Genomic DNA, 52,051 nt, shown 5'->3' on the forward strand with positions numbered 1-52,051 from the left:
GTTCACATAAGAAACATAATGATGGCAATATTTATATACAGAATGTCATTTGTTTGCTATCTTTGACTGCCTGATCAAAAATTAGCTTGCTTGAAACGTGTAGTTAGGAGTCATGCTCCCTCGCTCTCCAAGCAGCGCTTGCTGCATTGCCTGTTCTGCAGGTCACATTAGCCTAATCTGTTGTAGAGTACTGCTTCATCAGACTTACAAAAATCTAGTTTTTTTTTATCACTTCAAATGGCTGTGATTTTTTATTTTAATGTTGAGAGTAGTAGTAGTTGTAGAAGTATTCCAAGAATATGAACGTATTAAATAAAACAAATGCTGAATGAACATGAATAAAAAGAGGTACATTTTAGGTAAGCTAACAGATTTATCAAAAATACAGGCTACTTGTTATGGGCTTGAAAAACAGTAGCTAGCTAGCTAATGTTAGCTACGTTAACGTTTATTGAGAGTTCATGTCCTGCATCATGATTATTTAAGTTAGTAGACTGAAAACAATAAACAAAAAGACACTATATAACCTGGCTAACTCATTTGGTTAATAAGCTAAGTAGTGTTAGCTAACATTAGCTAGTGCTGCCTGACTAGTGATGCAAAAATGAGGTCAGTTAATGCCATGATGCTGAAAATTATTTTGTAAAAAAGAAATATTAATCCAGAATAGAAAGAAGCATAGTATCATATAGAACAGTACGATTTGGTGATAAACTTACCTCAGATAGCTCGCTCGCTATGGCTGTGGTGATAGTTGTGAGGTTTAGCTCTGCTGAAGTGACAGTTGCCCAGCAAACACAGTTATGTTGTGACAGTGTTGTGACAATCTGTTGTTTTGGAGCCCACATTGAAATGTAATTCCTCAAAAGTTGTGACAATGTTATCTGACAACATTGTGACAACATAGTGGCAACATAGTCACAAACTCCTGAAATCCTCATAAGTTCCATTATATTGTGAACGGAACTCCATGGAATTTTGCTAAGTTGCCAACAGGTCATAACATCATTCAGCAACGTTACTGAATAATGAGGTTGTGACAGCGTTGTGACAGCCTTGTTCAGACAAAGTAAGCACTTTTTGATAATGTTGTAGCAAAGTTGTAAGAAAGTAGACAATGTTGTGACAATGTTGTGTGTTTGGGTGGTGACTTGAAGTCAAGAGAATAAAGTAATGGTCTAAATCTAGATTTAGTGTAAAAAGAATCCAGGATTAAAATGATGGTTAAAATGTATTATGTGTTATGTTAATCAGAAGCTGAACCAGTATTACACACTGTGTGAAAAGAAAGCCTTGGCTCTTCAGGTAAAGTTCACTTGGCATCATAATGCCTCTCCCCCCCCGCACCCCAACCCACATTTTTTTTTGTCGTTGAACACAGTCCTTCGTCATTTCCAACATATGTATCTCAACAATCATCCACAATCACAACCTGGAGCTCCTGATCAACTTATAATCTTCTGACATTAGAGGCAAGGCTTTTCCTAGCGAGCAACAAGATCCCACAGTGGCTTTGGGTTGGTTTTGAACAATTAAGTTTCAGATTCCCAAAAGATAAACTAAAAAAATTCCCAACTTCACAGTGAAGATTGATGTCTTCCTGGGTCAAAGGAGATAGAAATAATGTTTAGCTATGTTATCTGCTTCCACTAGTGAAACGAATAACACTATCTTACCTGTTTGCTATTTTGACTGCTTCATCAAAATTTGTCTTGTAAGATGCTGCTCGATACATGTTGTTGGGAGTACATGTTCAGTCACTCTACACACACAACTCATTGTGGGTGTTGTAATATAGGTTAGCCTTTCTCTAATATCATTGCTACTTTGACAAAATGTAGAAAAATCAAAATGCTCTTAACTTTAATGCTTAATGCTAATGTGACTAAATTTTATTCCACATAATTTTAGCCCATTGGTCCAATTTTCATGTAAAGTGCATACAAGGTAAAGGTGTTTTTAATTAGTGTAAGAAGACAGAAAAAAGGAGTTAAGAGGTTTTGATAGACCAGTGACGATATACTACTGTATAGTGCTTCACTCTCCTAGCTGATTGGTAACCTTCCTGATTACAAATTTTCTTTTTCATCTACTTTATTTGAACTGCTTCACTAATGACCTCTATCTTGTGTCTGTGGGGTGAAGGGTGGCCTTACTTCAGACTAGGGTGGCATTTGCCACCCATGACCACGTCTTGGTTCCACCCTTGAGGCCTATTCACCTAACATGAGCCAACACAGTCACCAGTCCAGAGTTGAGTACAGGATGCATTTCCAAAAAGCTCCCGAAGACCATACATGGGCAGAACCTCAAACCCAGAGCCGCCGAGGACACATATGGCACAGCTCTTGACGCTCCTCAAACATGTTGCGCTGGCCACATAAAATGGCTCTGCCCGTCTCCTTTGCTGCCTTCATTACATTTTATTACCACGCGCATGCGTTTAATTATAATGTTGAGGGGAGAAAAAGAGAGAGAGAAAAATGCTTTTAACTCATAGTGCCACCACCTTATGATTATTTCCCATTCCGATTTAGGACAGAGACGGCAACAGGCAAGCTGCAGCATTCAATTTAAATTCAATTAAATTCAACTTTATTTATATAGTTTTTCTAACAACAGACATTGTCATAAAGCAGCTTTAAAGAAATCCTGGTTCAGACATCTAATGATCAAGGCAGGCAGGGAAACTCCCTAAGAACATGAGGAAGAATCACTGAAATGAAGCAAGACTCAAAGGAAAAACTCCCTAAGAGCATGAGAAAGAAACACTGAAACGAACAAAGACTGAGAAGGGAAATCTCACTTAGAACATCAGGAAGAAACATTAAGAGGACCCAAGACTCAAAAGCATGAGGAAGAAACATTGAGAGGAACCAAGACTTAGATGGGAAAACTCCAGAAGAACATCAGGAAGAATCATTGAGAGGAACCAAGACTCAAAAGGAAAATGTGCCTAACAGCATGAAGAAGAAACACTGAGAGGAACCAAGATTCATGCTCTTCTGGGCCTCAGCAGATAGTGGAATTTGTAGAGAGTGCGAGATTTTACAAGATTTTACACCACTGCGCTGGAAGCGTAACGACGTGAGCAAACCCCAATGCGTCTGGCATTCAGGCTGTTATTGTCTCAACCAAGAAAACCACTTCTAAACACTGGCTTTGCATTACAAGCTCATATTTAGGCCCTTCTGTAAACATGGCGTGGGCCAGAATGAATCAATTAAAAGGGCATTACGCCGGTTCCTGTTTATTTAAAACATGTTTATACACTGCGAGGGGGCCCTGCCTGCGAATCCATATTGTTCCCCCCGCTGCTGGAGGAACGGAACGAGAAATTGCAAACACATTTGTTAGTGTGGAGCGAGTTTTATAAATATTGATTTCTGCTCCATATGATGGAAAGGAGCACGACTGATTAGGGGCCATACAGCTCGGAGCTTACACACAACTCAGCTCAACACACACAGCCTGGCAGTCTACTCTATCCTCAGCATGTGTACACATCCAAGCATCTTTCTAAAGACTGTTTCATCATACAGTCATTAGGGATCTCCATTATCGGGTTGCAGAACTTTGCTTTAGTTTATAAATGTTGGAAAATATAGTGCTGGGCAAAAGTCAGAGATCACCCTACATGGGGTGGCCAGTCCACTCTTCTAAAACACCAGATCTGAAGCGAGTGGAGCTTGATTTTCTGCTTGATTGTCTCTCAAAGATCAAAGCTTTAAGTACTGTTTATCTGATGGTGACAGTTTTGGTGGTCTGCCAGGTCTTGCACGGTTGTTAGGAGTCCCATTTTCCCCATATCATTTAATAATTTTTGAACTGCAGTTTTTGAAACACTATTAGTTTTTTTATTTTCACTTATTTGCCTTTGACCATTTTCTTCCTTATGCAGGTGAATTGCTTTTTCAAATGATCTAATTTCCTTAGAAATATCTGCTACTTATTCATTTGTACTTAAATAAATTAAATAAATGAAGGGTGGTCTCTGACTTTTGCACAGTACTGTAGAAGTGTGAAAGCATGCAAAGAAGAGTACATGGCAGGAACATTATAAGACTGTCCACCTTTTATGGGTTCAGATATATGTTCAGCGTGTAGGCCGTCCAATAAACCTTGCATGAAGACAAGAAATTCCCTGTGCTGCCATAAAACCTTCTCAAAGCAACACTGTAGAAGTGAAGAAAACAAGGCATAAAGCTGTAGCGTTTTTTTCCAGTAAAGTTAAGAGGCAAAAATCACCATCAGTCTATAAACGAAACACACGCACACACATACATACAGGCTTTTCACTAACCGGACTGACTGGATTCAAGCAACAATGGACGCTCATCCTCCTCGACCACCCAAGAAGTTCAGCAGATCATGTGTTAGCTCTTTTGTTCTTGCTCTCAGCCCCCCAACACCAGGCCTTTAAAGCTGCTCTCCTGATTCTTGCCACCTAGACGCAGTGATTGTTCAGCATGTCAGCTGCTATCTGCCTGTGTGTTGAAGGCTATTTAAAGCTGCCCTTCTCTATTTCACTATTCCACTACAGCCTTTTGCTAAATAGCTCTGTTCATAAACACACACACACACACACCACACACACACACCCAGCCTTCTGCTACACTCACTTCCTGTCTTCTCAAATCTCAGCTGTAATCTGGCCTGATAGAGAGAGGCAGAGAGAGAGATAGAGAGAGCGCAAAAAGAGGGAGAAAGAGAGGGGGAGAGAGAGAGAAGTGGTGGGGGTGATGAGAAGAGAAAAAAAAACGAGAGAGAAAAAGGAGAAATGGAGAGATAAAGGAGAAAGAAAAAGGAGAGAGAATGAGAGGGAGAGAGAAAAAGAAAAGGGAGAGAAAAATAGAAAAAAGAAGAGAGAAAGAAATATAAAAGGAAAGAAAGATTGTAAAAGGATGAGATATAAAACAGATTAAGAAAGAAGGGTGGCAAAAGAGCTAGACAGTGAGACAGACCGAGAGAGAGAAGGAGAGAGAGAGAGAGAGAGAGAGAGGACCCCCCAGTTAGTGTAAGAGTGCAGTTAGAATGTTTGGCTTCTCTGTCTCACACAGCTCTGCCAAAAACAGACATGAATGAGAGATGCCTTATCACTCATTCAATCAGCACTCACAACTCTATCTCTCTCTCACTCTCTCTGTGGCCTTCTCTCTCTGTCTGAACTCGGTCAGTTCGTCACAGAGGTCCAGAGGAAGACACTTTAGCTACGTCAGTTCCCTCAGCGGAAACTCTCACACACGTCCCCTGGACCTCCACTGAACTTTCCTTACACAGCAGCAGCTCCTGCAGTCCATCAGTGCACTGTTTAAAGTAACAGCGCCAAAAGAAGCTTTTCTGTTTTATCCAAAGCTCAGGAAAAAAAATTCTGTGCTGTTTCCTAACACGCTTGTGGGACTGACATTTTAATACAAGTTAAAATCCTCTTAAATTCACAGTGAGTTTCCACCAAACCAGAATCTCCAGTCCTGACCAAACACATACATTATTTAATAACTTCTTGTTGTTCCCCAAATACATGAAATGTTGCGCAAAATATTTAAAATACCTTTAGTGTCTTGTATATAAAATTCTAATCTACACTGTATATTTAGAGGTGTTATCTACAGCGTAAGTGAAAGTTAACTTATCCTCTACAGAGAACACACTTCTGCACACGTTGATGCACAATTACTGTTTATTTGCAGAATTTAACAAAATCGGGGGAAAAAACAAAATGTAGCCTGTGCAAAAGTTATGGCATATTTTGTTTTATCCTTTTCAATATGCCAATATGTCCAATATGTTACATTCAGCAAATAAATAGAAATCATGCAATAAAGAAATTGGCACTTCTCAGTGTGCTCTGTATAGAGGATGTGTTAATTTACTTTCACTTTTCAAACCTTTGCACACAACTGTTTATTTGGCGTAAATGCAATACCTAAAGCTATTAATACAACAAGTGATTTCAAACTGCTGCATGGCAGTGCATCTACCACTATTCTAGTGTTACCTTTGCAGGACATCTCCAAGCTGCAGAATCAGTCCCCTCACCCGCTCCCCCGCCCCCTGGCTGTCCCTGTGGCTGCGGGGCCACGACAGTAACTTCAAAAGCTTGAGCCATATCAGATTCAGACAGGCCTGAGGTGGCTGACAAACGAAGCAGTGTTGTGGGGAGCGGAGGAATTTACAGCACGAGCCTTTCATCTGCATAGGTGGCCTCAGCGTCTTGCCCCAGGACTCATAACAATCAAACAGGAAATGTGGGGCCTGGCCGTTTTACACTTGTCACAAACTGCCCCCCTGGCCCACAGTACACCTGATCGGCCTGCCCCAACACACCCACCAAACCTTCTAACACCTCCGACATGGACGCACACAAGAAAGCCTTATAGTGTTACTCAGTAACAACATTATTGAGAATAGCTTCATTATAAGCTTCAGGCTAATCAAGACAGAGAATGTAAAACTCATGCTGCAATATTTCTGAAATCTTGATTATGATAACAGACTATACACTCCCTGGCCACTTTATTAGAAACCCCTCCCTTGTAGCTCCACCTTGCTGGTGTACAGTTTGGGATTTGAGCCCATCTGATGATGCACAGTTTGCGTTCACCATCCTCTAGTTGTTCATCAGTGGTCAGTTTTAATCTAGCATAGACATTGATGCAGTAAAACCCAAGAAACATCGTTGTGCCTGATGCACTCGTATCAGCACCACACACACTATCATGTCAGTGTCACAGTAGTCGACAGCAGTCCTGTGGTCAGAAATTGACCAATGATGATTGGGGTAAAGTGTGGTTGACCAATTGTGCATGACAACAGATACACCATAGTGTGTAATTGTACACCTATATAGTGGATCTGTAAGGTAGGTGGAGCTCATACATGACCAGTGAGTGGACGTACAAGGTACAGGGAGGGTCTAAAATAATGCAAACTCCAGATGAAGTATATGCCTTGGTCATTTTGTCAGGCACACCTCCTATATAGGGACTTTGTAGGTTTACAATTGCTGACACTAGCCCATTTATGGTGCAATTCATCAGCCCCCCTCTACCCTGTCCTCTGATGGAAAATTACCACTATAGGTCCACCACTGACCAGGTATAATTTGGGTGGTGCAGGTGCACAGAGCCTGTACCAGTACTGCACATTCTACCATGTTACTACCATGTTGGTGTCACTGCTGTACTGAGAATGGTGAAGCATCGCAAATAATATCTGGACAGAGGTGGTCCTACAGTGGTTCTTTTCCATCGTCGAATGGGCTGAAACATCCGGGGCAAAAGATGGGCTATAGTCAGTAACTGTAAACCTAATAAGTGCAACTGTATGGTATGTGTACCTGATAAAATGGGATTTAGGTATTTAAGGTGACGTTTACTGTATATTGTACACCCCCAGTAGAAGTTTCTAAAAGCAGGCGGTGTGTATAGTAGGTGGAGCACAGACAATGCCAAAGTATTGTAAACAGATGTGTATAAGATTATTACGAGCAATTCAGTCCACTCAATTACTCCTTACTTATGACAGTTCACAAACACAGATTTTGTAAAAATGAAAAAAGACTGGTGTTCAGGTTGTTTTTTAACATTTATTTTGTTAGTTGAATTCCTATTAAGGGTGAAGGAAAATGATGGTCACGCGAGGGTTGTGTGTGTTCTTTTTTTTCCTCGCACATCGTTTTCTGAAGTCACAGTGTTTTAGACAATGACAAAAAACAAGAGAAATTCTTCAAATCTTTACACGAAGAAGGAAAGGCAAGGAAATCTACATAAGGTGGAGAGCCACAGCCACACACCTCTCCTTCATTTTCCAAACTGGTTTTCTCTTTTTCCAACAGCAAATAAAGAGCTCAAAGCTCCACCCAATTTGACCCCCCCTCCCCAAAAAAAACAAAACAAAACAAAACAAAAAAAACTCAGCAACAAATAGATATAATTATATATATTTGCATTTATAATATATTTACTCTTTAAAAATATAACTTCAGTCTAGCGACTAACATCTGTACAAACTACAAAAATAAAAATTTGATATAAATAATTCATATGGCATGACGTACATTTGAAATAGAACTACAAACCTATGCAGGACCCCCGCCCCCTAGACTTTCTTGTCTGCTATCTCAGACTGTAGATTGCTTGATTTTGTGTTGTTGGATTGTGTTGTGTTGTAGATTCAGTAGCTACGTAACGTTGTTTCTAGTCCTGTCACAAAAAAAAAAGAGAAAGAAACGTGAAGCTGCCACTTAAATCTAATACGATTCCCTGGGTTTAACCTGGCAGTGTTATGACCAGTGCTGAAAGGCTGAGCTTTGTCTGAGAGACAGATGTAGAAAATGGAAAAAATACTGGCTTGAATGTGAAATCTAAGACAGTTGCCTGCCTCTAGACTGGGCTGGCTGGAGAAGCCTACAGGAACTCTACCTAATCCACCACTGCATGGGACTTGCTATGAGCTATGCATTATCATCCCCTAACACAACTGAAAACAGAAATAAAACAACTACCTCCCTTTGCACTTAAATACAATTCCCTTTCTGAGCAACATTTTGGGTTAACCGCTAATTTGCCTAGCACTGACATCCTGCATTTTAAGCAGGAACATCATGACAAACGTTACAATTACTTACTGTACAGCTAAAATAATAATCATAAGGAAATACATGTGCATCTCACCACTTCAAGTATTTAAACGTACAGTCTGCAAATGACTAAAAAAAGAGCAGGTGGCTGATAAAGACAAGAAAAACACCTGGAAAGTGAATCTCATCTGATCCCTAGTTCTACACTGCATGTTCTACTGACCTTAGTAGAAAAAGCAAATAAGAGACATTGACACATTTTTGGAGAAAAAAATGTCTAGGACCACAGAAGGAAATGTGTCCTTTTCAATGATAACCCCACTGAAGAACACCAACATAGAATAACATCTGCAATGTAGCATGGAAAGGCACGATGGTTGCCCTCAATTAAATAAAGGTATTTAAAAAAGATATAAAAATAAGGAAAAGAACAGCTTGTTGAAGGAGATAAATGGCAGAACAGTATCTCTGTAGGGTTCTGTAGGTTACAGTGCAATCAAAAGGCAAGGCAACGGACTGGAGGAGGCTGCAGTGTGAGAACGTGTTAATGTAAAGTTGCAGCTTATTGAGGAGGGGGTACTGCATATTTTCAAGGCAAATCATCTCAAATCTGATGTGTAGCAGCAAAAAAAAAAAAAGAACACTGACCTTTCATTTTCAATAACCTAGTATCATTTCACTTCTCAATTTTTACATATAGCACATTTCATAATCTATACAAAGGAGGAATCAAAGCCTCCGAATCCTCTTATACCTCTGACTTTTCATAAGAGAATACACAAGTTATACAGTACTCTTTTAAATAGTTTTCCCTCTTTTTAGTATTAAAATATATATTTATAGATGTATATATAATCTTAAAACAAGATCTTTTTTTAATATCTTTTAAAATAAATCCTCTCATCTCTGAGGTCTATGTACAGTTTAAAGAGACAGAGTTGGGGCTGCGGACGTCCCGAGACAGCCAGAGATAGATTCCAGACAAAGGGATGTGGAAGAAGGGAGTGGGGCTGTCTAGCAATCTTTGGCTGCTTGGATCCTTGTACCACCTGCAACACAGAGAAGGATAAGAAAAAACACACTCAGAACCGCTGGAACACAAATATGCAGAAGGTGGCACAACCAAATGCAACGTCCAGAATGCAAGATATCTTCCATTTTGAGGTAACAGCTATAAAACTAACGTATGTTACGTAGAAGGGTTGCACAACACATTTTTTGTTTATCTTTATCACAGTATTGCAATTTTGATGGTGTACAAGGCTGAAATATGCAAATCAGCTCTCTAACTAATCTCATTGTTTTTACTGTAAGCATCTTGGTCAATTCCTGATGAGTGTTCCTGGGGGTATTTTCGGTCAATCATGTAATCCAACAAAAGTAAATGATTTTGGTAAAAATAATGCAGGCCAGTTTTTAATCATGTCAAGTTACTGATCACTAATTTATATTTAATGTATTTTAACTTGTTTTACAATCTCAATATGTAGCAATCTAATAATATTACTAGTATTTTGTTTACATTGTGCAGCCCTGTATGTACTTATGAGATTAAAGACGACCATTGCAGTCGAAGGGTCAACAATGTGTTGCTTGAAATGTTAGAAAAATGTAGCTCTCTTACCTAGACCCTGGTTAGCTTGATGCTGGTTTTTCTCTAGAGATTCCAAATCTTGGATTTCCAAAGAGTCTCTCTGGGAAGAGTCAGTTGCTTTCCCATAAGATTGTGAAGTCCTCTTAGTGTCCTCGAAAAAGTCTGACTCACTATCCTCAAAGCCCTCATGCATATAACCCTGATAGGATCCCGGCAAGCTCGGGTGCACCGCCACCGTCACCGAGGCGGTGGCCGTAACCATAGTGACCGTGTTGCCGGCATGGACCGGCGCTTTAGTCCTGTTCTGCTGTGGCCCTCTGCTGGGGCCACAGTGAGTAGTCCTTCCAGCACAGTGGGTCCTGTCACTAGGTAAATGCTGTCTCCTATGTCCCTGGTACTCTTGTTTGCCATCAAACCGCATGACCTGTGAACTGATGGAATTCACAGCGTTCTGGGTTGACTCGCTAGCTTGATCTCTCAGGCCACCTGCAGCCGAACCTTCACTGAACGGTTTCACTACCTGGGAAATACAAGTAATTGACTGGTTAAAGCAGCAGCTCAGCAAAAATAATATCAATAAAATGCATCTAAGTATGAGACACTCACTGTGAGTTTAGGAAAAGTAGGGTTCTTGCTGGCCTCCAGCAGAATGTGGGAGGTGGGATGCTGGGTGGGAGCAGTTATGTACGCGCTCCTGTCACAGTGCTTGTAATCTTCTTCCCCAATCCCGGACGTGGTGGTTGTCTCGGAGTAGTACTCGGAGTCTGAGACTTCAGAGAAGGCCTGGCGGCGTCCTCTGGGAACATGTCCCGCGTAGTAACCATGATGGTTCATGGTTGGAGGTGTAAGCTCAGGCGAGGGGCTGGACAGACAGTTGCCGCTGTTGGCAGGGGTGACCTCGGCCGGAGGGCCCATGACAGAGAGGAGAACGGGCAGCAGTACCAAACCATTCAGGATCCCCAACAAGGTCAAGATAGCCAACACTGCAAAGAAGTACCTTTGGAAAAAACACAAGTGGCACACACATTTTAATATAAGGAACCATAGTGAACATGAACTGCAAAGCCAGAGGGGACACTAGCGCTGTTCTGTTTCTGTTTCTAGGGATGTTTCTTTACATAAAAGCAAATAAAATCTATAATGCTCTGTAACATTCATATGATACATGTGACCATTCTAACAGGCTGCAATGCAGTACACCATACAAGAAGAAACTGCTTGTCGCACAGCTGTGATGGGGTGAAATAAGTGGCAAATACTAAAAGGCACAGCTGTTAATTGAGTAATCATCTATAGATTTAAGTAATTATTGTTTGGAGCTCTACAGGAAACTTGTGCAACCTGTGGCTTCTGTGTAGCCATTTGCCCTCTCTTTCCTCTGTTTCCTTCTGCCGCATCTTCTCTCCTGGCAACCTGACAGGGTGGAGGAGAAATTCCTCAGCTCCATCTTCAGCGCAACCTCTCTCTCTCTTTCTCTTGCTCCCTCTGGGAGCCCTCATCTATCACCACTGGCCTGCCACTTCCTGAACAAATGTGTTTACGTTAGCGAGCGGATTCTATGTGTCAGAAACACTCGCCCTATTCCAATGTTCTCTCTCTCTCTCCTCTTCTCTCTCGCTCACGTACCCTTTCTTTCTTTCTTTCTTTCCTCCCCACCCGTGGCCCCCAAGCCCGTCACTGCTGCTAATGTAATTTTCCCCTCAACAACTTAATATCCCATCTCATTGAGATCCCATTTCACCCTGGCCAGGGCACGCCACCTCTGTGTTTACTCTGGGCAGGCCAACCTCCACTTTGTCTCTCTGACTCTCTCACTCACTCTCTCTCTCGCTGTTGGCTTCAGAACTGATCACACCACACCAACACCATTCTGTCAATATTCATCAAGTCCATCATGGGCAGACAAGACTAGCAGTGACAACACTTTTTTTGCTTTTGGGACTTGTCTGGGCTGTGCAAACCCTTGGTGGAAGTAACTAAAAAATGCTCTTCTTCCAGACAGCTGAAAACTGGCATAAAACTACACTTACATCCACCTAAGCCAAGAACATGGAGGTCTGGCTGGTACTGGGGTTGGCATGTCTGGGGTACTCAAGCCTTAGATACACAACTTACAGATTGTGAAAATGCTACTCAATTTTTAATTTACGTTTTTACAATTGTACAGCAAGTCAAAAACTAGGACTCCAACAAAATAAACAACTAGAGAACACACTAGCTATTCAATAATCCAACATAAACTGTTCATGATCCAACCAAAACTCACACAATAACACAACCTCCTTTTACTAGGGGATGTTACAAAAGAAATGAAGAGAAACAACATGGTCCATTTAGCTTTCAGTTGTTGACCAGCATACACTACAAGATTACATCCAGCTTCCGGCCTAAAAAAGATCAAACATATCTGATACACTCCGAATGGCCTGAATCTAGATCACGATGCAAGAAATTAGAGTCTGCACCCCTTACAAACTTTGTGATTTTCTGTACTAAGTGATGACTGTCCAAAAATCTTCAGACTAGCACAGGGTCAGCCCAATTGCGAACCGTGGCTATAATCGGCCTGGAACTCATGTAATGTAACCCCAGCTTATGTGGAGCCACTGTGGTTGTGCTGTGTGCAGCCCTGGCTAGCGTGCTAGCGAGGAGGCAGCCATAATATGCTGCAGAGCTAAGAGGGTGTCTGTGCCTCTGTGTCTCTGGGCTTCAGCTCACGGCACTGAGGGAGGGCTCACCCGTTGCCACAAGAAAGAGTGCATGGGAAAATTAGAGAGCGCTCTAGTTAAACTCTCACAGACACAGAAACACACAGACACACACACACACGCATACATATAAAGACAATTCAGCTCTTCTAAGCTGTGGTTCAGCATTCTGGAGGTAAGAAAAAGAGGAACAGAATCTGGAAAAACAAGGATGTGGAGTCTGCGATGGAATGTTGTCTTTTGGAGTTTGGAACACCCCTGCATCCCACCATCTTTGCTTATGTCACACCTAACAGAGTTTTAAAAAAATGAGTTAACCTCTGGCACATCTGCTGGGAGCATTCAAGGCTTATGGTGGAAACTGCTGTCCATTGACCTGTCTCTTCCAATGAGGCCCTGTGTTTGCTTTGGCTGACTCAGGGCTGTTGAGCAAATGAATCAAAAAACCCTGTTAGAAAGATTACAAGTCTGATGGTCATCACCCTACCAAATCTCCATTTTGTATCTATTTTCAGATTGTGTCTAGCATGGGTCTCCCTAATACTATGTTATTTTTTAGTACATCACTGTACCTTCAGTTTAACAGGGTTGTAATTACCTATTTCAGTCCTGGTCTACAGTAGGTGGAAGGCAAGGTTTTAACATAACATCTCCAAGGCAATATCTTAGGTGGTCTGTTGAGAGTGTGTGTACCATATTGAGCAGAATGGGACACTAGGACCAGGATTCTATGCCACAGTTAAAGCAGGGACTAAGCTAAATTATGGAGTCCTTCAAACATTGAGCAGCAAACTCACTCTCACTCTCTCCAACCCCTCCTGTCCCCCCCTTTCTCTCCCCCTCCCTCTCTCATTCATGTCTGCCTCATTAACAAAGCTCAAGCAGACTGCTCAAGTGTGAACTATTATCGTTTGCAGCTCACTCTACGCAAATGTCTATCTCACATCTACGCAAACAAGTCGGACACATCAGTCCTGACGAAACAAGAAGCATTTGGAGAAAAGAGCCAAGGCATGAGGCAATCAATATTTTCATAATGTTTGTAACGTAAAACATTTTTTGAAGTTTTTTTGTAAAAGCCAACCACTGGAGTTCACCTTTTGTTAGCTAGAGGCACTCCAACATTCGCTATCCTGTATAAAAAGGCGCTTGTTTATTTTACTAAGTCAACATTCCGAAAGTGTAGCGTGATTTATTTAAGGGGTAAAGAAAGAAAGAAAGAGAGAGAGAGAGAAAGAGAGAGAGAGAGAGAAAAAGTGAAAAAAGAGAGGCAGAAACCATCCATGGGCCCCACTTGGGTTAGACCTCCAGAGTAGACCTAGTGTTAGGAATTCTGTTGTTTATATAAACTGTAATCTTTTCCATTCCGAGTCAGGGGTTGGAAGGGGTGGCTCCTTCTGAGAGGGGCCGCTCAGCTTGTTCTGGTGTTTATTCAGTGTCCCACCGCCAGGAGATGTTTACAGCTCTGTATTTATGCTACTCCCCAGCTAGAGGGCTCGCTCTCTCTCTCTCTCTCTCTCTCTCTCTCTCTCTCTCTCCCTTATTCTTTTTCTCCCTCTCTTGCTCTATCTACATCTAAACAGGACCTCCCAGTGTGAATGCCCCGATGCTGGCACACTGCACCCACCAAATGGCTCACTCCAACCCCCTCTCTCCCACCCTCTTTCTTTTTCCCTCTGTGCCTTACCACTGTCCTAAAAGTAACCCCCTCCCAACTTCCAAACACCCAGACCACGTTCTTCCTCCTCTCCACCTCCTCTTTATACAGCTTTGTCTCAATCTTTGGAGGGAAAAAGAGAAAAAGCAAAAAAAAAAATCCTTTCACCATCTGACTTGATTCAAAGTCTTGGAGAATGTCTGAATAGTTGTAGTGCCAAGAAGCCACCCTGGGCGTATTTAGATTTTTTTCTTTTTTCCTCGACATGCTTCTTCTCCCTTTCTGCTGCCTTCTCTAACTAAGCCATTTTTACGTTGTGGGTCTGTTTGAGGCGGCTCTCAAGGTTGCGGTCAGGATCCGGCAGAGCCGCTTCAGCTGAAGAACACTGCTATTTGCTGTTTTTTTCAAAGACAGACATTTAAGCGAATCAAGGGGAAAAAGCAGGCCAAAGGCAATACTTTGAGGCTTTGCAACTTTGGTTGAGACATGCCTGACCAGCTGAACCCTTGGATGGGCAGGACCAGCAGCCCTCTCATGTGTGGGCTTTGTTTAGGCATAGAAGCTTTCAACCGGATGATTGGACATTCGACCATTCAACATACTTCCCAAGAAAAGGGTGGATAATGCGTGTGTGTGTTTCACCACCCAGTGGGTATTTACGTGTTTATGAGCAGCTGTTACACACCCTTAATGTTTTCTCCATTTGTTGCTGTGTTGAAGCAGTACTGGTGAAGGGTGGCCTGAAGCTTTGGGTCAGAGTGACAAGGCCAGGTGAGGAGTGTGAGGTGGGAGACACACACATTCCCACCTGCACCTTTTCTCACCCTGAACACCACCCTGACAACCGTACAACGCTCAACTCCACACTTTACACAAAAGGCAGCCAGAACAAACTTCACAAATACTGCAGCTCTAGACAGTTCTGAATATGGAGACTATGTAATTTGGCGAAAACAGTACAAAATACTGTAAAAACTCCTGAAAAGCCTTTTGTGAGGGAAAGATTACACAGAGAAGCATGTTGAATTCTCACCTCATGATGAAGTCAAACTCGGACCCGGCCAGCATGAGCACCCCCAGCAGAGTGGAGATAGCGCCGTCCATCACCGGTGCAAACATGTGCTCCAGAGCCACGGCCGAGCGTGTGTTTCTGTCCCCGATGGCAGTCAAAAAACCCTTCAGAGAGACAGATGACAAGACAAAGAAATTAAGACCTCATTAGTAGGAAAAAAAATGTAGCTAAGACACATACTTCATGGCACTGCAAACATTTTTGTTCTTACCAGTGCTATGTGTACCGTGAACTCCACTCCAATGCCAACAGAAGCAATAAGGATGACCACAGGGATGGCACTCAGCTTGATACCAATTAGTCCCATGATGCCAAACAGTTCTACCGTCATCATAGCCAAGATAAAAACCTGAGGAGCAAAAGGAGACGTTAGCATATCTTACATGTAGCATGCTAGCAGTACTTTCACAGTCTCCCTGCTCACATTTAGCAGCCTGTCTGATAGCTGTTTACATGGAAATGGTCTAAATGAATGCTAATGTAAAAAAAGCCCCCATGGACCAGCATCCTCCAGACGTCACTATCATCTGCTCCCCCCCTCTGTCAGATTACATCTTAGCTCCACTCCCTTCTTACACAGAGTAAGCAAAAGAGAATGAATGAGTGGGAGAAAGAGCATGAGAGAAAGAAATGAGGGCCCTTCCTGCCTCTCGTGTTCATTATGATTTTCCCAACACCGTTTAGCCTTCAGGCAAATCCTTCTGATGACAATATCCTCTCTTTGCTTTCTGATCAGATGAAGAGGGCACTCAGGAACATCTCTGCCCTTTAAGAAGCTTTGATGTTGGCAGGGGTCCAAATTTGGTCACGCTCAAACTGGAGATGGTAAAAGCCGTTTTATTGCAGCTGCATATAGGCAGTAAAACTGAAGAGGACTCGGCCACTTTTGACGAGACAGTGTGACTGCATGCCTGAAGATTTTCTCATAAGCGCGCTCAGTAGCTACAAACAATCTGACCACGGGCCAGATTTGTAGCTCCTCAACAAGTAGTGGTGTCTGCAGTGACAAACTGTTTTATCAGTGAGTCCTATTCTGACCATCTAAACTTTTGAGAATGTATTGCACTCTCAGTCAGAGAATGTACTCAACACTATTGTTAACAATCACTATTAGTCTTCACTACAAGGTAATCAGCTCTACAAGTTGATGTGGTCCAAGGGTCTACTTGATCTGTGCGTCCAATCTTCACTTGTTGGAATGGGGTCCCCACCAGCCAGTGTAAAATGTTTCCCAGCCATTAAACAGATAGTCTACCCCCCTTACTCTCAAAAGCCTTACTCACACCGCTCCCGCCCTCCCCAACCCAGCGCTGATGGATGGATTTAGCAGGCCAAGGTCACGACTGGGCAGATCTGTCCTGTCCCCAAATTTCTGGACAAAGGCAGTTTGAGGTAAAAGGCTTCAGGAGAGCTTTGCCGCTCCTTTGCATTTCTTTAAAAAAAACTCACAGCTCACATTAGAATGACAAAAGAGCTGGGGGAGTGTATGTGTGTGTGTGTGTGCGTTTCTGTGTAGCACCCTCTGGACACCCCGCCAAGGCCCTCCCTAGAGAAAGGTTCTGTGTGGCAGCGTTATTGAGCTGTGCTGAGAGGATCAGGTGAAGACAGAAAGAGAAAGACACAGAAAGAGACAGAGAGAGAGATAGACTTACAATTACACCTGCAGTCCATGGATTGAGCAGCAGGATGGCACACACCAGGAAGGTGCAGGCCAGCACCACGCTGATGGACAGCAGGAACCAGTGGCGCAGACCGATGTACTGCTCCCAGAAGAGAAATGGATAGCCATTAGGATAGTTTTGTATGCCCTTGCGCATGAACTCCTCACAGATGGAGCGCACGCTTTCTATTGCCTCGATGAAGTCTGAGGCTTGGCGGAGGCCATTCAGGTAGAAGGGAAACTGAGCAAACTCCAAGGGTTCAGCAGCAGGGACTGTGACAAAGGGACAGAAAAGACATTAAAGTGACAGTTTGGTGAACTATTAAACTTGTACAATGTTTCCCTTAATTCTAAGGTTGAGCCAAAACATGAATATATGTTGCTAATTGAGGTAACAAAGAATGCAAGCATGTACCCCACCAATTAGCACTGTGCAACCTGTATGCCTAAATCTGTATACACTTGCCTCACATAGCTAAAAACAGAGGTGGCAACCAGCTTGAGCCTCATAGCTCCAGTGCAAAAGCAGCAACCTTCAGACACTGATCATGTCATACTGTGTGCATACTTTAGCATACAATATGCACATACAGTATGTGCTACTGTAAATCAGACTCAAGGACAAGAAACTCGAGAACACTCACTACGCAGATTCTCGCCAGTGGTGTCATACTTGTCGTGGATCCACTCGTGAGGATGTGGGTAGAAGTTGGCCTGGGAGGCAGCATAACCCAGTGGGTCATTACTGACCCACACTGTCAGGTAGATGTAGAAGACCTCCGCTGGAATCATACCATCATTGTCCACCAGGCGACGGGATGTCAACTGAAATAGAGATTTGAATGAATACATGTTGGCCTATTCACATTTCTTGGGATATTATACAAACTTAAAGTCAGACAAATGGTTAAACGGCATTGGCAATCTTTCCACACACACCTGGCTGTAGTTGAAGGGCTCTTTCTTGGAGCCAGTCTGGATGAGAAGTTTATAGGCTAATGCACCATCCTCAGTGCCGTTGCGGTAGCTGTCATAGGTAATCCTGCCTGCTTCCCAATCAGCATCAAATGAAGCCTGAAGCCCTATTGGAGAAAGCACTGGGTTAGCCAAATAAAATGACTTGTCTTCTCCGAGATCTGCTCAAAAGTCTGCTCTAGAATCAGCACAAGCTAAGTTTACTTCAACAGCAGTAAAACGCCTGAACAAGGCAACTTTCCTTATGGAATTAAAGTGCCTGGTGAGAGTTAATGCCAATCCACACACACAAACAGACACATAAAATGAAAGGCCCCCACAACCACCCCCCTGAAGCCGGGGTCTCCATCTTTGTGCCTGCTGCTGAATAAGTGTGTGTGGGCTGAATAAACTAACCAGCGAGAGCCTTTCGTGCTCTCCAAATTACAAAGTCTGGCAACAGCTGAAAAACAGTTTCCACAACCATTCTGTAATTACAGAGATCTCCCTCACAAGAAAAGGAAATAGCATGGGGGGGACAGGGAGTGGAGAGAGAAAGACTCTTTCAACTGCCTCCAGTTTCCACTGCCTTTCAAAATAAATCGCTTCTCTTTTCACTGTGTTTTTATTGTTTTTGTTTTTTTTTAGCAGCTCTGGGTTTTCCTCACAGCTGAACCTTCCTTATGGACTAAGGCCAGGTGGAGAAGTCATAAGCAGGCAGAGATAACCCTTAGCCCTGCAGGATCTCCTCCCCTCAGGCCAAGAAGGACAGACCAGTGATGGACAGGTTTGACCTCTTACTGTGGTCGAGCAGCGATTCACTTTCACACGAGCCGAGATAACAGACGCACTCTCCCTCACCCAGCCTGATACTGAATACTGTCATTGATTTATGTGATAATGTATTCCCAATAGATAAACAAATGGCTCCCAGTACTCGTTTTAGTGTTTTCCCTGACCTAACATGCTCATCTCAACTCAGAAAGCACTTATTAATTTGTTGATTACTTGGATCAGGTGAAGAGCAGGAAAAACATCAAACAATACAGGGCAGGGATACTAAAGGAACAGCAATGGGAACAACTATACTAGGTTGGCTTGACTGTGCAAGCATTTTGTGCCTATATCATGGTGTAATTTATTCTAACTGTCTTGCCAAATGAAGCAGCAAAATGTCCTTAAGGGAAGATTCTGCTGCACGTCACATTCATTCATCTTTCTTAAAAGATAAATTACCACTCTAAAATTCGGAATCACCATCACTGTTTTAAATTATGTAAAACTTTGTACAGTCAACACTGCATACATCAGCACTGACTACAATATCAATAATTATTAATATTATAAGTTCAAAAACAAGTAATGTGATTAAGCACTTACCTCGGAGCCAGTCCTGAAAGTAGTGGAGCCACATGCGGGGCAGCTTCTGTTCACTGTCCCTCACCACATACTTGACCGAGTTGAAGGCATTGTGAAGCTGCAAGAGCTCCCTTTGGGAGCGGGCATAGTCGAACCTGTCCATGGTGACCAGGTACATGTTGTAGAAGGAGAAGTATTTGAACTGTGCAGAGATAAAGTCGTACTCCTTGGTGTCCCGGGGCACTATGTCGGTCAGATAAAGGCCGTCACGGACCATGGTTGTGCCATAGAGGCTGAGGCCCAGCAGGGCCACAAATGCCACTACCACTACTGTCTTGGTCTCAGGCTTAAGCAGCAGGGGGGCATACTTGTCCCGGGCAAAACGAGCCAGGTCCCAGCGCAGGAAGGGCAAGGGCGCACAATCTCGGACAGGTCGCGACTCTTCAGTCTGGGACAGGAGGTCCCGGGTGGAGCTGGAAGGAGTGAAGAGGCTTGAGCCATAGGGGTCATTGGAGGAGGACGAGGAAGCCGGGGGTGCAGGGCTGGTAGAGATCTGGGAGGTCGGGGGAAGGATGGTGACGATGTGCTGGCCAGCAGCATCACACTGCGTAAAGGCCTGCACTGTGGTGGTGATGTGCGTGCTGGTGGTGATGGTGGTGGAGCCAGTGAAAGTAGGTGTAGCAGGGGCGTGAGCATGGGGGGGCGGATGGTTGTCGTTCGCATCTGAGAACTCCTGAGGCTGGATCTGGATCACTCGAGAGGAACACGGGCTGAAGGAACAACACAGAGAGTCAATCATAAAAAGCATACGTTCCGAGATACCTCAGCTCATTAGCGAACACAGACAGTTCTACATTGATCTAACAACTGCCATGATAATATTAATATAAATTAGGGATGGATAAACCCGAATTAGGCATTTAAGGGTTCAGAAAGAAGCCCTTCAGCTTTAATCTTAAACAAAGTAACATGCAGTTACAAGTGTACTAGTATAATTCACTGGCTGACCTGAAATGTTTTAACATTAACTTGGCCTTTCTGAGGCTGAAGACAGCGTGTCATGGTTACCTGTAGAAGCAGCACAGAATGTCCAGCCTTTTGTCCTCACGTCTGTGCAAGTCCAGACTCAGGATAGCAGGGAAGATGAGCAGAACCATAGCAAAATTAAACACCACCACAACAGCAGCCTGGAGAGAGAGATAGATAGAGAAAGATTAAGAGATAGGCCTGGAGCTTTTCTTTCATGAGTGGCACACCCGACTCCACAGCTGCCGTCTGAACTTGACAAAAACTCACTGCATTCAAACTCCCTTGCTGTTTTAGTGCCTCGGATTGAATCCCAGAAAGCTAAAAAACGCACCCTAAATCAACTGGCTCTTACCCCTCCCTCTCTCCCCAAAAATAGTCAACAAGCCGAGGGAAAGGGGACTCCCAAGGCTGCGACGAGCCTAAGCAGGCCCCCCCAAACCCTCAAAAACCTGCCAGCCCGGGGCAGACATTATACTGCATATCACTGGAAAAGCAGACCACCCAGTGCTTGCCTGGAGAGATCAGAGAAACGCAGGCTGACAGTTCGCTGATATATGCACTATTCACTCATCCTATTCCTCTCTCGCTCTATTTTTCACTCTCTCTCTCTCTGAGAATCTGAGGGCCAGGCTGCAGCTTTAGTGGGCCAAGGGGGAGCCGCCATAAAAAGAGAAAGAGGGATAACGAAAAAGAACAAAAGAAGTCCCCTCGTTTATTACGACTACATTTTGTTGCCATTCATGCCAGCTGAGTGAATGGCTGTCGCAGGGTGCAGAGGTTTACTAGGCCACTATCTCTCGCTCTCATATAAACACACAGAGAAACACCAGGACTGAATATAATCACTATATCTATATTCAACTACTCTATTATTATTTAAGTTATTTGAATTATTATTTAACAATTATTTTACTGACCATTACACCTTTACTGTTTTCCTTTCATTTTGCCCCAGTCACAGAAATGCCAACAAAGTTCTGTCAATGTGACAAGTGATTTTATAGATTTTATAACGAAAATTATACAGCCCTAACAGACACACAAAAACACTCTCACAGTTCCATACCTGCAACGAGAATGCCCTTAGGGCAGGAATGGGCACTAGTGCTGCCATGAAGAAGGCAATCATATTGTTAATGGAGGTGAGAGCCACACTAGTGCCGGTTCTCCTGAGACAGTCACCGGTTCTTTCCTATACACATATATACATAGAGAACAGCATAAGGTGAGCACACAGTCTGCATCAGGAGAAATAAACGTGCTGGAAGTGTGGTATCAATGACACTCAGAAGAGAGAAGAGAGAAGATTAGAACCGCGTACCTTGAAGGGGATGTTGGATCCGGTCTCAGTGAACGAATGAGCCAGAAGAAACATGTCGTCTACCCCTATCCCCAGTGCCAGGAATGGCAACACCTGTGGAGGATTACACCATAGTCACCCATAGTCACTTAAAACCAGTCTTTGGAGGGTGTAAGTTGCAGGGATTGTATATATTTTTGAGTATATACCTGTGTGGTGGCAGCGTTGAAAGACAGCCCCAGCAGAGAGCAAAGTCCCAAACCTGCAGCCACGGACAGAGCCACCAGCAGCACTCCAGCCAGCCCCACTGCGCCCTGACTCTTAGCACAGTCCCAGCGGAGCATGGTCACACACGCATACGCCAACTACACAGATAGAGAGAGAAACAGAGACACAAAGAGAGACAGAGAAACACAAGTGAGCGATGTAACAGCTTCACTCATAAAGAGACACTGATTATTTCAACTAATGTAATTTAGCTTTGTATAGAGTACCATATATTCAAGGCGTGTACAACATGAAAAGCCTCTTATTTTGTTTCACTATTTCACATGTTGAGGAAGGCTGTTTGTGAATTCTAAACTTTCAATCAATACCACATTTGTGCTTGGATGTTGAAGAGGAGATTTTTATTATGATCTGAATTTGAAGAAAAGTTATTTTTTTGGCATCAAAACAGAATGTACAAATATATATCAAATATAAACTATGTAATAGCACAATTATGCAATTACATTACAGTAATTATGCGTAATGTAAATCTAATATACAGCAAAACAGTAGTAATAGACTATATAAGGGTTAATCAAAGCCTTTCCATTGATATGCTGATCTAACTACTCATATTTACCATGAGCAGGTAGCCACCCGCCACCCTGATGACACTGATGTCAGAGAAAGACTTCATGATGTCGTTGAGTGTGGTGGTCGAGAAGGCATACACATTAGAGGAGGAATTCTGAGGAATGCTGCTGTGGACCACCTAGCAAGAGAACACACAACTGTTCAGTCACAGATTAACAATAAAAGCCACTAGAAACCTTTACGATTGTAAGTTGGTAAGTCTATTTTGATTGTAACAGTACATCACTACTGAAATACAAATGATTTTCATACAACGGACCCTATCTAACAAAGTAATATCTGAAATGGCTTTTTTAGCTTCCCGACTCTGTGTTTTTCTCCTATAAAACACAAACAAGATAGCGCAAGCCCCCAGGAAGCTTGACAAGCACGGAATAATGAGCACAGATGCCATGAGGTCAGGGGTCAGATGGATCAGATGAGATCACATGACCTCTCGGGCTACTCCATCAGCGCCATGAATGGCCGACAACCTGAAGGGGAACCAAATACCCAACACTTTGTTTTTACAGTGCCCTGCCCCCTTCTCCTGTCTCCACTTCCCTCTCTCTCCCTCCCTCGTTTTCTTGGTTCCCTCCTTCAGTCAGTGTGCTGGGTGTCGGTTATCACAAAAACAGCTTGTTCCTATAACCGGGGGTCTGACAGTAGCCTCCTAGGACGACTCCATTTACTAGGTGGCCGAAGATTGATGGAATTCAGGCAGACACTACCATCGCTGCCATTTAAATAAAACAAACAAAACAACCACCCACCCACTTTAGTTCTAAACCCCACCTTAATCCCAATCTATATCCTAATCCTAACCTCCCCACCCCAGCCCATATACAAACCTATACATTTTAAGGGGGTAAATTAGCTGATTAGCTGAATCAGACAACAAAATATGCAGAGCAGGGCTACTTCACTGTGCTCAATCAGCAACAACAAGACAATGGGACAGGAAATTACCTCTACAAACTTCCTCTGCCAGGTCTCCAGGATGGCAGTGGCCTTGTCCTCATTCCAGTTGATATCGTGGATCTCATAGTCGTCTTTAAAGTGTTCATACAGCTGCTTGGGACTCATGAGAAGAAACATTGTCTGCAAGGCCTCAGCACTGCAAAAGAGGCATGTCAGAGGTCGGTGAGATTGGGACACACTGAAATGATGTACTGATCTCTGAAATGATGACTTTCAAGAAGAAGAAAAATAAAACTTCCTTAACTTGAATGTACATTAATGCAATACAGTAATACTCAACTAATACTCAATTAATACAACTAATTTTAAACTATTTCTATTGGACCATTAATCATGAAATATTCACACAACATAAAGGACAGCTCACACAACATCAAGGAAAGCTAATGGTGTAAAAAAGGAGACAAAAATAGAGAACAAAAAAGAGACTTTGATATGACAGTAACAATACTACATATTTAATAAAAAATTTTAAATTTAACCAGCAACGAGAAAATGTTTCTGTCTGTTTTTTCCTACACAGTCAGGGTGTTTTTGTCTTGGACAAACCTAGACATATACTTGAGTACACACAGGCTGATAACATCATGCAGTGGTATGAAAGCTGGAGATCTGTAAGGTGTCGCAATAAATAACATCACAGACTCGCGCGTGTGGGCTCTTGTGAGCTGCTGCAAATCATTCTATCACTTCCTCTGAAATGAAATCCTGGGTTGCAAGCTGGGCAGGAGTCCCAGCTTTGTCACTCTACTCCTCCCAGCCAAAGCCTTTCATTTATTTCAAATTAAAACTCAGCATTCAAAACACATGAATGATGTTGAGTTTAGGGGGACTGGCGACCGTAGCTAGTCTTTTAAAGTCATTTAGACATTGTTTTTATTTACTTTTTCTCATGTTCTCTACTACACTATGCCTGCATTAATAGTGGGGTGGCATTTTCTTCCTGTGTGCAGCACTACAGGTCCGTTCATAGTTTATGTGGATGTCAATCATGTTTAATTGGGCTACTCTCTGCTGGGGTCAGAGGCGGAAACTGATCCCCTCTCAAGCGAGGAATTCCTTGGATGTGTGAGATTATTAGGAGTCAGACAGATTCCCCCCCTCTCTCTCTCTCTCTCACCTTTGCAAAGAACCCTGGGAGTTCTTCGCTCGCTCACCCAGGATCAGTTCTTCCTGCCAGTGCATGAACTTCTTGGAGAAACCATGGCAACCACCCTTCAATTCCACAGCAATGTCAGGACTCTAAGCAAGACATTAATAAGCATGTTTACTCTAAACGTCCAAACAAAACAATACAAATCCTATCAAAAGACCTACTACTTGCTACTGTACTGCAACGCTCACCTGCCGCAGGTCCTTGTTGGGGGCACTCTGGGGGCAATCTGGATCGTTGGGGTCCAGGCAGGGTCGGTTCATGTAGGCATGGCCCACCTGAGCCTTGTCCAGCATCTCCCTAAAGCCTTCCAGTGAGGTGAACTGGCTCAGCTCCTCCATCAGCTTCAGAGGGTCCAGATTCATCCACTGAATGTCAGGCATCCCCCTACAGGTGATACAGTGCACATGCAATGGTTATGCAATACTGGACTTCGCAATATCAATATTCCACAAGTATTTAACAATGCATTACATATTTAATATTGTACACTTGGAGGCTCCTGACCAATCACATGGATTTCAAAGTGTTTTCAGTATGTTTAGATGAAATCAAGGCATCTGAAACAAAAGCATAAATAACGGAATCCCCTAATATTCCCACAATTTCCTCAATTTCAGTCTTCACTCACATAACTTAATAATATCATTTCTTCTTGTTTACCATCTTGTTACTGAATAGTAACACAATACAGAATAAGAAAATACACGTTAAGTGTTCAATGACATGACTGGCAAATTGCAATCAAAATATGTAGCAATATTATCACAATGATGTATTTTGTCCATATCAAGCCACCTAAATATGAACACCATTAAATCCCCTTTTCATCCGATAACTATCTGAATATCGTGACCTTCCCCTGCTGCCCTCTCTCTGGGTCGGCCTTCACCAGCCTCTCCCCTGGTCTCGCCTGGACCACAGCGGCTGCATAAAGCGAGAGTTTATTATCCTGTTACACGGCTGGGCGTAAAGCGGTGGCGGGCCGCGGGCATAGAGTCATAACAATTACCTCTGCCTCCCAAACATCTTGATAAGACGACTGGGCGAGCTCCCCTCTTGCCCGCTCTACGCCCGCTGTGGCCGATGCTAGCCAGGCCTCCAGCTAAAGACCCTAATCCACAGTCTCCTGCTCAATGCCATGGAGCCCCACTCAAATCTACATGTGAAATCTCCCCTGTGAATGCTGCATCGTATTGAGATGTTCCATGGCTGTATTTTAAGCCTAACGTCATTCTTAATAGAATACAATTGCATGATTGCTATAAATTTCCTGTACATTTTGTTTACATACAGAATATGTCAATTTATTTTGTATTTATGCACTGTATTTACTTGTATGTATTTGTTTACTATTTTTGTTGAAGTGAAATTTTTCACAACTAAATTGAGTTGATCCAGTCATCTGAATGGATGTTAAAAAATGTCACAAATACTTTTTCCTTCAGAACTGTTTTTGCTGTTCTACTTTTTATCTAAACAAGTCCCCCAAACACATGACATTTTGCACAAACGTGATATAAAAAAGCAACTTCATGCAGAATTGTGGACAATCTTAACTTACTTGTCACTGTCAAGTCTTCCAAATGTGCGAAGGTAAAGAGAGATATAATTAAAGATAAAAAAGTAGTACTCTAAGTTTGGCCATAATTTTTTTTGCACCCACTAATCCCTACCTAAAATGACAATGAACTCTGGTCGATCTACGCACCAAAGAGAGCGGGGGGTCTTTAGTTGGCTGGCGAAAGGAGAAAGAGAGGGAATAGTGTCCTAACTCTGGGCCCAATCTCACTCCAATAACTCATGAAGAGTAGCTTCAAATAAAGCTGCTCCTCTCTCATTCCCACACACCAAGCGCCTTTGCTCTTGCCTGCAAAGAGAGCCTCCTTTATCTCCTATTTTTTGCTTGAGTGAACCAGCCTAGGCCCTTTTGTTTTTCCATAGATTGCTGCTCTTTGTTCTGTCAAGTTTTTTTTTCACTCTCTCTCTCTCCCTCTCTCTGCTTTTAAAAACCCTGAACTGAAGCGAAAGCTAGAAAAGACATTAGCTTCAGTGGCCACCCCTAAATGTCTGCACACATGGTGAAAGAGTGAGAGGAGAAAATAAAATGTTTTTGTTAAAAAAAAAACAAAAAAAAAAACAGTTCCCTAACATCTAAAATTTAGAGGTAGTGGTTGAAGCATCCTTCAGTCTTTTATATCCAACCTTTAAAAGCATATCTACTGAAACAGACCTCCATAAAAAATCTGATTTAAAAAGTTTAAAACACACAACTATAAAAAACTGAAGAAATTAAAATGTTAAAATATCATATACTCTAGCTTCATGTTGCAGAAAGTACCACATATTCTCATGTTTTAAAGGAATACGTATGTTAGTTGATTAAAATTCACTGTTAATTTCTTGTATGCTCTCTTTTTCTCTCTCTCTCCCTCTCTCTACGAGCCCATGACTTGAATAATGCCAGTTTTATTTGTTGGACAACTTACAGCTCAGAACCAAGGCGATTACCATGAGAATGCGCAGTGTTACCCGGTGCTGACAAAGCCGGGGCCCCCTCCAGGGTCCCCTCACTGATGGACACTCAGTCGTAAACTCGGAGAATGCTGACCATTGTCTGATCCAAAGGCCCCCCTGCCCACTCCCCCTTTCCTCCCACCCACCCAGTAGCAGCCATCTCCTCCCTCTCTCTGTCCTCTAGCCATGAGGGCTTCCTCTGGCTGGCTTAGGATAGCATGGTGGGTTGGGCGTGGGGGGCGAAGGAGGGTGGCAAGGGAGGGTGATTGGGGCCTCCCACTCACTGCTGTGATGACAGCAGAAGCCTAGGCGACGATGGAACCAGGCCTAGGCTTATCGACAGCCTAAATGGAGCTTTTTACTCAAAGCTTGATGTCGAAGTTTGTTGCTGCAAATGCTGTGTTTGGTGGGGGGTGGAGGCTGTTGTTAAAAGAGCGTGTGTTGTCCATGGAGGTCAACTCTAGCTTCCTCAACCAACCCACCTGAAGGGCTGCATAATATATTGTGTGTTATTTTTATTGTGATATATGCCTTTGCAATACTGATATCATAGAAGGATATGCAAATGAACCTCTATCAAGTCCCCAATGCGTTAGGTGTTGGGATCAATCGAGACATCCACATGACCCACAAACGTAAATCATTTTGGTCAAAAATAATGCTGGCCAATCTTAAAATGAGGACTGATTAATGTGTTTTTAATTTAAGTTATATAATAATCACAATATTTCTCAAAATAACACACTAGCCCTAGTGCACTGTGGTCATTTTTAAGTGGTACTGGAGTTGTGTGAGTTCTGTGATTGTGTGAGTGCTTACGGTAAGTAGGCGGAGCCTCCCTGCAGTTTGGAGCCCTCCCAGAAGCAGTCCAGTGGGGTAACAATCATGCATGGGAAAAGCTTGTCAATCATCTAAAAGCAGAAACAGTAATTTCTGTTAGACAAATATTCATCCATATAGCAAAACTATACTACATAATCAAGGTGTAACGACAGTAGATGAGCTATATTAGATTCCTGTCACATTAAACAGTTATTGAGGTAAAGTCATACAAGGCCCAGGATAGTCTTAACTTACATTAAAAAGACTTGTCAATTAAGAAAGCAAGAAACCTGATCATAATTACATCAACATACCCTTTCAATCATGACGTTTTCTATAATCGGGACTCCGGATTTGAAGCAAATTTTGTTAAGGTCCCAAGATCTGTGGGCAGAATTAATTAAAATATTCACATTTTAATAGACAGTCTTGTTGGACCTCAGGACTTTCACTATTAAGAAATTCCTCATAATCTTTCAGGAGGTTGGACTCACTTTCCATAAAGAGACACCTGGACTTTGCTGGCTGACAGAGCTGCCTCCAGGTGGAGCAGCAAAGCCTCCTGGGTAAGAATATTGGTTCCTTCCTGTTTGGGTGTCTGTATGAGCATCTGCGAGGTGAATACTGTCTCTTCTCCTTGCTTTTCTTTCGTGTAGCGCAATTCCCTGCTCACCCTACTTCCAGCTGAAAGAGAGAGACAGAGAGATCAAGAGACAATGTCAATGGTCCGCTATTCAGAACTATATACAAATGGAACGTGAACACATTTGGCCACCTTGCTTTTATTCTCTTTGCCTCTAATACTAGCTGGGCTGCTCTTCAACTGCTGAAATGTTTATGTGCTGCAACAAAAATCAGGCCAGGATACCAGGCAAAAAACAAAACAAAGAGCTTGTCTAATGCCAATGCTGCAAAGAAAGGGCACCTTAACATTAACCAAGATCCTTACTAAGCAACAGGCTAACAGCACAATTAGGCTGAGGCTCTGCAGTTCTAATTCCTGCATGTATCTAACATCCAAGCAACCCCAGAAACAGATGTGGGGGTCACATGAGAGGCTTTGGCAGGGAAAGAGAGAGAGAGCTGGAGCTGTGTAAAGAATATGACACAGCTAGGGCTGTCACACCAAGCTGGGGGAGACAGACCGTCGCACGAGATCTCTCGTAAATTCTCCCCAAAATGCGGGTGGCTGCAACATGCATGCTGGCGCAAGGCCAGCTCCCAGCCAAACTTCACCACTACGGGGCTCGTTGAGATGCTAGCTAAAGTTAGAGCTGCCTCATCATAGCCTCATTACAATCTACGTGCACAAGTGTATGAGTCAGTGTTTACTGAGGTTTGAATGAAGAGTTCAGCAAAACTTCAAATGTATATAATTTTTCTCTTACTCCAAATACAGTTGATAACATACTGTTACCTATAGAAACAGACAAAAATACAGGCAAAAATACTAATACTGCTTTAAACTCAGCAATATGCATGTTATCACTTTTTACCTGTTTTAGTTTTAGCAACATTATAGAAAACAGTGCCATACTGTGTCAAAAACTATTGGTTTTTATTACTTCTTGTAGCACCAGCGCAAAGCTGAAGAAGAAATAAGTTAAATTTGGGGCAAGGACTTTAAACGACAGTTCCACCACAAATATTAACATGGCTAACAATGAGCTTACTTACTTATTGCTAATTAATGGCCATGAGCTTTAATTCATTATTAGCAATGTTAGAATTTTTGTTCAAACTATTCCTTTAATGCTTGACCCTGTCCTGTTAAACTCAGGATAGGGTTTCTGGTACAAGGCCCTGGGAGTCTTTATCTCTGGTCTGCCACCATCTCCATCCTGGTCATGTGAGTTCTCCATGACTAGCCTTTTATTCCTGACCTAACCCATGCGCACAAAATCCCAGCACAATACCGAAGGACCGGGTAGTGTCCCCATTTGAAAAACAGGCATCCACCATTCCAGAACTAAGCCGTCAGAGAACCAGTGTGTGCATGCGTGTGTGTGTGTTAGGTGGTTAGAGAACAAAAGCTGGTGGTTGGGTCTGGCTGGGTGGGTGAGTGGAGGGGGAGCAGAGGCAGGAGAGGACAGGCAGAAACACTGTTCATGTGGTACGCAGAGCAGCGATGAAAGGCATCAAAGGGAGCGGAGGGAGCTCTGGAGTCCAGCCCCCTAATTAACAGAGGCGGTGGTGAAAAGAGCGCGCGGGGTAGCCGCAGCCATGCCAAGGCCTCATGAAACGCACCGGCCCAAATCAGAGCGCATCCGTCTGCCCCTTCGTATCCCAGTACACGAGCCTACATTGACTGCTTCTTTAGTTTTGCACTTGAGCTATGAGGCAAATGTAGCTAGCTTGTATCACGGTAAGTAGCACTGAGCTAACTGCATGCCCAAATCATCGCACATTTGTCTCAAAGTGCTGTTCAGTTACATTGTTAGATAATCGCAAACAAACCTGTTTATGTGGTTGCTGACTATGTGTGACGTACAGTGATGTATGAAAAATGAACAAATCTATGAACAAAATTCAAGATTTTGTCCATTTTGAAGCAAGTGTGTGATGATTAAGACATGCAGTTTACTTAGTGCTAATTGGGGTACAAGTTTCCATTACTTATTAGCCTCCAGTGCAAAACTAAGGAAGCAGCTGAGTGACTACACATAGTGTAAGGGGGAAATTCTGTTGCTGAACAATTTCTTTAGTGCATGCAGGAGAGAAAGACAGCAAGAATGAGACTTATTTATTCTGTCTTAAGAGCAGGTGGAGGCCTTGTAAGTGGCTTTAAAAGAACATTTCTTTAACCCACTTGACTACTCTTATTTGGAAAAATAAATAGTCCCAAGCTTGCATAGCTCTATTAAACATATATAGAGCATGCACAAGTACAGTGTAGTAATGTCAAACACAAGTTAGAGGTTACACAGCCCTGACAAGAGGTGACATTATCTTGCACGGCTGCAGACAAATTGACTGAATGCATACAAACTTTCAGCCTCTTGTTTAACAAAGACGGCTAGCAGCTCTCTCGCAACTGGGCCATGTAAACACATTACTCCAAACAATCACACTACATCCCAAGGACAGATCCATTTGCGGAAAAAAAGCAAACTCACACACAGTTTTATGATTTTTTTTCCCTTTTTTGCCTCATACTCTGACGCCATGTTCATATTTAATGCATTCAGGCATCTGCAGGAATCAAGCTGCAGTCCTTGGGCCTGTAATTACAGGGGCTCCTGAAGTAAATTATAGCTATTTGTGTCTGGTTCCTCCCATCTGGACCACCCAGATAGACGGCCGAGTGAGCGCCGTTGCTCAGCCAGTCACCAGATGGGAGCTCTACACTCTCTCTCTCTCTCTCCACTGCTGCTGTGCTTAAAGAGACAGGCGCTCAAATACTTTCACAGCCAGAAACACGGCCGAGGGCTGGAAAACAGGAGGAAGTGGCTGTAGGAGCTGGAATACAGATTTGAGACCAGAGGGTTTTTGAGTGTTCTTCCACTATGCTGATTTCTGGGCTAAGTTTTCAAGAAAACTGGCCTTCACTGTAAACGAGTGTATCTAACTTCATTTTACAAATCAGTCCTGACCCAGGGGGGAGAACTATATGGATGTTTAATTTAATTCACAGAATCTTTCCCTTAACCCAAGTGTAATCAATCAGCCAAGACATGTTTGGTGTCTGAAAACTGCTAAGGAGCTATGAGGCTTTTTAATGTTGTGTTAACGATAAAATTACAGACAAAATTAGGCTTCTAGGTTTTAGCTATGCAACATACTTTTGTTCATTTTTATAGTTCACACTGCCATTCAGTATCAGAAGTGACATTTGCATGATGCCAAGTGATGGAGAATAAGCTTCTGTTACCTGTTAGCTATATTAACCTTGTAGCTCCAATGCAAAATTCCAGAAATTAAATTTTTTTCTGATCAGCTTCAACTGATTTTTCACCAAACTATTACTTTAATGAAAGATCATGGCAGACTTTATTTTGAAGTTATAAAGCCTGATGTGGTGCATTGATCAAGCAGCAACCCCATCTGTCTAGCGCTCACTCTCTCTTGGGCTTTGTCCTCCCCTCATTTTTCACGTCCCTGGGGGTGACATCACCATCACAGGCCAATTATCCACCAGGAGGGTCTGACTATTGCTCCCCCAACAAGGAAAGAAAACAAACTCACTTCAAAGTAACTCGCACACCACATGCCTATCCACGGCCCCCACATGAAATATATATGAAATGCCTATGCTAAAGGCTGAAGATCTATCCTAATCTCTGCTCAGACAGATGCTCATGATCCTGGTGGCCAAGGCCGTGGTGGGGGGACAATGGTAGCACATTTCAGGGAAAGCGCTTCTGTGGACGGGGGGGCTGGCTTGAGGTCCTTCCGTCCCAGCAGGCTGTCTGGAAAGTGACATGTAATTAACCATGGAGAAGAAGCCCCCCTGCTCCCCTGTGTCAGACTTCTGCTGGACCCTGTCAGCCCCAATCTCCCTCAACGCCCAGTCCAGCCCATCTGACTCTTCACCAAACATCACACTGTATCCTTCCCCATGATAGGACATCATCAACCATAGCGCAAAAAACATAGGTTCATGCTCAAGCAGTTGTCAAATTCCACAAAACTCAATGAAGTATCATAAAAATTCCAAAAATCAATGGATACAATTTTCCCTTTACCCTAATATAGTCAATCACCCAAGACACGTTGGTCTTGCTAATTCATGGGGCATAGGCTTCCAATAATTGTTAGCTACATCACCCCACATAACTGAAGAAGCAAGCATGTTTTAGCTGATCCCATTACATGTGGGTTAAGAGGAAAACTTTTTTTTTCACCAAACATTTGTTTTAAAATGCCCAATGATCTATCTGGCCATCTTCACCCAGTGTGACTGTGTGTGTGTGTGTGTGTGTGTGTGCAACAGTTGCGAGTAGTGCTGTAGTGTGGAGCTGCTGGCGCTGAGTGCTGGTGCTCTCTCCATTAGACCAGGCCACCTTCAAAGTGTTGTGGGCCAGATTAGTGGGATTAGGAGGCCAGTGAAAAGACCCATGCTGACTTGGAGGAAGTCCCACAAGGAAGAGTGCTGAAAGAGACATTTTTACCTGCTTCTGCCACCCAAGTAAAAAAAAAAACACATAGAATGCAGATACACAGTTGGGTGCCAGTGCATGCCAGCACACATTCAAACACACCCACAAACATGTAGACCATTGTATAAAACCAAGCACAAGACATATAGTTGCGGTTCTAGAATCTGATTGGCTGAGCCATGTTCGGAGCAACTGTAAAACAATGAATGCTATTTTAATGTGCCAATATATTAAAAGCACTGCGCTGTTCAAGGAATAATGCCTGGCAACCAGAAACTCCTATTAATTACACTGCTTGGTGAGAATTGTTCATTGCAATTATTATTATCAAATTAATTATAGAACACTGGTGTACTTCAATATAGGCCTTTCTCTTTATCAGACTTGTTCTCAGTTTAATTTTTATGGCAACAAGGGGGTTCAATTTTTTATCAAATCTTTTTAGCTGCTACATCTCCAGTGCAACTTTTAATCATGCAGCCCATGAATGATTAAAGTAGCGTTCATGTCTCTCTCCCTCTTCAGACCCCGGGCTCCACCTCTGGCTCTCCTGGAGCTGAGGCAAGGCCATGGCGAGGCTCAAAGCGGGGCTTTGTCGCTCTCGTTTTCAGCCCCCTTTTCAGATGTTTCCCCACAAACAGGAAAAAACTAAAGAACGAAAACCCAATTGACAAAAGCAAACAGAGCCAATGGAGGCTTTTTCCCAGCAGCTGAAACAATGTGTGAGAAAAGGGAGGGACGCTTTTATACCTTAACCTATAGAAATACTGTGCTTGTGTGTGTGTGTGTGTGTGTGTGTATGTGTGTGTGTGTGTGTACGCGTGTGTGTGTGTGTGTGCACGCTTTCCTGTACACCCTCAAAAAGTGTTTTATGTTCGGTAAGACATAGATGGTTTGGTGCTTAGATGATATTGGATCCAAAAACATCTTAAAAAGTGAAAATAAAAATCAAAAAGAAATCGACATTGAATAAAAAAAGAAAAAACTAAGCTCCAGTTACCATCTATTCAAACCTGATACTTCTGTCAGCACTGACATAAATTTCCACTGGTACTGGCACTTAGGCCCAGGCCATTTCCATATGTATAGCCTGGCCTGTACTAATTATGCTAATCATTCCCAGTGTTGGCTGCTGTGGAAAAATGCCCACATTAGGCACTCCAGTGGCTGCTAATGCAGCTTAATGTGTAGTTGAAACATACATTCATCCCATGGTGAAAGGCAAAATTTTTCCACATTGCTGGTCTCATTCAGGCTGGAAATTAATTTATTGAACACCAAGAACCACTTCTTTTCCCCTAAGGTCCAAAAAAATGTTTTTTCTCGCTTTTCTTTAAGCAATGGGGCACACAGTTTTTTAAGAAGGAAAAGCAAGAGAAATTTTTGGCAAAAAGTTTCTTTGAAGGATCAAAGAAAACCATTTTTATTGTCTGGGTGCTAAGAAAAAACAAAAACAATTAAGGGAAATGGACAAATGGAGTTTCCTAGGAGGTTCTGGACAGAGTACACGGAGCACATGGCTTTCACACTCCAGAAAAGTAGCTCCAGTATGGGTAAAAAATAAACGCAACTCAGCAAGCCTGGTTAGCTTCACACACAACCAGTTTTATTATAAAAGCTACTTCACTGATTATACATAGCATTGGGCCAAAACATTTCCTCTGACAGGTTCCCTTCTCTGATATTGATGTATTCGGTCAATTAAGGGCCCAATATATCCAACTTTCGAAAAACAAATGCCGGACCAGATGTGCTGATTGAGGTCAGAGCAAGCAAACAGTGGCTTAACAAGAGCAGGGCTAGGAAACAAGTGCTGCGCTTGGAAACTAGCAGACTAGTGGGGCAGTGGAGAAGGGAGCCTTGTTCAATTGAGTATTCAGCTCATGGGCTGTTCTTGAGGAGCTGGGAGGTTGGCCTGTGGTGGATGGTGGAGGGGGGGTGGAAGACAGGAGTGGAGGGGGCGCTGAAATAAACATTTTGAACTGACCCAGGTTGACTCCAGCCTTGTTTGTTCTTTCGACTGGTGAGGTCCGAGCCTCGGCAGTTTCGAGTTTATTTATGTAGCTGGGGCTGCTGCGGCCCTGCCATTCACCTCCAATAATGCTTCATAGAGTGCTCTTTCTCTCCAATCAGGCCCTGGACGACTGTGTATTTTCTAATGAATTATTGCATTTACCTAGCATTTTCCCTCCCCTTGTTTAGATAACTGCTCCACAACGAACAACGGCCCCACACGCCTCCCCTTTGGAGAAGCCAAGCCATTTTCAATAGGGAGGTACCTACTGTTTAGCATGTGCACAAGGTCATTTATGCACAACTCTGGACGTTCTCTCCCCACTGCTGCACAGCAGCTTTATAAACCTCAACCAGGCCCGCTACCCAGAACACCCTGCTTTCCTTTTTTTCGCAATGTTTGCACAGCTTGCCTGTGTTGCCCACGTCTGTCAAGTGCACGAAAACTGTGTCAAGACGGATGAGACAAATTAAGCCAGGGGCGCGCACGAGTGCATAAACATCTCTTTCTGTTTAAAGAGAACATGTCTTTCTGTTTTGCTGTTCTTTTAGCCCACCACGCATTTTTGTAGCATTTCGGTAATTACCGTTTAATTCTCTGCAACCTTTCCGAGAAGTTTCCGTTACTCAAGCAATCACGTGGCAACAAACTCTGCTCTTGGGGGTATTTCACAAAGTGTGTTTTCTCAGTTAGCCAGATCATTTTAGACAAATGTCAAGCCTGCATAATAGAAGAAATTGAACTTAAGTAATCTGGCTAACTGAAAATTCCTACTGTGCATGAAATAACCCCCACTCCCCGGTTTTCTCGGCCCACCACGATGAGGCGGCTTGTCAATAACAAATAGCTGTTTATCCTTCCTTCCAAGAGCGAAACAACCCCACATTCTCTCACAAGTAGCTATATGATTAAAACAAGATGGCAGCCACATGGGAGCGAGCCTCCAGATGAAATGACCCTCCAAGCTCCTTCTCCTGACAAATTCTCCGGAATTCCACACTTCTTCACTCAAGGTGCAAAGACACCCAAGTGTAGGAAATTTAAAGGTAGAGCTGATAAAACGCTTCTCCACTCCCCTGCCCCCAACCCTTCACCCCACACTCTGTTTTATTACCCCCTCCCCTTGCTTTTTCTTCCGCCTGACAATGGGGACTAGCTCACACTTTCCCAAGCTTCCAGCAATGACCTCAGCACTCTTTAACCGAGGCGGGTTATTTTTGAGCTTGGTTTCTGTGAAATTCAAATGCAGCTTTAAACACCAAAACAGATATCTGGCAAGGCAGATGGTAATAATATGAGTGAAAAAGACACACTTGCAAAAGACAAGGAAGGGAAAACAAAAAAAAAAAGAAAACAAGGTGCTAGAAAACATTTGGGTGTCCCCAGGTAAAAGAGAAATCCAATTTAAATAAATACTTTTGTTACTTTTTAACCATTGTTCCCTTACCTAGATGTACTCATTCAGCCATGACATGTTTTGTGCCTAAAGTTTGCTTCAATAGTTTTGCACCGGAGCTATGAGGCTAATGGAAGCTTATGTACATCAATTAGCATCATGTAAACTACATACACAAATCATCAAACACTTGCCTTAAACTGTGTCAAGTTGGTAAGTAATCACTCATTTTTACCTCAAAACAAAAAGCACCAGACATGTCTTGAATGACCAACTGCATTTAGGGGGAAGAGGGAAATTATGAAAATTTTTTATTTTGGTAGATTTTTCTAAATTTAACTACTTTTACACTTGTGTCTAATGTTTATCTGTACTGAATCAGAAATTTCAGAAGAGTCTGGCTCTTCTCACCACTACTGTTCCTTATATAATACACACGGCAAAGACAAGAGTAAGCTAAGCTCATAACCTGCACATGAGAGGGAGGATGGATTCATTCAGAGTGGCGAAAGACAAAGCACAGTGCACTCCTAGACTCCCTAGCATTCTGCAGCCACTATTTGCACGTCATTCGAAGGCAGGAAGCAATCACAGATGCCCGGGTGGTCTTGGAAGACACGGATACTAGATGGCCGGAGTGACATTTGGGTGGGGGGCAGGGCTTGGGTTTAGAGAGTAAAGGAGGGGGCAGTTATGGCCTTAGGGTATGTGACGGGGGGCAGATGCTACCAAATGCACAGCTGGCCCAGCGTGAGCCTTCTTTACCTTTACTTTCCCTTACACAGAGAGGACTCTCACACAGCCTGTTCAATCATTCAACCAGCCCTTGTGTAAAATATACACACACACACACACACACACACACACACATACATATATATACGTATATATACACACAGCAATATATAGCAGTATTATATGGTATTATGCTCAAATCGTGCCGCCATACTATGCTTATGTTCATTTATTGCACACATCTAGTGCAGGCTCATTTCTTCCTATACATGTTCAAGACTAAACATTCATGAAACAATCACTTCAGAATCCTGATATCACCAGATCCATTAAAAATCTCTTTCCTTTATTTGTATAACTTGTGTGTGTGTGTGTGTGTGTGTGTGTGTGTGTGTGTGTGTGTGTGTGTGTGAGAACTAACCTCTCCTTGTTACCAAACCACTTACTCCCCATTCAGTACTGAGCAGCTTTGTCAATGGGCTATTGGGGGAAACAACGCAAGCAGAAACTTTAGTAACATGGGCCCTGCCTCTTAAAGGCATAGCACCCCTTTTTCAGCAAGGCTGCCTCTCACTCAGAGGGACCCATGCTTTAGCTCTGCTTTACATTAACACACAAATTCTGTGACAGCGTCTGACAACTCCCTTTATGTAGCCCACCACTGATTTGCTCCACCAACAAGTAAGGCATACATGATGAAAAAAGCAGCTTTCAAATACATTAACCCTATAACTCTCAGCGTATGTATTACTTTCATAGTAGTTACTAGTTAAGTCTTAAAATGAATAAATGCATAATAAGCCTAATGTTTAAGGGGTTAAAGAGGAAATCTTGAATAAATCTGTGCTTTAATTACAATCCATAACAACTTCCCCTGAACTCAAGTTTCCCTTTCACAGAAGTTACTAAAACCTGATTTATCACACACTTAATTCAACTACGGTGACTCCCTGTGCAAGTGTGTGCGTATATGTTCGTATGTGTGTAACAGGTGGGTAAACTTCAGCTGTATTCAGTTTTTTCCCCCTTTGCTGGAGGAAAGGGGGTGCCTTTATTGTTGAATGGAATCCAAGAATAGTTAAGGACCACACAGAGCGCAGAAGAGGAGGGTGTGTGTGTGGTGAGGGGGGGGGACTGAGGGGGAGGGGTCAGTGCCTCCAAGATGGCTAACGATTCACACACACATACACATACAGCCCATCTGTGCAGGGGATCAGCGGCATGGCTAAAGCCTAGGGGGGCTTAAAAGGAATTTGGCAGTGTGAAAACCAAATAAAGATGCCCCAAAAACGCGCAGATAAGCGAGGCGTGCAGAAAGGACGTCAAATGGGTGGGTTGGGGTGGGAAGGTTAAAACAGTGCAAAGGCAGCCACGGCAAACAATACTGCCTGATGGGGAGAGAACAAGAGAAGGCTTGCATGCGTAGGAAAAAAAAGAACACTACTTGTGCATGACAGGAGAAGATATGGAATTCCTGAGGCCACGGTCTATGTTCAAAGACCTTGTGTAGCAACTGTGCACCTAATAACTGCATGGCTAGCACTAAATTCTTAAGTTTCAGTAATTCTTGCTGTCTGTCAGCTTGTTTGGGGAGTAATAAATGGAGCAAGCATCTCCAGAAATAGGCCGCAAAGCAGAAGGGCTGGTGGGTGAGGTCAAATGGTGCCTCTTCTAGACCCCCCTCAACCTGATGTCACAAGCTAATTGTCCTTCTTTCTTAATAAATATAGGATGGCCTGGACATATGGTTGTAGGAAAAATCTTTAGTTGGTACAGACCCTTATTATTACTACGAGGATGTTCTTTAAACTTTAAAAAGGTTCTTCAGGGCACCAAAAATGGTTCCCTATTCGGCACCTTTATTTTAAAGAATGTGGAGCACCCCTTCCCCGTGTTGTGCTCTAACACAACCGATTCAGCTAATTAACAAGCCTTTCCTAAACTTGTTCCTTCAACTTCCATAATGTAGCACATAAAACACGTTTGTTTTTACCATAGATATAACCCCCCAGTTTCCCAAGGCAAAAACTCAAACCTCCTTTAAGGACTGAACCATGAACTTACCTTCTACCCATAGCTGCTCAATATCCGTCTCGATAGCTGCCACTCGCAGTCCGACTGATAAGGCTCCAAACACGAGCAGCCCAATGAAAAGAACTTTTCCACAGTGTCGCTGGATGTGGCAACCCAGAGTAAAGAGGAGAGCCTGGAACCTGGCCCGGATCCACAGCGGCGCTCTCTGCCCTGCAGCCTTCCCCTGAACATAACAGAGTAACACTTAGTAAACTTGTGCATGGATGCTGTTTCGGATCAGCACTGGCGCTGGCCAATGCCTGGACCCAAGGACTGTTTTGACAACGTAGGCATCAACACTGGTTTCTTTTGAGGGAAACTCAGCAGATTCCAATTCAGAACAATCAGTGACAGACCGCACAGCTGTTTGTCAAGCATAATTGAAATCACTGTTATTGCTGTTACTTGCTTCACTTTAATAGCTTGAAAAGCTCTTTTAAAGGGAACTTAGAGGAACTCTACAAGGGCTCACATGTGGGTCCACATTTCAATTCTTCAATGTCATACTCACATAATTTACAAGTTAGTTCTGTAGTAGTTACCAAATAATGTACAGTTGAATAGTAACAATAACAGATAGTGTGATTATTAATAAGCCTGCAGTTATAAGAGTTAAAACAGAACATGTTTTACTTATCGTCTAAAAACTGTCTGTATCAGGAGTTCTAAGAAAACCATTAAAATAAGCTAGACAGTTCCAACAGCGTACTGTGGCAGGGAGCTAACATTTACATGAAAAGTTTCCCAATTCTGATTTCACTTTTGGAACAGTGAACGCCACAAGTGACTGCATTACGTCCCTGTAGTGTTCAGAAATCTTTGCTAAAGACATTTACAGATTATTTTACGAACGATTCAGTCCAAACTCAAGAAGTCTATCTTCTCATTAATCCCCACTGACCTGGGCAATAGGCTGAAAACCTTCCAAGAGTTGGACATTATTACATAACTTGCTAACTGGAATGCTGACTCTGAACTGGCAGGCTGAACTGAGCAGCATGGTTGATGGTGCCACGGCACATACTGAAGCCTCTTTTCTGCCCATCTCACAGCACTGGAGCTTCTCCACTGGGACAGCCACCAGCGCCCGCCTCGCTATTTGGCTCGGAGGAAAAAGGAAATGTTGATTTTGAAACTATCCAGTTTCACGAGCCAAACAATTCAGACGTCACAGCTTGATGTGGACCACACACGCGCACAGCAGTAGTTTACACGGCAGAAACCTTCATTAGGGCGCTGCGTTGCTTAAAAGATTCATTCAGGAATTTTGACAAGCTTCTTAAATGGGCTGACCACAACCCAAAAAAGCCAGCAGTAGGTGCACACTGCTCTCAGAATTGCTTCTTTTTCTTAATATATCATTTCTATCTCTTCTATTATAAGGTACCACTGCTGTAGTCACAAATTAACCAAGTTTCTCTTGGGTAAACAGAGAACTGGGTGAATACACTGAACACTTAAACATGACAAAATCTCTGTTTCATACTTAAAAACACGACAAAACCATTTTCTCTGTAAACATGGAAGAAGGTTCTTGTGAAAGCTCCAGATGATAACTGCAAAAATGTTATTAGAACTAATTACAACTAATATTTACATTACAAGGATAAGCTTTACATCTGGCAGTAAATAATTTGATGGCTTAAACTGAATGCTCTGACAACCACAAACCTACTGTAACTAGCTGTTTAGATTAATCTTAGTAGTCCTGGGTCACATAGGATCAAGGTGTTAAAAAGAGTCACGTACTAGAAGACACTACACTCTTGTCAATTCCAGTTATATGGTCATATGGGACCAGAATGACCGATCTATTCCTTTACTCAATTTCCCACTAAACTCTTGTTTAGTTTTAGCTCATGCTTGCTAGCATATTCTTTCTAAATGAGCAAAAGGAAAGACAGAAAATAGACTAATTAAATGGCAAACACAATTACTAGTGGGGAATGGAATAAAAGAGTAGATTTGCCATTCAGGTTCCAAATTACTTTATAACATTATGTCCCATATGACCAAAAAACATTAACTTCTACATTTTATACAGTAACATGGGACCTGAATGACAAATCTATCCCTTTATTCAATTTCCCACAAAACTCTTGTTCCAATTTTAGCTGATGTTTGCAAGTGTATTCTTTCGAAATTAGCAACAGAAAACACCGTTAACAGGCTAATTAAATTGCAAAAGCAATTATGAGTGGGAAATTGAAAAAAGGAAAAGACTTTGCCTCAGGTCCCATCTTACCACATCATAACACAGTCCCACAGACTAATGTCGGATGCCCCATAACATCTGATCATCTCAGTCAGTGGACTCTTTTACACTGTCAAACAAACCCCAGCATTTTTGGTGGAACAGTCCTTACTCAGAACAAAACCGCATACACATCTGCCTCGCAATGACAAAATGAATGGAGACTGTTCTCCTGCACGGACCACACACAAACACACCCACTACTAGTGTTTTTCACATCGATAACAGGCGAAAAAAAACATTTTCCTAGAACAGATAGTCTACTACCCTCACTTTTTCCTCGAATCAGACTGTGTAGTGGAAAAGCCACAACTCCTCTCACTCTCCTCACCTAAACGCTACTGGACTCACTCACGCAACTTCAACACTGAGTTTGAGCGAGTAGAGTAAAAGACACTGAAGTCCAAGAGAGCGCAAAAAACCGCTAGCAAAGAAGCTGGAAGTCACCTCAACTTCTCCTCAGCCAGCGTAATTAAAAAACACGCAAAGAAAGCGCTAGCATTCCCGCTAGTATTCCGGTCAGGAAGGTTTGTTTTTGTCACCTTTGAAATGTGCTTGAGCGCGAAGGCGGCGTGGCAGTAAGTGTTGCTGCGGGGCTGACGGGTGCTGTTAGGCGGAGGAGTGCGCTCATAGCCCGGGGGAGAGTCTCTGGGCTCCGAGGCCATAGTCCACTCGAGAAGACGAAGCGGCTAGCCAAGAAGTCCGGGCTGAGGATGACCACCGTGGTGACCACCACGACGAGCTGAAACGACGCGTTTTAATCTTCTTCTTCCCTCGAGCCGAAGTCCAGCGGCACCATCCCAACATCATGCGCCTCAATCCGTGCACGTCCGTCGCTCTTCATTCGTCCCTGAATCTCTCTATATGTGTAAGTGTGTGTGTGTGTGTGTGTGTGTGTGTGTTTTGTTTTAAAGCAGGAGTGGAGCTCCCTTCGCCGTGCAGGGACCGTTTGCGGCGCGCTGCCTCTCTGCTGAGCCTGAAAAAGGGGGCCAGAGAGGAGCCTCTCATTGGCCGAGGAGGGGGGAGAGAGAGAAAAAGAGGCAAATTACTTCGCGAGCGGCTCCTATTATTAGCTGCTAAGCAACGGCTCGCCGAGGTAGAGAGAGAGAGAGAGAGAGAAGGGGAGACCACCCAGGCAGTGGAGAGAAGGAGGAGGAGGTGGAGGGACGGAGAGGGGGAGAGAGGGAGGGGAAGTTTTTTAGGAGAGGAGCTGCTCTCAGCTCTCAATCGCCTCAGTTCGTAAAGAGCTGTGGGTTCCCATTTATTAAGCCTCTGAGCGGGAGAGAGCTGGACAAGGATCAGTTTTTGCCTTTGCTACACTTCTCACTGAGCAGCGCTTATTGGCTGAGGGAACTGATCCTGGATCAGCACTTTAATTCACTTTCGGGTCGATTTTTTAAGTTTATGAGAGAATGAGTGCTGGTCTGGGATCAGTTTTTGCCTCCCTGTCTTTCTTACATGTTATTGTTTATGGTCTACGGGAGCTGATTCTAGATCACTCTTAATTAATAGTTACTTTTGGGTCGATTTTGGGGGGATTTCATTAGTTTATGAGAGCATGAGTGCTGGTCTGGGATCCGTTTTGGATCACTTCTCACAACGTTTATGGAATGATCCTAGACCAGCAGTCCAAATTATTCAATTAATGATTATTTAAGTTATACAGATTACCACATTTCTGAGTGTTGGAGTGGGAACAGTGTTTTTGCTTCTTTGCTAGCTATCACTCCATTTTACATTACATTATTACAGCTGTCCTTCTCAATTATATTCATTTATAAACTGTGGGAACTGATCCTACATCAGAACGTATTCAAATATATGTTTATACAATATAAATATTATATTTCAATATACTGTATTTAAATCTGTTATATTTAAACATACGATTATATTTATATAATGTTAAATGTATATCATATCATATTTATATATTTGTCTATTATATTTATATAGTTTCTGAGTGGTTGGTCTCCACTTTTAATCAAGCTTCTGATTGAGAAAGTGCTTGTCTGAGGTCAGTTTTGCATTGCAGTCCTTCTCACTTGTTATTAAATTGGACTGAGATCTGATCCTAGATCACTTTTTAATCTGATATTTAAGTCATATTTATTGATGGATTTATTGAGTATTTATTATCTCAGTTTTTGCTACTTAAAGATCATACTATAGTAATGACTAAAGAAGTTAACCTTAGATCAGCACTCTTAATCAGAAAGTTTTATTGAGTGTCTGATAGCAAGAGTACTAGTTTGTGCTTTTACTTTTGTTGTCCTTCTCAGACATACAATGATTTATAGCCTGTGAAAGCTGATCCTAGATCAGCACCGTTGTATTTATCCAGCTTCTAAGTGCTGGAGCGAGATCTACTTTTGTTTTGTTATAATTCTCCTTTAGAATCATATATTAACTGTAGGAACTGATCCTGGATCACAACTTTTAATCACAAGAAATTTGGCCAAGCTTCTGGGAAGAAGAGAGCTGGTCTGAAGTCAGTTTTATGCCTTTGCTATGCTTTTCACCTAAAGTCTAAAGATAAGCATACATGTCATCTGTTGATAAAAAAACACAGAATTATATGTCATATGTCATAATGAGATCTGCCTATTTGTAAAAGTAATTTGCAAAAGTAATTTGCAAAAGTAATGACTACCAAGAATGTCAACTAAAGGGAAAGTGCGCTATGCTACATGTCCAAAAGTATCCAGACACCTCTTCTAATAAGTGAATTCAGCTACATTAAAGTGTACCTATTGCTGTTATGGGCATTCAGTTGCGCACATACAGCCTGTATAATTTTCAGTGTTTGTTGACAATAGAATGGGACACTGAAGCAGCCACACATGAGCCTAAGGTCACCATGCCCAAGTACAAGGCCCCCAGCAATGGGCTGCAAAGCTGTGGATCTGTGTTCTCTGGAGTGATGGAGCACCATTCAATGTGATCCAGAACTAATGATTCAACATCAGTAACTTACCATACTTAGACTCACGTGAATGCAATGAATGCAATCAAATCCTCACAGTAATGTTCTAACATTTAACGTAAAGCCCTCCCAGAAGAGTAGAGGCTGTTACTGCAGCAAAAGGGAGATTAACTTCTTATTAATACATGATTTCAGAAGAAATGTGGGATGAGCAGATGCCTTTGGACATTTAATGTATATTTCTAAAATAGATATTCTTTAACTTTCAGTGTTTTTGGACCATACTTTTTTCCTTTCTTCTAAAACAGTTCTTTAAGGTAAGGTATTCTTGGGTTCTTGATATTCTGTAGTGAATTAACCACTAAATAACAAAACACAAAAACAAACAAAAAAAAAAACAAGCAAAAAATAAATACACAAAATTTCTTAGATTTCTTTTCAAACTCAATAATCATAGAAAAGCATAAAATGTTAATTAAAAAAGGCTTTCAGCACTACACATGATGACAAGTACAGCTAAAACATTACACCTGGGGCCAGGTTTAAAATGTATAAACAGATGCTCTAATGCATCTTAGAGTAATGATTGTCTTTTCCTAATAGTATATAGCAGTTAGTTGTTATAGTTGTGGGAACAATAACTATCTCTGCAGTTTTACTGTAATGTGTCATTTGTAATGGAAAGGTAAATTATACGGTTCCCTATTTGGATCACTCTATAGAAACGCTTACTGTAGAGTAATCTCAGTGTTCCTTGGCAGTGAATAGAAATTATAATGAATAACTACGAATTAAGTAAAAGCTCTAGGTCTGTTACAGTTGGTGAGCCACCCATGTCTTTCACTTGTGCTGTAAGCAGGCATGGCTGAGGAGCCAAAGGGGGAACCATCACAGAGCACAGTGATGATGTACTGTTTGTCATGAACCCAGCACTGAGGTCAGGAATTAATTTTTGCATGATTTTTTCTTTTTTGAATTTCCAAATGTGCCCAATGAAGGTAAAACCTCTCTGTTACACTTTACTAGAAAACTGTTTTCTCACCATGTAAGTTAATGTTTCACATTAGGTGAGTCCATGTTAAGTGGGACATCAGGTAAAGTTCATAAGGTTCATAATGGATGTGGCATCATCACGGTGAGTGTGGCTACATTAAAAAAAACATCCAAAAAGCTCATGGTACCAAGTGTTACTGTCAGGACAAAACCTTATATCTCCATTCTTTGTAGGTCCCCCCCCCTTTAAACATGCCATCTGGCCTTTATCTGGCCATCCATCCATCCATCCATCATCTAAACCGCTTATCCTTCTGGGTCGCGGTGGGGTGCTGGAGCCTATCCCAGCTGTCATTGGGCGGAAGGCAGGATACACCCTGGACAGGTCGCCAATCCATCGCAGGGCAGACAGACAGACATACACAGTCACACACACACACTCACACCTAGGGGCAATTTAGCTTGTCCAATCAGCCTGACTGCATGTTTTTGGACTGTGGGAGGAAACCCACGCAGACATGGGGAGAACAGGCAAACTCCACACAGAAATGACCCTGGTCGCCAGGCCGGGAATCGAACCCAGGCCATTTTTGCTGTGAGGCGACATTGCTACCCACTGCGCCACCATGCTGCCCCTTTATCTGGCCATAATTATTAGAAATAAAATAATTTAACATTAACTTCCTTAAAGGATTTTGTAGATTTGTAAAGTGTTAATGCCATTGTCTGTTCTTTGGCTTTAAAATTGACTAGGTATTGACAGCGACTTAAAACATTACCAACTCGTGAGTAAACTTCTATCAGCTTTTGATAGTGGGCTGTTAGTTTTTTTTTTTTTAAATGTGGAAATATCCGGCTCAAGCTGAAAGCCACCCATAAAAGAGCAAAACCAACCAACATTTTGCAACAAAACGTTCTAATGTCTGCATTTCTCTTTAGTATGTCCAGAAAAAGAACTGGCAAGACAAATAAATTAGGGTGAATGGAGAGACAACACTTTAGACACTCCCAACAGTCAAACACAGGTATGGCACACCAAACAATCGTTACATTTGTTTGTGATTGTTGGTGTTTGTCCAATTTGTGTGCTCTGGCCTTAATAAACAGGGGGTGGGGGCACAAATTCTATTTAAAATGCAGCACTTGGTGGGAAATCCAATTCCAACACACTTCAGAACACAAATGTAGATAGCACTTGTTTAAACAAAACTAATATCACATGAGTTGAGGATGAATACTTTTTATTAATCATTCCGATGTTTGCTAAAATGTATTCCACTTTACCTGACTTGACCATATTGAGCATGCACTCATTTTGCATATAGGTGAATGAAGCCGAAAGGAACTTTCCTCCGGAGTGTGGATGTGGTGGAGGGCAGATGGGAGCAGTGAGTCGGTGCAGTAGGGGGGCCTCTGTAAGCCTAACAAACTGAGGGAGGTCCGGCCCGAGGTCCTGAGGCCTTGAATAAATAAACTGTGGAGATGACCATGCGCTGTCCAGAAATCTGCCATCACTTTATCCCCCCCACCCCTCCCAAAAACATAAACTAAACTCACCCCCCCACCAGGGCAGTTCACGCATCTATCCGTCATGTGAAGGAATATGGCTTTACGTTTCACGAAACGTACAGCCTGTATTTAGCCATTAGCTGTTTTTTTTCCTCTCCCTGACTTATTAGTACAGAATTCTCTAGAAAGTTTGCTCTGAAGAGGCTGATGGGTTGCAGCTGACACAAACAAATACAAGTTGAGCACGACTTGTTTTAATTTGGTTTGATTCATGATTGGTAAGAGCATAAAGTTTCTCACAGACGTTTATGCTGAAGCGCCAATCTTTCAGTCGAGTCTTCCAACTAGCTATTATGCACATCATATTTACTCGTTTTTACCGTCAAACACAGCTTACACGAAACAGAAAATTAGAAGTGTGAGACCACTTACTCTCTCATTTTGGAAACTCTTTTAGGCCGAAAAGAAGATTACAGTGGTGGACAAAGTACACAACTCTTGTACTTGAAAATAGAGATACCCGTTATAAAATATTACTCAAGTTAAAGCAGAAGTCCTTTTTTATATTTCTGCTTTTAAATGTATCTAAGTAGGAAAGTTTTATGTACTACATAGTTCATTCTAGCTATTATAGTGCTCCCTATAACGGCACAGCATATCGTTAAATTTTGCAGACTTGTCAGGGATGCATAGCCATGGTTACAGTTGCTAAGCTAAAAGATTTACTTTCAAGCAATTTGGACCATTTCCGTTGGTCTATTCATTATGAAACTTTCACACAATGTAAAGGACAAGCAAAACAGTTTTCTCTCACTTCAGATTTACAAAAAATGACAATGATTTGTGTAGAAAACAGTGGAGTAAAAAGTAGGATATTTTACTTGCAGTGTAAAGAGTGGAGTAAAAGTCTCAAAAAATGAAAACAATTCAATACAGATCCTTGGAAAAAAATACTTAAATACAGTAATGTATTACAGTACCTCATTACTACTACTACTACAGATAAGACCTATCTGCTACAGTGATGGCAATATCCTGTTTAAAGATGAATTCTTGAAGGGCTGAAACGGGGAATAAGAGTATAGTCATATGAAAGTTTTGGCACCCCTAGTCAAATTGCATGTTTTGTTGATTTTCTAAATGAAAGTAGGTTAACGTATCCTCTACACAGAACATACCTCTGCAGATTTAATGCACACTTACTGTTTATTTGTTGAATTTAACATATTGGAAGAATGCAACCTGTGCAAAAGTTATTTTATTTTATATTTTATTTTTTTCCCCAGTATGTTAAACTCAGCATACAAACAGAAATGAAGCATTAAAATTTGAGGAAAACTTTCTCTGTAGAGGATTTTTACTTAGAAAAATCAACAATACATGTAATTTGAGCAGAAGTGCCCAATGTTTTGCATGCCACAGTAGTAGGAAAATGAATTAAATCCCCAGAAGAAAAAGATCTAGAAGAACCACTGTCCTGTCAGAGTTTAAATGACTTTCTTTAGCAACTTCACATTTACATAAATCTATACGAATAACATCTTTCAAAACATCATTTTGATAGTTTTGAGAGATTGCTTTGTAACCCCTTAAAATCCCAGGCATATTATTCAGTAACTACTTGGCCTGCAGGGTGAAATAGCTAGAGTTATTCTTAAGTTATAGAAGTGTGTAATAAAGCATGGACCTGGCGAAGTTTATTGTATTGAGTAAGCATCACCTCTTAGTGGTACTGAATTAAGATTAGGGATTGTGCCATAACAATATGTTCAGAATGAAGCCCAGTTGTGTGCGAATAGGCAGAGCCTGACTATTTGGACTAGTGAAAAACAAACAGAAAAAGAAACAGCACAGGGTGACACTGCTGTCCTGCTAACATCCAGGACTTGTTTGTTGAATGTTTACAAAGCTTAAAATATTCTTAGGCCCTGGAGCGCATTGTGGCACTGTGGTGTGTACATGTTGGCATTGCAAGGGTCCATCAGTCGCAAAAGGAAAAGACTTGCCACCCACAGACACAGATAAGATTAATTATGATAATATATTTCTTTCCCCCTTTGTCATCGTAATGAATGGCCCCCCAAACTTTTCTTGAGGCGTCTTTGTTTGTGGTCCTTTAACAGTGGTATTGTTGAGGGGCAGAGTGAGCAGGTGGCAAGAAATCAGAGCCTTTAGTTTTCTTCGTTCCTTTAAGAGGAATATATAAATATGTGCACAGTACATGTATATAAGTATAGACAAAGAGGGCAGCTCTGTCTTTTATGGGAGTGTCAAAAAGAATTTGAATACCAGCGTATCTGCAAAATATAATAATAAAAATCTTGAATCATGTTATAGTCTGTTTATTACACATTAGACATATGTTATATTAAGTATAATGGGAATGAACCAAAAAGAATTTCTGAAAATGATCCTCGCCCAGGAACCCAACGTTTAGTATTAAAGTATTTATTTTGACAGATTATCTTTGACAAACTAGAGAGTCCAACCATGAAACACTTCAATAACATCAAAATCATCTATAGGGATGTTAGTAAAGAAGGTATAAAACCTTACAGTGATGAAAACATTCCATACATTTTGAAATTATTTAAAATTTAATTTTGCTGTAGCAAAGACTTTTATCTCCAAAACTTCACAGAAGACAGACAAAACTTGTTTAACTTCAATGTATTAAGGTAAGAAGACTTTATACTTGGTGGCCTATATATTGCAACTATGGCTGGGGTATTCTATCACTGCAGTGACACATGGTGTCCCACAGATTTGAAGTAATGAAAATGAGCTCAAAATAAAAATGGACCACAGAAAATTAATGCCTATGTGTTCTTTGTTCTATCCCAAAATTAACCAACTATAACTTTTCTGTCTGAATTTTTATCACGTCATGTTGTGCATGAAAAAGTATGTCACAAATACAGAAGTATTATTCTTATGTGAAATGGCAATTATGATGCATGTTTTCCAGTTAAATTGTAAAAAATGCATTAAAATCGTCTGCTTGAACAATTATACATATATAAATATCATTAAATGTATCGTTTGATTTGATAATCCCAAGATTTTTTCGGTGGTGGTGGTACAGAAACATAAAATGCCATAGAAAAACAGTAAAATGTCATTTTTTCATAAAATGTGACATTAAAGCTAAAGTGGAAGAAAACTATATTTTAGAAAAGATCAGATTTTAGTAATTTTGTTAGTGGCGTTACAACTACAGATTCCGTTTTACATTTGAATTACATAACATTTGTACCTTGTTTGCTACTGCTAAGAAAGTACTGGAATGGAAGCAGTTATCCAGTTAGGCTATAAAGAAACAGGAATCGTGCTCTGAAAAAAAATCATGATCAGTGAATCCGTAGCAAACAAACCAAATAAACCTTTGTCATTTACAAGATATATCAGTAAACAGAGGGCGTTCTTCTCATTGCAGCGCTTGCAGCAGTCACCCGAGCTGAACAACAGCTTAAACAGCGTTCGTGTGTTTGGGTCTATTGTGTGGCGGTTTGTGTGTTCATTTCAAAGCTGAGCAGCAGCTCGCATGTCTTTGAGGTTATACGCCTTTACAGGCCACACAGCCTGCATACTGTCTTTGTCCGGTGGTAAGAAAGTACTAATTGTTAAGTGTGTGTGTGTTGGAGGTGGGCGTGAAGGCGTTTCGAAGGGAGGCTTGCGGGGGACGCGGCGTCTCAAAAGGCGGCCGAGAAAGAGAGGAAATTCGTTTGGGCCTCGAGAACACAGAAGACAAATTGAGGAAGTGTTCTGTTAATGTGCAGGGGTCAGCCGCAAACACGCAGGTTTTCTGCCACTTGGGTGGCCCGGGCAGTCTCACACCCTGAACCACACTCAGCCCTGGAGCCTAGCATCACCCCCCCCCACCCCCCCAACCACACACACACATATACACCACCCACCCCAAAAAACCCCACACCACACACACAGGGTCCCTCACAGCAGAGGCGTTAGCCACTGTCGTTTGGTCAATCAGGCCGCCCCCTCCTTCCAGCACGGTGGCATCCCTCTCTCAGCCTGGTGGTGAAGATATCTGGACCTGCTCCAACTTCATATTTATATGACACTCTGGCTGATTTATGACACCTCAAGCATTCACAAGTGCCACTGCACTTACAGCACTTAACTGCCATTCACACCCGTTTTGCCACAGGCCTATTACATCTGCTTTAAGAGCAGGCGAGCTGCAGGCGTTGCTGAAGGGGACAGTCAAGGGGCTCCCACATCTTTTATGCTTCATGTTCTGAATATTATTCTTCATGGTGAATCTTGAAAATATCTGTCCGATTGTTGTGAAAATTCGCAAATAACGATGTAAGAAGGGAATGCCAAAAGCATGCTCTACTTGAATATGTTCAACTTTTTAAAATATCTTGGTTACATTTTACTCTGTGTTATGTTGTGCCCTTCACTCCCCTGTGTAAAAAAATGCATTTGGTTTAAATACAATGGAATACAAGAAAACTATGATAAACAGCAGCTGAGGTGCTGCTTAGACCCAACCGGTGGCATAATGTTAGCTGGCATGGACAGTACAAAAGGTTAATTTCTGACTTTGTAACATCTTAAATGGTGACCATTGCAAGCCAAGGGAAAGAAAATCTTCAAAACTGTCTCCATGGTGGCTGAGTATGAGTTCCTGTCGCTCTGTAGATCCTATGATGTGAAAAAAGTACACAGCACTTTCGGGAATAACAGTGTTTTGAACATCTTTTAATTTGCAAAAACTGCATGGACCCTGCATTACTCAAATCTACATTGTGAAGCCAGTGTTCTTTACTGACCTTTTCCATTTTACAGTCTTTTT

General features: G+C 42.2%; 1 protein-coding gene across 2 annotated transcripts; it reads right to left on the reverse strand.

Annotated features, from left to right (window-relative positions):
• Nucleotides 1-7,574: 7,574 nt before the first annotated feature.
• ptch2 (patched 2) lies at nt 7,575-42,964 on the reverse strand. Of its 2 annotated transcripts, none has more exons than XM_036596720.1 (22): nt 42,344-42,964; nt 39,539-39,731; nt 28,725-28,914; nt 28,545-28,614; nt 28,228-28,319; nt 25,083-25,278; nt 24,859-24,980; nt 23,727-23,874; nt 22,765-22,896; nt 22,124-22,279; nt 21,936-22,028; nt 21,681-21,806; nt 20,654-20,772; nt 19,607-20,355; nt 18,212-18,354; nt 17,917-18,097; nt 17,265-17,545; nt 15,824-15,961; nt 15,574-15,716; nt 10,782-11,172; nt 10,206-10,695; nt 7,575-9,630 (listed from the first exon to the last, which is right to left on the reverse strand). In XM_036596720.1, the coding sequence occupies exons 1-22, from the start codon at nt 42,464-42,466 to the stop codon at nt 9,596-9,598; spliced, it is 4,311 nt and encodes a 1,436-aa protein (XP_036452613.1). In that variant the 5' UTR covers nt 42,467-42,964; the 3' UTR covers nt 7,575-9,595. The 2 variants fall into 2 exon arrangements, with proteins under 2 accessions (XP_036452613.1, XP_036452615.1); XM_036596722.1 differs by lacking the exon at nt 42,344-42,964 and adding an exon at nt 40,449-40,576.
• Between the last annotated feature and the right edge of the window lie 9,087 nt (nt 42,965-52,051).

The sequence above is a fragment of the Colossoma macropomum genome, unplaced genomic scaffold (assembly GCF_904425465.1).
Source record: "Colossoma macropomum unplaced genomic scaffold, Colossoma_macropomum, whole genome shotgun sequence".
In the NCBI taxonomy this organism is placed as follows: domain Eukaryota; kingdom Metazoa; phylum Chordata; class Actinopteri; order Characiformes; family Serrasalmidae; genus Colossoma; species Colossoma macropomum.

Bases quoted from the DNA above. Each gene is read 5' to 3' on its own strand.
- ptch2 (XM_036596720.1), bottom strand. From the start codon at position 42,466: ATGGCCTCGGAGCCCAGAGACTCTCCCCCGGGCTATGAGCGCACTCCT. The intron at 28,915-39,538 runs GTAAGTTCATGG...TCTCTCTTTCAG, and splicing joins TGAGCAGCTATGGGTAGAAG to CTGGAAGTAGGGTGAGCAGG. The intron at 25,279-28,227 runs GTAAGCACTCAC...TATCACCTGTAG, and splicing joins GGAGGCTCCGCCTACTTACC to GGGGATGCCTGACATTCAGT.